This window comes from Primulina tabacum, chromosome 18, assembly GCF_025594145.1.
Source record: "Primulina tabacum isolate GXHZ01 chromosome 18, ASM2559414v2, whole genome shotgun sequence".
Classification (NCBI taxonomy): domain Eukaryota; kingdom Viridiplantae; phylum Streptophyta; class Magnoliopsida; order Lamiales; family Gesneriaceae; genus Primulina; species Primulina tabacum.
In genome coordinates this window covers 10,805,352-10,877,440 of record NC_134567.1, presented here as the reverse complement: position 1 = coordinate 10,877,440, position 72,089 = coordinate 10,805,352, and the positions used below count along the sequence as shown (strand labels likewise).

At 36.9% G+C, this 72,089-nt stretch overlaps 2 protein-coding genes, 1 long non-coding RNA gene and 1 other non-coding gene across 7 annotated transcripts; 2 read left to right on the top strand and 2 right to left on the bottom strand.

Moving 5' to 3' along the window:
- The first annotated feature begins 37,802 nt into the window (after window positions 1-37,802).
- Window positions 37,803-40,157, top strand: LOC142532970 (pentatricopeptide repeat-containing protein At4g13650-like). The gene has a single exon (XM_075639539.1). The coding sequence runs from the start codon at window positions 37,912-37,914 to the stop codon at window positions 40,108-40,110; it is 2,199 nt and encodes a 732-aa protein (XP_075495654.1). The 5' UTR covers window positions 37,803-37,911; the 3' UTR covers window positions 40,111-40,157.
- Window positions 40,158-40,594: 437 nt separating this feature from the next.
- On the bottom strand, window positions 40,595-43,713 carry LOC142532971 (bidirectional sugar transporter SWEET3b). 4 transcript variants are annotated; one of them, XM_075639541.1, is made up of 7 exons: window positions 43,578-43,713; window positions 43,448-43,484; window positions 42,962-43,184; window positions 42,384-42,545; window positions 42,131-42,250; window positions 41,755-42,037; window positions 40,595-40,786 (listed from the first exon to the last, which is right to left on the bottom strand). In XM_075639541.1, the coding sequence occupies exons 1-6, from the start codon at window positions 43,612-43,614 to the stop codon at window positions 41,762-41,764; spliced, it is 855 nt and encodes a 284-aa protein (XP_075495656.1). In that variant the 5' UTR covers window positions 43,615-43,713; the 3' UTR covers window positions 40,595-40,786; window positions 41,755-41,761. The 4 variants fall into 4 exon arrangements, with proteins under 4 accessions (XP_075495656.1, XP_075495657.1, XP_075495655.1 ...); XM_075639542.1 differs by lacking the exon at window positions 40,595-40,786 and adding an exon at window positions 41,583-41,659; XM_075639540.1 differs by lacking the exon at window positions 40,595-40,786 and having other exon boundaries at window positions 41,641-42,037.
- LOC142532972 (uncharacterized) lies at window positions 41,890-43,646 on the top strand. Its single transcript, XR_012816644.1, has 3 exons — window positions 41,890-42,028; window positions 42,326-42,520; window positions 43,414-43,646. It is a non-coding gene; the product is annotated as an uncharacterized LOC142532972 (long non-coding RNA).
- Window positions 43,714-47,954: 4,241 nt separating the features above from the next.
- Window positions 47,955-48,063, bottom strand: LOC142534010 (small nucleolar RNA R71). The gene has a single exon (XR_012816882.1). It is a non-coding gene; the product is annotated as a small nucleolar RNA R71 (small nucleolar RNA).
- Window positions 48,064-72,089: the final 24,026 nt, after the last annotated feature.

Sequence of the window (72,089 nt, the reverse complement as noted above, 5' to 3'; positions counted from 1 at the left end):
GCACAGGGTTAGTGCCGCAGCGCTCACCAGGGAGCACCGCAGCGCCCGTTCTGCACAAGTCTAGCACCACGGCGTCCTAGGCAGTGCCACAGCGCATCATTGTCCAGCGCCTAGGTGCTTATCCATGAATTTTAAACCACTATTTTTGGCCCATGTCTTCCATGTTCGGGGAAATGTTCACACTTCATATAGAGATTATTTCGGGGTTCGATGTCATAATTTAGTACGATGATTAAACGAGGTCAAGTCCCGAGTGATTTAGAACGTCATAAGTAAATTGTCATTTCGGTGTTCAGCACGACTATTACGTCTAAGTTAGGGAAATTAAGTGCATGAAATTGTGTTAGTATGTGCAGCATTGGCCCCCAAGCGAGACCCAACGAATCCCTCAACGCCATGTAAGTATGTTTGACATGAAAAAAAAAATATTGTATGTTTTTGAGGTATGCTAAACGTCTTTTGACCAATTATGAATGGGTTGGAAGCCGGTGAACGTATCCGGAAACCTCTTCACCTCGGTAAAGCATGACCGGGTTTAGATCAGGATTGGAAAATGGTAAAGCATGACCAGGGACCAATCCACCCGGTAAAGCATGATCGGGGATCTCATGTATGTGGTAGTGGACATCCCTGCCAGCCCAGTACTGTGGTTTAGTCTGATCAGGCATAATTATGTATGGGTCACTTGCTTTGAAACATATCTCTACGAAAAATGATGATATTATTTATTGTCCAAGTATGTATGATGCAAGTATGTTTACGAAAATTTTTACGATATGATTGCACATCTATGTTTATGTAAGTACGTTCAAGTTTAAGTATGTACGCTCTACTTTAAAATGCATATGGTTTTAATATGTATTACTTCTTATTTCAAGTTTATACATGTTGAGTTTTTAGACTCACTAGACTCAATCGATGCAGGTGAGGATGAGTATGAGGAGACGAGGGGTGGGAACCAATGAGCCGGCTCGGACTGTGCGGAGATTAAACCCAAGGACCGCCTACGTATTTAAGAACTTTAGGCATGTTGATTCAAATAATCTGATTTTCACGAGATTGATTTACGTTGTTTAACCTAGATATTTTGCAAACTATATTTGTAATTGTTTTTGTTGTAAATATTTTGGACGAGCACTTTATATTTATCACAATTTGAAGGATTACTCTTTATTTAAGAAAATTTTTATTTTTTCACAAATTTTAAGTAGTTTAAAAGTACGGTGCGTTACGCAACTAGCAGTGGGTTCACATCTCAATGTGATTCGGGACTAAACATGTCCTTATTCAAGCATATCCCAGTTGCTCCATTCTTAATTATCAACTCCTTGATAATAAGAACGTCGGAACTCAGTCTGATAGTACCCAACTAATAATGTTAAACACCTAGCAGCATCGCTTACATGATTACCTAGGTTTCAAATGATAGAGCCTGCAAGAACTATTCAATTATGGTTAACGTACAGTACGGTCCATTCATCTCATATATCCCGACCGATTCGAGAACTATTGTTATATCGAGAGTTGTCAAAGAATCGATACTATGTGTCATGTCGTAGATGCATCAATGGTGTAATCTAAGAAATCCCTTTCTTAATTACCACCAACACTCTAGGTCAGAGATTTCAAACTACATACACATGATATCACATAGAATATCCATACCCAAAGGTAAGTTGTGAATCCCCAACTACAATGCATCGACTCCTATATGTTTCGACAGAACACCCAACCGTGCCACCTAATGACCCCATATGAGTCGGTAAACAATTCAAAGTGTATTGCTAGCATATAGAGTCTCCATGTTGTCTCGGGTCATAAGGACTAATGGTGTACAACCATAAACTAGGACGTTTTCACTCGATAAGTGAACCACTTGGAAAGTCCTTTATGGAAGGTTGTTCAGTGCACTCTACAAGGAGTGCCTATCTGCATGCTCGGATATCACAATATCCCCTACCAATGAAACATGGTACTCACATCGCAGATACTAGTATCAAACTCGAGCGGCCTTTATCCTTTTTAATGGTGGCTGAATCGACTATGAACTGTTTAGAATATACAGTATTCCAAATATGAGTTTCATGATACTCATCATATGGGCATCTTTTATTCTTTCTAATATTTGTATATTCAAGGACTTTATCTATGCATCTAACATGGGTATACAGATAAAGATGTGCCAAAGCAATAATTTCAAATATTATTAAAATTAATATTGTTTATACATAGAGTTTAAACATGAACCCTCGCCCAACACTTGGCTCGACGGGCACCTACTCTAACACATACGAACATGGAATTCTTCTACGTCAACGAGATGAATGGTACTGCAATAGAAGAAAATCTCTAGATGAATTTTCTATAGTATCCCGCTAAGGCCAAGAAACTGCGGATCTATGATGTGTTCTTCGGCTCAACCCATTCCTTCACCATTTTACCTTGGACGGGTCAACTTCAATACCACTTCTAGAGATAACATGTCCTAAAAATAACACTTTCTCTAGCCAAAATTAACACTTCTAGAACTTCGCAAACAACTTACAATTCTACAACACTTGCAATGCGGTACGTAGATGGTGGCTATGCTCCTCCTGGTTCTTGGAATAAATAAAGATGTCATCTACGAATACAATGAGAAAATGATCCAAGTAAGGCTTAAATACGCGATTCATGAGATCCATGAAGATCACAAGAGCATTTGTCGATCTAAACGGCATCACAAGAAATTCGCAATTCTCTTTGCGAGTTTTGAAGGCTGTCTTGTGTACATTTGCGTCTTTCACTCTCATCTGATGATACCCGGAGCGAAGATCTATCTTGGAAAACATAGAAGCTCCTTGCAATTGATCGAGTAAGTCTTCGATCCTTGGAAATGAGTACTTATTCTTCATTGTAACTCTATTCAGCTTCTGGTAGTCGATGCAAGATCTCATGCTTCCATCCTTCTTCTTCATGAAGAGTATTGGTGAGCCCCAAGGTGAACAACTAGGGCGGAATAATCCTTTATCAAGTAACTTCTACATTTGCGTACAACTTACAATTCTACAACACTTGCAATACGGTACGTAGATGCTGGCTATGCTCCTCCTGATTCTTGGAATAAGTAAAGATGTCATCTACGAATACAATGACAAACTGATCCAAGTAAGGCTTAAATACGCGATTCAAGAGATCCACGAAGATCACTGGAGCATTTGTCGATCTAAACGGCATCACAAGGAACTCGTAATTCTCTTTGCGAGTTCTGAAGGCTGTCTTGTGTACATTTGCGTTTTTCACTCTCATTTGATGATATCTGGAGCGAAGATCTATCTAGGAAAACATAGAATCTCCTTGCAATTGATCGAATAAGTCTTCGATCCTTTGAAATGAGTACTTATTCTTCATTGTAACTCTATTCAGCTCCTGGTAGTCGATGCAAGATCACATGCTTCCATCCTTCTTCTTCATGAAGAGTATTGGTGAGCCCCAAGGTGAACAACTAGGGCGGAATAATCCTTTATCCAGTAGCTTCTAAATTTTCTTACAACTTACAATTCTACAACACTTGCAATGCGGTACGTAGATGCTAGCTATGTTCCTCCTGGTTCTTGGAATAAATAAAGATGTCATCTACGAATACAATGACAAACTGATCCAAGTAAGGCTAAATACGCGATTCATGAGATCCATGAAGATCACTGGAGCATTTGTCGATCTAAACGGCATCACAAGGAACTCGTAATTCTCTTTGCGAGTTCTGAAGTCTGTCTTGTGTACATTTAAGTTTTTCACTCTCATCTGATGATATCTGGAGCGAAGATCTATCTAGGAAAACATAGAATCTCCTTGCAATTGATCAAATAAGTCTTCGATCCTTTGAAATGAGTACTTATTCTTCATTGTAACTCTATTCAGCTCCTGGTAGTCGATGCAAGATCACATGCTTCCATCCTTCTTCTTCATGAAGAGTATTGGTGAGCCCCAAGGTGAACAACTAGGGCGGAATAATCCTTTATCCAGTAGCTTCTAAATTTGCTTACAACTTACAATTCTACAACACTTGCAATGCGGTACGTAGATGCTAGCTATGTTCCTCCTGGTTCTTGGAATAAATAAAGATGTCATCTACGAATACAATGACAAATTGATCCAAGTAAGGCTTAAATACGCGATTCACGAGATCCATGAAGATCAGTGCAGCATTTGTCGATCTAAAAGGCATCACAAGGAACTCGTAATTCTCTTTGCGAGTTCTGAAGGCTGTCTTGTGTACATTTGCGTCTTTCACTCTCAGCTGATGATACCCGGAGCGAAGATCTATCTTGGAAAACATAGAAGCTCCTTGCAATTGATCGAATAAGTCTTCGATCCTTGGCAATGAGTACTTATTCTTCATTGTAACTCTATTCAGCTCCTGGTAGTCTATGCAAGATCTCATGCTTCCATCCTTCTTCTTCATGAAGAGTATTGGTGAGCCCCAAGGTTAACAACTAGGGCGGAATAATCCTTTATCCAGTAGCTTCTACATTTGCGTCAACTTGGCTAGAATACGAACTCCTCCTTGCCCAATGATCTGACCCTCACTAATTTTTGTTGGAAGTCGATCGTCAGTCCATTCTTTCGAATGATGTCAAACTCGGGCATCAACAATACAATAAGATCAGTGTAGACTATGTGGCTGGCCCTGTAGCTAGATACTATAGTCTCTGACCACACCAAAAGCAGACAGTTCCTTTCCAAATGGAACGGTCACAGAATAACTTACATTGAGCCTAGTGGGCTTGATGTCCAAATATCTCACAAAGCCTTTTGATATGAAAGAATGAGTAGCCCCAGAATCTAATAGAGTATTCGTGGCTACTCCCATTATATAAATCTTCCCTGGGACAATATTAACATACACTCAAACTTAACAATTCTCAAAAAGACTAAAATTAATCTCATACATAGGCTGAATCCACTTTCTTAAAGTTCTCATGATAATTTTTAAATTTAGCCTACTAGTACATCCAAAATTTCAAATCATGCATAAGAAATTCCGATAATAATGAGGTGCTGGATAAATTATTATGGGATCGGTTCTAGGCACCTGTGAGAGTGTTTCAAACACAATATTCTCAATGAGCTGCAATAGTGTGTTCTAAGAATGTAAGCACCGATGAATTAAATCGAGTTTGGTGTTCAAACCAAGCGAAAAATACTCGAAGTAATCCTTCTTTAAGAAAGCTGATTAGTTTAAAGCTTTTAGCTTGTGTAAAATGATTAACTGAAATAAAGGGGATCAGTTTTTTCTTGTATCAATTCAGTTATGGTGAGAACTGAACTGATATTAGCTCGAACTAATAAAGTCAGTTTAAAAAATAAATGTTAAACAGTTAAATACACAAGATATGTTTATGGATATTCGGAGACTTCAAATACTCATACGTCACTTTTTTTACCACCTCGGGTAGGATCCACTAGAAGACTTTAATTTATACAACACCTTGTACAAACCCACTCAGCTTAGAACTTACACTACTGCCTAATTGAACTCCTAGCACTCAAGATTGTAGGCAGCACCTCACAATCAGCATATTGTTTAATGTCTCATATGCAAAGACTACATACACAAGTTTATTGTCTTTGTGCAAGAATCACTCAGCTTTTCAATACGCCCTATTCTTTGTGTATATGTGAGTGATGATGTGTACGTGTGTGAGAATTAATCTATGAATATAACACGAAAGTGTTCTCGCACACTGAGAGAATTGTGCTTCTAAACTAAGCTGATGGCATGCCCTATTTTTCTCTCCTTTACTAATCTTCACACATTCTTTGTTGATGGTCTTGATCTTGTATTTATAGAGGCTATGTGACCGTTCATCATGACTCATCAAATATGTCCGTTGCAGTTTGAATCTGTTCATCGATATTTGTTTCTTGTCCTTTCTGACATCCATCTTGAAACTTCTCGATTTTAAGCTTTGCTGTAATATTCATTATTGCCCTTTGATCGGATATTTGCTTTTATACCCTAGTGCACAGCTGGATTCCACTTAGATATGCTTGTCGTGTTCTACAAGCTGATTGGTTCATAACTGGTGCTTTGAACTGGTTTTGAACTGACGTGGTGAAATCAGTGGACTCGTCAGCTGGACTGATTTCACTGATTCAGTTGAACTGGTAAGTTAGGCTCTTCATCAGTTGAACTGTTCATCAGCTGGCCGAGCTTCAGAAGATCTTCTGCTGAACTACCTATCAACTGAACTGGTCTTTGATATTTCAATTGGACTTGTTCAGTTTGGGAAATCAGTTGACACTTTTAGTTTGCGTCTTGATAACTTCAGTTTTGGCTCAGTAACTGATCAGTTTGAAGCCTGATCAGTTTCAGCTTTCTGCGCACTTAGGTAAATTCGTTAGAAACAAAACAACAAGTTTTGTTAACATCAAAATCAAGATTGCGAACACGAAATGTTCCAACAACCTCCCCATTTTTTATGATCACAAAACTTGTTAAAAAAACTTTAAACATTTAATAATTCTCCCCTCTTTGTGATAATAAAAAATATTTAAAACATTAAAATGAATAAAAAGAAATTTTCAGTTCGAGAGATAAACGGTTAAAAACAATTAAAAATTCCCCCTCAAGAATTGAATTAAAAATCTCCCTTAAAAATATAATCATTTACGCGTTTAATGAAGTTTTGACATCTTTTAACATTCAAGCAATTTAGGCAACAAATCTTAAGATAGAAGTTTAGTTACATAGAAAATAACTAGATAAATATGATGTTTATTTAATCAAATTTGTGTCCCTTGTATCATACATTTAAGCACACCAACATGTGTAAGAGAAATTTCTACTACAATAGCAAATTTTTAAACAACATCAAATATCAGTCAGTTTGTACATAATAAAATTGAATATACTAATAACTGGTTGCTTTGACCGCTTTGAAATGCTGCATCTATCTTGAGTTTCTTTGCCAGAAGAAGAGCTAATTGTCTTGGACTTGGATCTCTGTGCTGGCTAACTGGTCTAGCTGACGCAAACTGGACTCAAATGATGCTGAACTTCATTGATCATCTACTTTGATCTGATATGGCAATGAAGCGGTGGTAAAATGCTGATGATTAAGCTCCTAATCATCCAACATTTCAGTTGGTAGTTGGTTTTCGTCTATTGATCAGCTAAACTGGTAGGCTGGCAACTGAAATCTTATCCGCTGATCAATTTAGCTATTCTGCTATCATTCTTGAACTCAAAAACCTGCAAGTTGCTAAAAACTAAATATGGAGTCGAGAGAAGTGGCTACAATGTTAGTTGCAGATCCAAAAATCTTCTCTCTTCCCACGGTGAACACATATAAAGTTTTAAGAAGATTTTGAAAGCCATTTTAAATATCAATTTTAAACATATTTTCAAATATCAATTTTCAATGTTCTTCTTAGAACAGCTAGCTCTGATACCAATTGATGGGATCGGTTCTAGACACTTGTGAGGGTGCTTCAAACACAATATTCTCATTGAGCTGCAATGGCTCGTGTTCAAATAATGTAATTGCCGATGAAAGTATTCAAACAAATCAGAAAATAATCGAGTTAATCATTCGTTAAAAAACCTCATTAGTTTAAAGCTTTTATCTTATGTAAACTGATTAACTGAAATAAGATGGATCAATTCTTGCTTGTATCAGTTCAATTATGGTGAGAACTGAACTGATATTAGCTCGAACTGATCAAGTCAGTTTAAAAAACAAATGTTAAACAGTTAAATACACAAGATATGTTTATGGATGTTCAGAGACTTCAAATGCTCCTATGTCACCCCTTCTACCACCTCGGGTAGGATCCACTAAAAGAATTTGATTTATACAACACCTTGTACAAACTCACTCAACTTAAGACTTACGCTACTGCCTAACTGAACTCCTAGCATTCAAGATTGTAGGCAGCACCTCACAATCAGCATATTGTTTAATGTCTCATATGCAAAGACTACATACACAAGTTTATTGTCTTTGTGCAAGACTCGCTCAGCTTTTCAATACGCTTTATTCTTTGTAATATGTGTGTGATAGTGTGTACGTGTGTGAGAACTGAAATATGAATATTACACGAAAGTATTCTCACACATTGAGAGAATTGTGCTTCTAAACTAAGCTGATGGCATGCCCTATTTTTCTCTCCTTTACTGATCTTCACACACTATTTGTTGATGGTCTTGATCTTATATTTTTAGAGGCTATGTGACATTTCATCAAGATTCATCAAATATGCTCGTTGCAGTTTGAACATGTTCCTCGATATTTGTGTCTTGTCCTTTCTGACAGCCATCTTGGAACGTCTCCACTTAGATAATCTTGTCGTGTTCTGTAACTGATGGGCATCCTAACTGATGCTTTGAACTGGTCAGTTGAATTGGTCTTGAACTGATGTGGTGAAATCAGTTGACTCGGCAACTGGGACTGATTCCACTGATTCAATTGAACTGGTCAGTTGATCTCTTCATCAGTTGAACTCTTCATCAGCTGACCGGTCTTCTGAAAGTCTTCTGCTGAACTACTTATCAACTGAACTGGTCTTTGATATTTCAGTTGGACTGGTTCAGTTTGAGCAATCAGCTGGCACTTTAAGTTTTTGTCTTGATGGTTTCAGTTTTAGCTCAGTAACTGATCAGTTCGAAGCCTGATCAGTTTCGGCTTTTTGCGCACTTAGATAAATTCGTTGGAAACAAAACAAAAAATTTTGTTAACATCGAAATCAAGATTGCGAACATAAAATGTTCCAATAATATAATACATGTCAAGAGTGTAGTGTCTGAGTCTGCCTCCTCGGCATGCAGGAGTTGTTCGGTAAGTCTTAATTTCGAGGACGAAATTTTATTTAAGGGGGGCGTCCAAAAATCCGTTACGTAAACCGTATGCATGGGGATTGTTAAATTGCTAATTATTTTAATCGACTGATTTTAGATGCATAAATGATATATTTTGAATATGATTAAATGTTTAATTGTGTAGTTTTGCATGATTTCATAATTAAATATTTTCAAGCAAATATTTGATGCTTGACCGAGCAAAGGAGACCGGAGACGAATGAGATAAAAATATTTTTATATAATTATTTTAAAGGCTCGAAAATATGTCTAAATAGGATTTTTAAATTTTCTAAAAATTCTAGAGTTCAAATTATTTTATACATCGAGCCTTATTTTATTCTAGAAATCGATTTCGTCAAACGAAGGACTTTTGAGAACTCGTAAATTTATTTACAAAAATTTTATATGCAGGATTTAATGAGCCTAGTTATCCTATTCAACTAGGATTAGTGGGCATAATTATTTCCTAGCCATAAATACCTAAAACCCCTAGCCTCCTAAACACTAAAGAATTCGAAATTTACCTACAAAGTTAGGGCTTGTGAGGGCTGCAGCAGCCGTGCACCTTGCTGCCACGAAACTAGGATTTTTCGAGAGTTTTCATAATAAAAAGCAAGGTGAAGACGTTCCCCGATCGGTCCTTCTAGTCTCTTCATGCCTATAATCGAAATTTGAGCGTTATAAACTCAGAGACACTTTTTTAAACCTTTATTTTGCACAATTCAACATATATTATGCATGTTTATGATATTTTGAATGAAAAACATGATGATCAAGTTTATTTAACGTTTTGAATAATTTATTTTAAAACTTGGAAGTTTTAATTCGTGTTTGAGTCGAGTTATAATTCATAGGGACTTGATGCCATCAAAGGGAAGGGGAATTATGTTTAGTAGTCCTAAAGAGAGTCCATACAAGCTAGAAGGAGGCTGGAAAGTAATAGGGAAGTGGCCGAGCCAAAGGTAGGGATTTGGCGGCTAGATTTAGGGAGTGAGGAAGAGGTGCTGCGCAAGGGGCTGTCCAGCCGTGGCCGAAGCCCTGTGATGGGTCAAGTCATGATCATAGTGGGTTCTAGTGTGGCTGGAGACAAGGATAGATGGTTAGGGCCTCAGCGAGGGCATGTTAGAACCTAGGGCACACAACTTTGGAAAACAAAAAGGAAGGCTGTGCAGGTGGCTTGGGTGTGAGTGGTCCAGCAGGGTCCTAGGAGGGTGTCTATGGGCTGGAGTCGGTTTGGATAGAGGTTGGTCGCGAAATGATGGGTAGCCGAGGGTTGGAGGATGGCCTTGTGTGGGCTGGACTGTGGCTCGTGAGGGTGAACTTGAAAGGGGATCGATTAAGGTGCCCGAAATACGCAACGGAAGTTTCAAAATATTTTTGTAGCAAGAAAACCGAGCACCCTAAACCTATAATGTGTAGCAAATACGAAAAACACCAAAATGTCATACATATGGTGTTTAGAAATTTACCTATCAATCACAATGATTGATGTTATGGCTCCAACTAAGGTGTAAACACCTTAGCTCTTGATGGATGACAATCTACAAGCCTCCTTCCTTCAAAATTAGACCCACCACCAACTAGCTAGAACCCCTCTTATTTTGGACTAGGAAAATAAGAGGATTTTTCAAAGAGAAGTGTCTTCTTTCCTCAACAATTGAAGAAAGAAAAATTGAGAGAAAGTGAGAGCAATATTTCGGCCATGGAGGTGGGGAGGAGAGAAGAGGATAACTTTCTTGTCATTGAAAAACTGATAAAGGTGCATGAGCATGCCATGCAAATTTTTAATGAAAAAGTAATCCTCGACTCTTCACCTCCCTAGCATGATTTTTAAGTGGGCTTGTAACATTTATAAAGTCCATGGACTTTATTTAAATGTCTCAAACACATTTGAGTCCATTTAAAACTTTACTTGATTTTACTCAAGCCCATTAGTTTAATAATTATTTCTAATTGAGCTCTACAAGGCCCAATGTTGTTTAATTAATTCAACACTTGAATTAATTTAATTATTTGGACTCTACTAAGCCCACTAGTGTTTAAATAATTCAACACTTGAATTAATTTAATTTAGTCCATAATTATGTTTATGAAAATCACAATTTTCAAATACATTATTTGTTTGGCCAACTTTTAATTTAGGAACACTTCCTCAAATTAAAAGTTATATTCTCCTTATAGAAGTCATACTTCTATTTTATTTATGCTTATAAACTCCTTTATAAGCCGTTCAACACATTGAACTATTTTATTTCTTAACGGGATCTAGAAAGCTAAGTACTTGTGTGGCCCTCAATGGTTCATTGATACAACTAGCCATGGGTTCAAATCTCCATGTGATTTGGACTAAACATGTCCTTATATGAGCATACCCCAATTGCTCCATTCTTACTTATCAACTCCTTGATAATAAGAACGTCAGAACTCAAGTCTGATAGTACCCAACCAATCATGTTAAACGCCTAGCAGCATCGCTTACATGATTCCCTTGGTATCAAATGGTAGTGCCTTCAAGAACCATTCAATTATGGTTAGCGTACAGTACGGTTTCTTCAACTCATATATCCCGACCGATTCGACAACCATTGGTATATAGAGAGTAGTCAATGAAACGATACTATGTGTCATGTCGTAGTTGCATCGATGGTGTAATCTATGAAACCCCTTTCATAATTACCACCATACTCTGATCAGAGATTTCATACTACATATACATGTGATCATATAGGATATCCATACCCGAAGGTAAGCGGTGAATCCCCGACTACAATGCATCGACTCCTATATGTTTCGACAGAACACCCAACCTTGCACCTGATGACCCCTAAAGAGTCGGTAAACGAGTCAAAATGCAATGCTAGTACATAAAGTCTCAATGTTGTCCCGGGTCATAAGGACTAATGGTGTACAACCACAAACTAGGACGTTTCCACTCGATAAATGAGAACCACTTGGAAAGTCCTTTATGGAGGGTTGTTCAGTGCACTCTACAAGGAGCACCTATCTGCATGATCGGACATCACAATGTCCCCTACTAATGAAACATGGTACTCACATCGCAGATACTAGTCTCGAACTCTAGCGGCCTAAATCCTTCTTAGCGGCGGCTGAATCGACTAGGAACTATTTAGAATATACAGTATTACAAATATGAGTTTCATGATACTCATCATATGAGCATCTCAAAGTCTTTCAACTATTTGTATATTCAAGTACTTTATCTATGCAACTAGCATGGGTATACAGATAAAGAAGTGCCAAAACAATAATTTCAAATATTATTAAAATAAAGATCGTTTATACATAGAGTTTAAACATGAACCCTCGGCCAACACTTAGCTCGACGGGCACCTACTCTAACAATCTCCTACTTGCAATAGAGCCAACTACCCATATGCTTCAAACCCATCGATTCGCGATGCTTCTTGAATAATGGTCCAGGTAAAGGCTTAGTTAGCGGATCAGCAAAATTATCTGCGGAGCCGACTTTGTTAATCGAGACTTCTCCTCTTTCCACAATCTCTCGGAGGATGTGGTACTTTCTCAATACAAGTTTGGACTTCTGATGAGACATTGGCTCCTTTGCTTAAGCAATGGCTCCTGTGTTGTCACAAACACCGGGATAGGAGCAACTCCATTAGGAATGATGCCCAACTCTTGGACGAAATTCCTTATCCAATTAGCCTCCTTTGCTGCAGCTGATGCAGCAATGTATTCTGCCTCAGTGGTGGAATCCGCTTGTACTGTCTTGCTTGGAACTCTTCCAAGAGACAGCATCACCATTGAGCATGAATATGAACCCAGAGGTTGACTTCGAGTCATCGATATCGCTTCGGAAGCTAGAGTCGGTATAGCCTTCCAATTTCAGTTCTCCACCCCCATAGACCAAGAACAATTTATTGGTCCTTCTCAAATACTTGAGGATGTCTTTCACAGCTTTCCAATGTGAAAGACCAGGGCTCGATTGATATCTACTAACTACACTTAGTGCGAAAGCCACGTCAGGACGTGTAGAAATATCATCTCATACATGATGCTACCAATCGCAGATGCATATGGAATGCCTATCATCGCCGCTATCTCTGCATCAGTCTTGGGAGACATACACTTAGATAGGGACACGCCATGACACATTGGTAGATGTCCTCTCTTGGACTCATCCATCGAGAACCTCTTCACGATGTTATCAATGTATGTGGACTGGGTGAGACCAAGCAATCTTCTTGATCTATCTCTATAGATCTGTATTCCCAATAAAAAAGATTCTTCACCCAGTCCTGCATCGAGAACTTACTCGCTAACCGTATTTTAGTTGATTGCAACATTCCTACGTCATTCCCAATGAGTAGAATGTCATCAATATAAAGCACAAGGAATTGTCACAGCACTCCCACTGACCTTCTTATACACACAGGGTTCCTCAGGATTCTTAGTAAAACCAAACTCTTTGATTGTACTATCGAATCTAAGGTTCCAACTCCTAGATGCCTGCTTTAGACCATAAATAGATCTTTGAAGTTTGCATACCATATGTTCACTTCCGACAGATGTAAACCCTTCAGGTTGAGACATGTAAATCTCCTCCTTAATATCCCCATTAAGAAAGGATGTCTTGACATCCATCTGCCATATCTCATAGTCATACCATGCAGCTATGGCTAGCAATATCCTTATGGACTTGAACATTGCAACTGGAGAAAAGGTTTCCTCAAAGTCAACTCCTTGTCTTTGAGTATATCCTTTTGCTACCAATCGCGCCTTGAAGGTCAATACCTTCCCATCCGCCCCAAGTTTCCTCTTGTAAATCCATTTACACCCTATGGGAACAATTCCCTCAGGTGGATCCACGAGATTCCACACTTGGTTCGAATGCATGGAATTCTTCTCAGATTCCATTGCTTCAAGCCACTTGGATGAATCGGCATCAGATAACGCTTCCTTGAAGGTCCTTGGATCACATCCATGGTTAGACTCATCATGGCTCTCTTCAAGAAGCAGAGCATACCTCATAGGTGGTCTTGACACTCTCTCGGATCTTCTAGGAGCTTGTATCTCCTCTCTTGGCTCTTTGGGTGTGGGTTCTATAATTGTGGGTGTCTCTCGAACCTCTTCGAGTTCTATCATCTCCCCTTTTCTATCCAATAAAAATTCCTTTTCCAAAAAGGTTGCATTCCTAGAAACAAACACCTTTGTTTCTTGGAGATGATAGAAATAATATCCAACTGAATTCCTTGGATATCCCACAAAGTAACATAAAATGGATCGACTATCCAATTTATCTCTCACTGCCTGCTTCACATAAGCAGGGCATCCCCATATTCTATGATAAGAATATTTGGGAGGCTTACCCATCCATATCTCATATGGTGTCTTATCAACTGCCTTTGAATGGACATTGTTCAACAACAGTGCCGCTGTCTCAAGCGCATATCCCCAAAAGGATGGCGGCAACTATGTGAACCCCATCATAGACCGAACCATGTCCATCAAAGTCCGGTTACAACGCTCCGAAACACCATTCCAACTGTGGTGTAGCGGGCGGAGTCCACTGCAAGAGAATCCCATTCTCCCTAAGATACTCTTGGAACTCGGCACTCAAGTACTCACCACCTCGATCCGATCGAAGTGTCTTGATGCTTCGTCCCAACTGTTTCTCTACTTCACTTCTAAATTCTTTGAACCTTTCAAAGGCTTCAGACTTGTATTTCATCAAATACACATACCCATACCTCGAAAAGTCATTGGTAAAGGTGATGAAGTAAGCATGTCCATGCTTAGTGGTGATGCTAAGCAGACCGCACACATCGGTATGGATCAAATTCAATAACCCTTTGGCTCGCTCCACGTGGCCCTTCAAAGGAATTTTGGTCATCTTTCCTTTTAGACAGGATTCACAAGTCGTGTGAGCATTTATATCAGACATATCAAACATGCCTACTCCCACTAGCTTGTTCATCCTTTTTAGGAAAATATGTCCTAATCGAGCATGCCACAATTGTGCTGAATTTAGAGTATCTTGTTTCGCTTGTTTGTTGTTGTTATAGCTTGGACATTGTTTAGTGGAATATCTTTCAATTTTAAGGTGTAGAGATCGTTTTCAAGTTCTCCAGTACCAATTAAACATTCATTCTTGTAAATGTTGCAAACACATTTGCTAAATAAACAAGAAAATCGATCTTTATCAAGCATAGAAATAGAAATAATGTTTTTCACCAAATTTGGTACAAACAAAATATCTCTCAAAATCAACTTAAAATCATTGTTCAACAACAAGTAACATCTCCTACGGCCTTGGCAGCAACTCTTGCTCCATTTCCCATACTCAAGAAGGTCTCACCTTCTATAAGCCTTCTACTTCTTCCTATCACCTGCAAATCATATAGAGATGTGAGCCACAGCCGCTATCCAATACCCAAGAAGTAGAGTTAATTGAAATGTTTACTTAAATATAGAACATACCGTTTCCAGAACTCTTCTGGGCAAGATATTCCCTGCAATTACGCCTCCAATGTCCAGGCTTCTTGCAGTGATGACAAATATCAACAGTCTTGTCAGCCTTAACTGGTGTGGCTGCCACAGCGGGAATCGGAGTCTGCCTCTTTCAAGGGCACATTCTTCTTGGGACGTTGGAAAGAATGCTTATTTCCCTTCCAACGTGGATCGGTCTTCGTACCAGATGAAGAACCCACATAAAGAACCGGCTTCTCTTTCTTGATGGTGGATTCAAAAGTCACAAGCATATACACCAGCTCCTCAAGGTTAGGCTCCAGCTTGTTCATGTTGAAATTCACCACAAAAAAATCAAATGAGCTAGGCAGTGACAAAAGCAACACGTCGGTGGTTAACTCCGAAGGCAACATCAGATCCATGCCAACGAGCTTGTACACGAGCCCAATCATCTTCAAGCTATGCTTATGGACCGAGGCCCCATCTCGCATGCGCAAAGTGATCAGCTCCTTGACGGTAGCATGCCTAAGAGGTCGAGTTTGCTCACCAAAGAGCTCCTTGAGATGCAAATGAATGTCAGCAGCATTCTTTGCATCCTCAAAACGCCTCTGCAGCTCATCGTTCATAGAAGCCTGCATATAACACCTGGCTTTCAAGTCATTGTCACACCATTCCTTGTAAGTCTGCAATTCCTCAAGAGTGCAGTCAGTCGGAGCCTCAACAGGGGGCGACTCAGTCAGTGTATATGCTATCCTTTCCGAATTCAAGACGACTTTTAAGCTTCTTAGCCAGTTGAAGTAGTTAGGTCCGGTTAATACGTGTTTGTTGAGTATTGCAGATAGCGGATTGCGAATCGAAGATATTGTCAAAACTAGTACTGAAAAGTAAAACAGATAAATGTTAATGACTATTTTAAAATATTTAGTAAGATATAAAGTATAGACTTTTACTTTATAAATTTTCGCTCCCACTGTTTTGACATATTTCACTACCCTCTAGTGAAAACGGGAAAATCCTTTCCTTAGTAGGTACGCAAGGTCCAATTAGCGAATTATGATCCCGAATAATATCGGCCAATCAAAATTCCTAAAAGGTAGTTTTCAATTGCATCACTATGCAACCCTCTACGTTTTTGTCTCACGTTTGATTAGGACCCAATAATATGATGTCGTTCATCTTTACGTGTCAAGCCTTACCCATCAATGTTGAACCTTAATGGACGATCGCAACGAGTTAACTCAATAATATGAGCCGAAATCATGGGATTTCCACGTAGTTCACATCACCATGTCAATGGATGTCACAGCTTTTCGGCACCCAGGGCCCCCCCAATAATATGAGACGAGCCCCGAGCACGGGTAGCATTCATCATGCACCCATTGTCGATGGAAGACATGGAAATTATAAACAACTTTATAATTCCCCTTTTCGGGCTTGATATTAATTTTGAATCTAATTCAAAATGAGGGTTTTTAAATTTGAAAGGTCTCATCATTAATTTTATTTAAAAGCTCGCCATGTTTGATTGTATGTTTGCCGGATTCATGCAACTTTGTTACTATCATAATAATAACACACATACTCATTATTTATAAATATCATACATATATTATAAACAGTAAACAAAACAAGGATGATCAATCACCCCAAAACTAATGGCCCGTGTGAGCTAAGCACGAGCCTAGGTCCAATCCCAGGGAAATGCATGGGATGCAAATGCAACTATTACATAAGCTTCAAATATTTACATGTCTTCGATCTTCATAATCATCAAGGCCACCATCTTCCAATCTTGATCTTCCACTATTCAAATATTTACAAATAAATATCCATGGCAAATAGGGATACATCTCATGGGTTGGGAACGGGCCATAAACCAAGCCCACTTTATAAATTGATAATTATTACAATCATTCAACACAAAATATCCTAGCATACACCTAGCAAATTGGGCTTGGGCTTTTCATCATCCTTCATGCATAATATCACATATCATACACCATCAATTAATTATCACAATAATTAATTGATCCAATATTATATATTTTGATCCAATCACTAACCGCCATGATTATAATTAAATTAACAAAGTATACAAACTCCTTTGTCTACTTTCTAATTAATTTAATAATCGAATTTCTTGTAATCACAATTTACTATAAATAATTAAAGCTCAACTTCAATTATTTATTTCATGAGATAATATGTACAATTTTTGTGGTTTTAAACTTAAGGGCCCAAAAAATCATTTTCACCAAAAACATGTTGGCCCATTTAAATTCACAAATTGTATTAGCCATCTAATGGCCCAACAACTTCAAGGCCCATGACACTTTGATATTCCAAAACACTTTTAGAAACCCTAATCGTCATCGTCGTCGCCGGATTCCGGCCAACAAAAAAAAAATTTATTTTAAAACAAGGGGCTGTTCAACAGCCCCTCGGGCTGCCCTTACTGCCCGAAATGGGCAGCCCCAAAGGCAGCCCGAGCTTCCCGAAATGGGCAGCAACTTGCTGCCCCAAAATCCCCAAAAAAACGGCCTTGATTTTGTTGCAAAAATTCATCTCATGCGGTTAGAAATCGACCTCAATATAATATTATGTATATGCTACACAAAATAGTATCCTTAGCTCTGATACCACTTGAAAGGGGATCGATTAAGGTGCCCAAAATACGCTTCCGAAGTTTCAAAATGTTTTTGTAGCAAGAAAACCGAGCACCCTAAACCTATAATATGTAGCAAATATGAAAAACACCAAAATGTCACACATATGGTGTTTAGAAATTTACATATTGTGGGAACCCGGGCTCTAACTCAATTCTTTTGGGATTAATTGGATCTTTGTTAGAAAATGTGGTCAAAAATTTGCTTTTAACATTAAATCAATGTATATAAACTAAGCATAAGATCTTTCTTTATTTAATTACAACAACATAAGCACATGCTTTGTTCTAGTACATCCATACAAACTAGTGTTCAATATCAACTACACATCACAGGTAGTACAAGTCTAGTAAGAACAACTAGTAATCTTCTTCTACGCCCTTGATCACCACTCTATCAATCTCTCATCCTCGTCGAGACCCAAATCCTGTCCCACCTGTTGTCATGCACACATACAGACACAACAACAGCCGGAAACTCCGGTGAGAACGAATCCCAGTATAAAATATGTATACATGCATATCATGCAGTTTCATACAAATCATAACACATAATCAGTAATGATGACACATTAGTGAATATAGATAAAACAATCTGACTCTTACTCTTTAACTCGACTCGTATCTAAGTCTAGGGATCCCGGTGTGAATAAGATGTAACAGGTCTCCCACCTATTCTCCCAATCGTGGTGGCGTTACATCTTATTCCTAAACTTCGGTCTGGTCTGTATCGAAATCTACAATCGGAGTGAATCTGATCCGAAGCATCGATATCACCGAACGTTTAGAGAATTGGCGTATCTACCAATGACACTCCTATCTCAATACATATATATAAATCAATATAATGTACAAACAGAACAAGTATGTGATTTTGTTGGGAAAACTCAAATTGAATCTCATTTGAGTTGTGTCTTCCCAAAACAACAATGAATTATACCTTTCGTCGCACAATCTCTGTCGATGTCGAAATCTCGATGTCAAAGTCGCCAATACAAATCTGAAATGGCATCATCAATGTACATTCTATCAAGCTCTAGTACACCTCAATACACATAGGAATCAATATTTCATTTCAATGCATTTCGACGGCATAACGGCGGATTCTCGATATACCGATCAACTCATATAACAATAATCAATAACCATAATCCAAAATCTTCATGAATCACATGTACTATTCTGAAATCTGCACCATCTCAATTCCATACATGCTGGAAAATCATAACAATCGCATATGGTATTATTTCTTCTATCCATTTTCCACTATATGTTCACAATAATCATAAGAACACAAAATAGAAACCAAATCTGATTTCCTTTAACAGCTCAACTTCAAAACATGCTGAACTTAATAAAACATATACCCTTTTGAAGCCCTTGATGCAAGGAATAAGAATCTCCACTTGGTTCACAATTTGGACATGTAATTCTTTCACAATTCAAAATCTCCCACAAAGAAAGCTTGAAGGAACTCTCTCCTTGTTCTCATTCTCAGCTGCTGGAAGTGAAGGAAGAATGACTCATGCTTGAATTATATATATACCATGCCATGTATCAACTTAAGAAACAAAGGTGAATTTCTCGCATGCAGCACCGCGGGTGCGCTCTCTTTCCACCGCGGGTGCGCTAAGCTCTCGCCACCACTTTTCATTTTTCACAATTAGACGACCGCGGGTGCGGTGTCATGTGGACCACGGGTGCGGTCTTGGTTCGCACAAAATTCCCTAACCTACTGGCCATCAACCACGGGTGCACTGCTTCTTGGACCGCGGGTGCTGTGACCCTACTGTAAAAATGCCCATCTTTCTGTCCGTCAACCGCGGGTGCGGTATCTTTCATGGTGCGGGTGCGGTCTTCCTTGCATTAAAAACTCTAATTTCTCATGTCTTTTCCATGTCTTTCCTACTCCCATCTCACTTAGTGCCTCTCATTACATGTCATGCATTCTCATATCTTCGAATATCACATTAATGAAGACTAATAAATCTCAAGCCTTACATTTCTCCCCCTCTAAGAAATGATTTCGTCCTCGAAATCGCAAACAATATATCAAATCATATATGAAAAGCACTATAATTAAAATTTAAGACATACTCACATCATGTAAATAACTCGGGATATCTCTGTCTCATATCTGCTTCTGTCTCCCAAGTCGCTTCTTCGATGCCATGACGACTCCACTGAACTTTCACAAGTGGAATAGTCTTCGTTCTAAGCTGTTTCTCTTTCCGCTCAAGAATCTGTATCGGTTGTTCAACATAACTCAAAGTCTGATCAAGCTCGGCTTCATCAGGCTGAATGACATGAGAAGCATCAGGCATATATCTACGCAGCATCGATACATGAAATACGTCATGTATTCCAGATAAAGAAGGAGGAAGGGAAATTCGATATACTCGATCGCCAATCTTCTCCAGAATCTCGTAAGGACCGATGTATCTAGGGGACTAACTTTCCGTGTTTGCCAAATCTGACAACGCCTCTGAAAGGAGAAATCTTCAAAAACACTCTGTCTCCTTGCTCAAATACTAACGGTCTACGTCTGATATTGGCATACTTCGCTTGTCTATCTTGTGCCGTCTTCATTCTTTTCTGAATGATCTTCACTTTCTCAGTCATTTCACGTATCATATCAGGTACAAGTTCTGGTACCTCAGATACATCATCCCAGTACAACGGAGATCTGCACTTCTTGCCATATAAAGCTTCAAACGGAGCCATCTCAATGCTCGTTTGATAGCTGTTGTTGTACGAGAATTCACACAAAGGTAGTGAATCTTGCCAACTAGTGCCAAAGTCTAGCACTACAGCTCTCAGCATATCCTCTAAAGTCTGGATAGTCCGCTCTGACTGTCCGTCTAGTCTGAGGATGATAAGCAGTACTTAGGTGTAATGTCGTACCTAAAGCCTGCTGTAAACTGTGCCAGAAGTGTGAAGTGAATCGTGGATCACGATCTGATACGATAGACTTCGGCACACCATGCAATCTGACTACCTCTCTGATATATATCTCGGCCATCTGATCATGTCGGTATGTCATTCTGTACGAAATAAAACAAGCTGATTTGGTCAGTCTGTCAATAATGACCCAAATCGCATCACAGCCTCGGGATGATCGAGGTAACTTCGTAACGAAATCCATGGAAATGTGATCCCATTTCCATTCAGGAATAGCTAAACTCTGAAGTAGACCTCCGGACTTCTTCCTCTCTGCCTTCACCTGCTGGCAATTCAAACACTTAGACACAAACTCTGCAATATCTGACTTCATCTGTTTCCACCAGAATTGTGTCTTCAAGTCATTGTACATCTTTCTGCCACCAGGATGAATACTAAACCGACTACAGTGCGCTTCTGACATAATCTGTTGTTTCAATTCTGGAACATCTAGCACTACAATACGGTTATTCACATACAGAACACTAATCATGTACCTGATACTCTGACTGATGCCCTGATCTGACAATATCAATAGACTTCTGCACATTCTGATCAGTTCTTTGGGCTTCCTTGATTCTCATAATCAAATCTGGCTCAACTTGAATCGTAGAAAGTTGTAGCGGTCTACTATCTATATCAAATGCTAAACCAGACAAACAGCAATCTTCAACTAAATTCGAAACACCTATCGTCGATAAGGATAAAGAACATACCTTTCGACTCAAGGCATCTGCTGCTGCATTTGATTTCCCTGGATAGTATTTGATCTCGCAATCAAAATCTTTCAGTAGATCAAGCCATCTACGCTGCCTCATATTCAATTCTGATTGAGAAAACAAATACTTCAGACTCTTGTGATCCGAATAGATCTCAAATTTTTCGCCATACAGATAATGACGCCAGATCTTTAGTACAAATACAATGGCCGCCAATTCAAGATCATGAATTGGGTACCGAGTCTCGTGAGTCTTCAACTGTCTCGAGGCGTATGCGATCACATGTCCTCGTTGCATAAGAACACATCCTAACCCTCTGTGGGATGCATCAGAATATACAACGAACTCACCAGTACTTGAAGGTATCGTCAATACTGGAGCACTGGTCAGCCTCTTTTTCAACTCTAGAAAGCTAGACTCACAATTTTCAGACCACACAAATGGCATATTCTTCTGTGTCAACTGGGTAATTGGCTTCGCAATACTGGAGAAATCTTTGATGAATCGTCGGTAATATCCTGCCAGACCCATGAAACTGCGTATCTCTGGCACAGAAGTCGGTCTAGGCCAACTGATCATAGCTTCAACTTTACTCGGATCTATAGAAATACCAGTCTCCAGATATAATATGACCCAAGAAGACAACCTGTTTCAACCAGAACTCGCACTTTGACAGTTTAGCATACAGTCTTTCATTTCTCAGTGTCTGCAATACAATTCTTAAATGCTCTGCATGCTCATTATTATTCTTGGAATACACCAAAATATCATCAATAAACACAATAACAAACTCATCCAAATACCTCTGAAAGACGCGGTTCATCAATCCCATAAACACCGATGGAGCATTCGTTAAACCGAAAGGCATGACAATAAATTCGTAATGTCCATACCTGGTTCGGAATGCTGTCTTCGGTATATCAACATCTCTAACTCTCATCTGGTGATATCTCAATCTCAAATCAATTTTAGAATAAACAGATGATCCCTGTAACTGATCAAATAAGTCATTAATGCGAGGCAAAGGATACTTGTTCTTTATCGTTGCCTTGTTCAGTTGCCTGTAATTGATACACAATCGCATCGAACCATCTTTCTTTCGCACAAATAGCACTGGTGCGCCCCAAGGAGATACACTGGGTCTGATATATCCCTTGGCTAGCAAATCTTCTAACTGTGCTTTCAATTCTTTTAACTCAATAGGTGTCATTCTATACGAAGCTCTCGAAATAGGAACGGTACCTGGAACAAGATCTATGCTGAAATCTATCTCTCGGGCTGGGGGTAACCCTGAAATCTCGTCAGGAAATACATCTGCAAACTCCCGTACTACTGGCAAATCTGCCAATGTCGGGCTCGATTTCTGTAGATCTACAGAATAGACAAGGAACCCCTCTGCTCCTTTCTGCAACAATCTACTCATAGTCAGAGCAGACACTAAGGGAATCCGAGATCTGGAACCCTTACCGTAGAATTTCCATTCGCCAGCCATCTCTAGTCTGAACTTGACAATCTTCTGGAAACAATCTACAGTGGCTCTGTACTTGGTTAACATGTCAATCCCAACAATACAATCAAAATCAGATAGACCAAGTACAACACAATCTAGCTCAATCTCGTGACCTTCAAACTGTAGCATGCAATGTCTAACTGAAGTCATAGATATCAAACCACTTCCCAACAGAGAAGAAATAGACACTACAGTAGACAATGACTCGACAGGCAATGCATGTGTCAATGCAAAATGTTCAGAAATGAATGTATGGGATGCACCTGTGTCTATCAACACATATGCAGGATAACCGCAAAGAAAAACAGTTACCTGCAATCACATCATCTGGTGCATCCTGGGCTTGCTCCTCTGTCAGTGCGAACACTCGAGCCTGCTGTCTGGGAGGTTGGCTCACTGTCTGGCTACCTCTGGCTCGGGACTGGGACGGTGCAGATGGCAGCTGGAAGGAATGAACAGATGATGCTTGCCGCTCCGGCTGAGATACTGAACCAGATGCCCCAATACTCTGAGCTTGCTGTGCACCTCTCTGTGGACAGACTCTGGCAAAGTGTCCCTGCTGTCTACAAATATTGCATCGGCCCATGACTCTCTGACATTGCTCAGTGGCATGCCTTCCACCATAAGAACTGCAATAAACACCAGTATACTCTGCACTCTGGCCAGGACCTCTCTGTCGTGACCCACTGGAGCTCGACGAACTGCTCCCTGATTTCTTGAATTGTTAGCCTTTGGTTTTCAGAAATTCCTTCTTGCCACTACTACTGCTTCCACTATCAAATCGAGGAGGAGGTGGTGGAAACTGGGCGGCGGGCTGTGGCTGTCTCTGACTCTGAGCACTATAGGAAGCTCCTCACTGCCTAATCAAGCCAGCGTCTGCTCCTTTCGCTCTATTCAGTGCATCAGAAAAAGTGTTAGGTCGTCCCGTGTTCACCAAAGTAAAGATGTCAGGGTTTAAGCCGTTGATGAACTGGTCCGCGACCGCCTCGTCATTTTCTGCCACGTGTGGCGCAAATCGAAGCAAGGAAGAAAACTTGGCAACATACTCTTCTATGTTCCACTGCCCTTGTCTCAAGTTGGCAAATTCTGCCCCTTTATCTTTTCGATAGGAGACTGGAAAGAAACGCTGATAAAATTCATCTTTGAATACCTTCCAAGTAATATTGATACCTCTATGCTCCAATGCTCGTTTCGTTGTAAGCCACCAGCTCTTGGCCACTTTTTGCAACTGATGCCCAATTAATTTCACTCTCCGTTCATCTGTATAGGCAAGAGATTCAAACAGCATTTCTATATCGTCTAACCAGCTCTCACAATCCATTGCAGTCTCCGTGCCCTTCAAGATATGTGGATGGAATGATTGAAACCTCTTCAACAAAGTCTCCATCGGTGTCGCAGTCACGTCCATCTGAGTACCCGACGTACTACCCTGTTCTGGCACTTGTCCTGTAGCTGGTTGTGGTATTCTTCTAGACGGCATATCTGATTATCAAACAGATTAGTACACAGTCTATATACAATCTGTCTCAGTCCTCCTCTGATCATATACCTCTGACCCAGAATCGGTTCTGATTCAGTCTTTACAATTACATGCTGCAATCAACTCAGATAATAATACAACATGTAATCGGGAAAGCAATAAATCATGCTAGCACATCAAAAGCAAGGAAGAAGACTCATCTACCCCGCTCATTCTATTCTATCTCAGTCTACAGAACCTACTGCTCTGATACCACTTGTTGTGGGAACCCGGGCTCTAACTCAATTCTTTTGGGATTAATTGGATCTTTGTTAGAAAATGTGGGTCAAAAATTTGCTTTTAAAATTAAATCAATGTATATAAACTAAGCATAAGGTCTTTCTTTATTTAATTATAACAACATAAGCACATGCTTTGTTTTAGTACATCCATACAAACTAGTGTTCAATATCAACTACACATCAAAGGTAGTACAAGTCTAGTAAGAACAACTAATAATCTTCTTCTACGCCCGTGATCACCACTCTATCAATCTCTCATCCTCGTCGAGACCCAAATCATGTCCCACCTTTTGTCATGCACACATACAGACACAACAACAACCGGAAACTTCGGTGAGAACGAATCCCAGTATAAAACATGTATACATGCATATCATGCAGTTTCATACAAATCATAACACATAATCAGTAATGATGACACATTAGTGAATATAGATAAAACAATCTGACTCTTACTCTTTAACTCGACTCGTATCTAAGTCTAGGGATCCCGGTGTGAATAAGATGTAACAGGTCTCCCACCTACTCTCCCAATCGTGGTGGCGTTACATCTTATTCCTAAACTTCAGTCTGGTCTGTATCGAAATCTACAATCGGAGTGAATCTGATCCGAAGCATCGATATCACCGAACGTTTAGAGAATTGACGTATCTACCAATGACACTCCTATCTCAGTACATATATATAAATCAATATAAAGTACAAACAGAACAAGTATGTGATTTTGTTGGGAAAACTCAAATTGAATTTCATTTGAGTTGTGTCTTCCCCAAACAACAATGAATTATACCTTTCGTCGCACAATCTCTGTCGATGTCGAAGTCTCGATGTCAAAGTCACCAATACAAATCTGAAATGGCATCATCAATGTACATTCTATCAAGCTCTAGTACACCTTAATACACATTGGAATCAATATTTCATTTCAATGCATTTCGACGGCATAACGGCGGATTCTCGATATACCGATCAACTCATATAACAATAATCAATAACCATAATCCAAAATCTTCATGAATCACATGTACTATTCTGAAATCTGCACCATCTCAATTCCATACATGCTGGAAAATCATAACAATCACATATGGTATTATTTCTTCTATCCCTTTTTCCACTATATGTTCACAATAATCATAAGAACACAAAATAGAAACCAAATCTGATTTCCTTTAACAGCTCAACTTCAAAACATTCTGAACTTAATAAAACATATACCCTTTTGAAGCCCTTGATGCAAGGAATAAGATTCTCCACTTGGTTCACAATTTGGACATGTAATTCTTTCACAATTCAAAATCTCCCACAAAGAAAGCTTGAAGGAACTCTCTCCTTGTTCTCATTCTCAGCTGCTGGAAGTGAAGGAAGAATGACTCATGCTTGAATTATATATATACCATGTCATGTTTCAACTTAAGAAACAAAGGTGGATTTCTCGCATGCAGCACCGCGGGTGCGCTCTCTTTCCACCGCAGGTGCGCTAAGCTCTCGCCACCACTTTTCATTTTTCACAATTCGAAGACCGCGGGTGCGGTGTCATGTGGACCGCTGGTGCGGTCTTGGTTCGCACCAAATTCCCTAACCTACTGGCAATCAACCGCGGGTGCACGGTGCGGGTGCGGTCTTCCTTGCATTAAAAACTCTAATTTCTCATGTCTTTTCCATGTATTTCCTACTCCAATCTCACTTAGTGCCTCTCATTACATGTCATACATTCTCATATCTTCGAATATCACATTAATGAAGACTAATAAATCTCAAGCCTTACACCTATCAATCACAAGGATTGATGTTATGGCTCCAACTAAGGTATAAACACCTTAGCTCTTGATGGATGACAATCTACAAGCCTCTTTCCTTCAAAATTAGGCCCACCACCAACTAGTTAGAACCCCTCTTATTTTGCACTAGAAAAATAAGTGGATTTTTCAAAGAGAAGTGTCTTCTTTCCTCAACAGTTGAAGAAAGAAAAATTGAGAGAAAGGGAGAGCAATATTTCGGCCATGGAGGTGGGGAGGAGAGAAGAGGATAACTTTTTTGGTCCTCGAAAAAGTGATTAAGGTGCATGAGCATGCCATGCGAATTTTTAATGAAAAAGTAATCCCCAACTCTTCACCTCCCTAGCATACTTTTTAAGTGGGCTTGTAATATTTACAAAGCTCATGGACTTTATTTAAATGTCTCAAACACATTTGAGTCCATTTAAAACTTTACTTGGTTTTACTCAAGCCCACTAATTTAATAATTATTTCTAATTAGGCTCTACAAGGCCCAATGTTGTTTAATTAATTCAACACTTGAATTAATTTAATTATTTGGACTCTACTAGGTCCACTAGTGTTTAATTAACTCAACACTTGAATTAATTTAATTTAGTCCATAATAATGTTTATGAAAACCACAATTTTCAAACACATTATTTGTTTGGCCAACTTTTAATTTATGAACACTTTCTCAAATTAAAAGCTATATTCTCCTTATAGAAGTCATACTTCTATTTTATTTATGTTTATAAACTTCTTTATAAGTCGTTCAACACATTGAACTATTTTATTTCTCAACGGGATCTAGAAAGCTAGTACTTGTGTGGCCCTTAATGGTTCATTGATACAACTAGCCGTGGGTTGACATCTCCATATGATTTGGACTAAACATGTCCTTATATGAGCATATCTCAATTGCTCCATTCTTACTTATCAACTTCTTGATAATAAGAACGTCAGAACTCAAGTCTGATAGTACCCAACCAATCATTTTAAACACCTAGCAGCATCGCTTACATGATTCCCTAGGTATCAAATGATAGTGTCTGCAAGAACCATTCAATTATGGTTAGCGTACAGTACGGTCCCTTATCTATACCCGAAGGTAAGCGGTGAATCCCCGACTAAAATGCATCGACTCCTATATGTTTCGACAGAACACACAATCTTGCCATCTGATGACCCCTAAAGAGTCGGTAAACAAGTCAAAGTACAATGCTAGCACATAGAGTCTCAATGTTGTCCCGGGTCATAAGGACTAATGGTGTACAACCATAAACTAGGACGTTTCCACTCGATAAGAGAGAACCACTTGGAAAGTCCTTTATGGAGGGTTGTTTAGTGCACTCTACAAGGAGCACCTATCTGCATGCTCGGACATCACAATGTCCCCTACCAATGAAACATGGTACTCACATCGCAGATACTAGTATCGAACTCTAGCGGCCTATATCCTTCTTAGCGGCGGCTGAATCGACTAGGAACTGTTTAGTATATACAGTATTACAAATATGAGTTTCATGATACTCATCATATGAGCATCTCATATTTTTTCTACTATTTGTATATTCAAGGGCTTTATCTATGCAACTAGCATGGGTATACAGATAAAGAAGTGCCAAAAAAATAATTTCAAATATTATTAAAATAAAGATTGTTTATACATAGAGTTTAAACATGAACCCTCGGCCAACACTTAGCTCGACGGACACTTAGTCTAACAGAACTATGGTCCAATAGGTCGTTGTTCGAGTTTGTGGAAAAGTTATTAAGTTTTGAGTCAATCCAGGCTACAAATGGGACTAGGGTTTTGCAGTTAAGTCGAATTATGATAATGGGTCGAGGGGCTCGAGTTTATGCTCGAGAAAATTGTTAAAGGTAAAAAATAAGCTTATATGAGGGTCGGGATAGGCTCAAGTCAAGGAACGTAGGAAAAAGTTAAAAACGGTAAGTTAGAGTTTCAGGAGTAAATTGTTTATTTTACGTCCAATGAAGTTTGGAAGTCCTGGCAGTGTCCCGAGTAATCATAACACATGTTAAATGGTTATTTGAAATGAATATGCAAAATTTATGAAATTTATGATATATGCTAAAGTTGATAGATTTCCCCGTTGCATGCCTAGTTTATAAAAATATAAGTTAATTTTTTTATAGAATAGGGGAAATGATTCAAAAATAATCTGAGGGATATGAATTAACTGTTACACAGAGGATGTGTGAGGGATCCATCGGAAAAAGAGGCGGTGAACTTACTTTATTTTAGGCCACGACCCATTAACGAGAGTTGCTGATGCCCCGCCGTCAGGTTCCATGGTTTATATATTGATCGATCGAACATATGATAAAAGATAAAAGATAGTAACTTTCAATGATCAAACTTCACCAAAAATAATTTATGATAAATGATGAGGAATTGCTATATAATGTCAAGTATTTAAAATTATTTATGAAAATGTGTATGATAACGGTTTTTAAGTCATATATATTTTATTAAAAGTATTTTTTAAATGCACGCGCTTGTATATGTATTATTTGTTATCTTAATTTTGGATGTGTTGAGTTATTAGACTTACTAGGTTTGAATGATTGCATATGAGGAAAACGATGAGATTGGAGGATCAGACACTTGAGTAGACGAGATTTGACACTACAATTTCGAAAGCCTTGCATTATTCCGCAAAACTCAGTTAGATAAAGTTTATGAGATAGATATTTTGAAGGAGAAAACGATTAGTATTTTAAGTTTAAATGCTGGATTTCTTTCATTTGACATATGCTTATTTGGTTGGCGAATTTTGGATTTTCGATTTTAGATGTATTTTAGTTTTTAACTCAAAAGAACAATGATGGTAAAATAGTTTTAAATATTATTTTTTACATATGTATAATTTTTTTATTATTAATTAAATTATCGGGATGTTGAAAAATATATTTAAAATGTGAGTATTGAATATTTGAATGTTGAATATTTGAATGTTGAAAATAAGAGTTGTAAATATTGAAAATTAGTGTGTGATGATGTAGGTAATGATGTATTTTATTTTTGGATTATTTGTAAAGATTTCCTATAAATAGATCTCTCATTTGTGAAGAAAATTACAATTGAGTAGAGAGAAAAATATTATAAAGTGTGTAGTTTGGTAAATTTTGAGAGTTTGAGATTTTTACTTTTTACCATAAATTTTTACTTTTTCACAACACGTTATCAGCACGAAGCTCTAAAAGTCCTACATACTTTTCCAAGCTCCAAACAGAAGAAAAAGGTAACAAAAATAATTATATTTATTTTACTGTTATTTATTTATTGTGTATTTATTTAATATACAATATAATGTTATTATTAGAAATAATAAAAATAAATTTTTCATAAACTTGTTATAAATCCTGGGAGGATGTTAAGACGACATCCCACACTCCCGGTAAGGGATACGACAAGTATAAAAGCCTATAAAGTTTTTAAACAAAATAAATTATGACACTCATTATAATATTATGATATGATATACATAATTATTTAAACATGTCTAATATTATATATATCATATTATTAGCATAAAATTATACAAATACATACCTTTATTTTTTTTTGTACCCCAACGGTCATAAATGGTAAAAAACGGCTAGTTTTTGCCCTATAAATATGATCTCACAAACACATTCCATCACTCCAACTTTCTCTTCTTCTCTAAAAATTATTCATCATCAAATTTTTCGAAGAAAAAAGAAGATGGCTTTCTCAAGGATATTTTTAATTATTTTGGTTATCATACTCACGAGTCTTTTATTTATCGGCAGAATATCCTCCTCGTGCGTTTTCTTTATTTTTACAAATACTTGTACTTGTTGTTTATCCGTTACTTTGTATTGCAATAATTATTAACTAATAAAATGCATCGTAATTTTTTTTAGTACCACCATGTCAAATTTAACAAAGCTCGAATTTGTTGCGCTCGACATCACGGGAAAGAATTATATGCCATGGACTCTAGATGTAGAAATGCATCTTGAGTCATTGGGTCTAAGCGAGACCATTAAAGAAAATGGCATATGCACGTCACAAGAAAAGGCAAGAGCCATGATATTTTTGCGTCGACATCTCGACGATGGATTGAAATGTGAATATCTGACTGAAAAAAATCCCATGGCTTTGTGGAAGGGATTAAAAGAAAGATTCGAACATATAAGAGAAGTTATACTTCCGACCGCCCGGGATGAATGGAATACATTGAGATTCCAAGACTTTAAAAAAGTCAGTGATTACAATTCGGCGATGTATAGAATAATCTCGCAATTAAAATTTTGTGGACATGAGGTCACAGAATCTGAGATGCTTGAAAAAACATTTTCCACGTTTCATGCATCAAATATTACTCTACAGCAACAATATAGAGTACGTGGATTCGCGAGATATTCTGAACTCATCGCCTGTCTTCTTGTGGCGGAAAAAAACAACGAGCTATTAATGAGAAATCATCAGTCCCGACCCACTGGATCAACAGCATTTCCAGAAGTAAATGCTGTAAGTAAAAATGAATTTAAACCTGGAAACCAAAATCAAATTCAAAGACAAGGTTTTGGTCGAGGTCGAGGTCGAGGTCGTGGACGTGGACGTGGACGTGGAATTGGCCGTGGTCGTGGTCAAGGCCGTGGTTTTGAAAATAATCGAGATAGTTATTTTTATAACTCATCTCAAAAGAACGTCCCAAACCATCCACAGAAAAGGCATCATGAGAATACAAGTGTTAATGAGAAGCACTCAAAAAGATATGAAAGTTCTTGTTACAGATGTGGTACTCCAGGACATTGGTCCAAAGTTTGTCGAGCCCCTGAGCACCTTTGTAAACTTTATAAAGAATCATTAAAGGGGAAAGAAAAGGAGACCAACTTCACTGAACGCAGTGACCGTTTGAGTGATTCAACTCATTTTGATGCTGGTGATTTTATGAATGATTTCTCTGGAAATGATCAATATGTTGGTGGAATAGAAATGAACAATATTGATGCTGCAGATTTTCTCAACGATTTCTCTGAAAATGAACAATATAATGGTAGAATATAAATGTACAATAATCTATTTTTCATATAATAATGTTTTATTGTATAATTATGATTTGTGTTATATTTAAATATATATTGCAAGTAATTTATTTCATTGCATATTTTTTTGAAGTTCAAATATGGAAAATGCTATGAGCAAAGCTGAAGTTTGCATACCCGATAGTGGTACAACGCACACTATCCTCCGAGATAAAAGATATTTCTTGGAACTAAAACTAACAAAAACAACGGTGAATACAATATCAGGTCCTGTAGACTTGATTAAAGGATGTGGTAAAACACAATTTTTGTTACCTAATGGTACAAAATTTTTGATCAATGATGCTTTATATTTACCACAATCGAAAAGAAATTTGTTGAGTTTTAATGATATATATTCCCATGGGTATGATACTCAAACAATGAATGAAGGGAATGAGAAATATATGTGTCTTATCACATATAAATCAGGAAAGAAATATGTGATTGAAAAACTACCAATGCTCCCTACTGGATTGCATTATACACATATAAGTCCCATTGAATCAAACATGGTAGTTGATAATTCTTCGATATTAACCAATTGGCTAGTTTTTGCCCTATAAATATGATCTCACAAACACATTCCATCACTCCAACTTTCTCTTCTTCTCTAAAAATTATTCATCATCAAATTTTTCGAAGAAAAAAGAAAATGGCTTTCTCAAGGATATTTTTAATTATTTTGGTTATCATACTCACGAGTCTTTTATTTATCGGAGAATATCCTCCTCGTGCGTTTTCTTTATTTTTACAAATACTTGTACTTGTTGTTTATCCGTTACTTTGTATTGCAATAATTATTAACTAATAAAATGCATCGTAATTTTTTTTAGTACCACCATGTCAAATTTAACAAAGCTCGAATTTGTTGCGCTCGACATCACGGGAAAGAATTATATGCCATGGACTCTAGATGTAGAAATGCATCTTGAGTCATTGGGTCTAAGCGAGACCATTAAAGAAAATGGCATATGCACGTCACAAGAAAAGGCAAGAGCCATGATATTTTTGCGTCGACATCTCGACGATGGATTGAAATGTGAATATCTGACTGAAAAAAATCCCATGGCTTTGTGGAAGGGATTAAAAGAAAGATTCGAACATATAAGAGAAGTTATACTTCCGACCGCCCGGGATGAATGGAATACATTGAGATTCCAAGACTTTAAAAAAGTCAGTGATTACAATTCGGCGATGTATAGAATAATCTCGCAATTAAAATTTTGTGGACATGAGGTCACAGAATCTGAGATGCTTGAAAAAACATTTTCCACGTTTCATGCATCAAATATTACTCTACAGCAACAATATAGAGTACGTGGATTCGCGAGATATTCTGAACTCATCGCCTGTCTTCTTGTGGCGGAAAAAAACAACGAGCTATTAATGAGAAATCATCAGTCCCGACCCACTGGATCAACAGCATTTCCAGAAGTAAATGCTGTAAGTAAAAATGAATTTAAACCTGGAAACCAAAATCAAATTCAAAGACAAGGTTTTGGTCGAGGTTGAGGTCGAGGTCGTGGACGTGGACGTGGACGTGGAATTGGCCGTGGTCGTGGTCAAGGCCGTGGTTTTGAAAATAATCGAGATAGTTATTTTTATAACTCATCTCAAAAGAACGTCCCAAACCATCCACAGAAAAGGCATCATGAGAATACAAGTGTTAATGAGAAGCACTCAAAAAGATATGAAAGTTCTTGTTACAGATGTGGTACTCCAGGACATTGGTCCAAAGTTTGTCGAGCCCCTGAGCACCTTTGTAAACTTTATAAAGAATCATTAAAGGGGAAAGAAAAGGAGACCAACTTCACTGAACGCAGTGACCGTTTGAGTGATTCAACTCATTTTGATGCTGGTGATTTTATGAATGATTTCTCTGGAAATGATCAATATGTTGGTGGAATAGAAATGAACAATATTGATGCTGCAGATTTTCTCAACGATTTCTCTGAAAATGAACAATATAATGGTAGAATATAAATGTACAATAATCTATTTTTCATAGAATAATGTTTTATTGTATAATTATGATTTGTGTTATATTTAAATATATATTGCAAGTAATTTATTTCATTGCATATTTTTTTGAAGTTCAAATATGGAAAATGCTATGAGCAAAGCTGAAGTTTGCATACCCGATAGTGGTACAACGCACACTATCCTCCGAGATAAAAGATATTTCTTGGAACTAAAACCAACAAAAACAACGGTGAATACAATATCAGGTCCTGTAGACTTGATTAAAGGATGTGGTAAAACACAATTTTTGTTACCTAATGGTACAAAATTTTTGATCAATGATGCTTTATATTTACCACAATCGAAAAGAAATTTGTTGAGTTTTAATGATATATATTCCCATGGGTATGATACTCAAACAATGAATGAAGGGAATGAGAAATATATGTGTCTTATCACATATAAATCAGGAAAGAAATATGTGATTGAAAAACTACCAATGCTCCCTACTGGATTGCATTATACACATATAAGTCCCATTGAATCAAACATGGTAGTTGATAATTCTTCGATATTAACCAATTGGCATGATCGATTGGGACATCCTGGTTCAACAATGATGCGAAGAATTATAGAAAATACACATGGTCATCCACTGAAAGACCAGAAGATCTTTCAGAATAATAAGTTTCAATGTAAAGCATGTTCTCTTGGAAAACTTATTATAAGACCATCACCAGTCAAAATCCAAAATGAATCACCAATGTTTCTTGAACGTATTCAGGGTGATATTTGTGGACCAATCCATCCACCATGTGGACCATTCAGATACTTTATGGTATTGATTGATGCCTCCAGCAGATGGTCACATGTATGTTTATTATCAACTCGAAATGTTGCATTTGCAAGATTACTTGCTCAAATAATAAAATGGAGGAATCAATTTCCCGATTATACAATCAAGAAAATTAGACTTGATAATGCTGGTGAATTTACTTCCCAAACTTTCAATGATTATTGTATGTCTATGGGAATCATTGTTGAGCATCCTGTTGCTCATGTACATACACAGAATGGATTGGCTGAATCATTGATTAAACGTCTGCAAATGATTGCTAGACCAATGATTATGAAAACAAAGCTCCCTATTTCTATATGGGGACATGCAATTTTACACGCTGCTTCATTAATTCGCATCAGACCAAGTGCATATCATAAATACTCCCCATTGCAGCTTGCATTTGGTAAAGAACCAGACATTTCTCATCTGAGAATTTTTGGATGTATGGTGTATGTGCCTATTGCACCACCGCAACGAAAGAAAATGGGACCTCAAAGAAAGGTTGGAATTTATATCCATCAATCATTCGATATCTTGAACCTCAGACAGGCGACGTGTTCACAGCACGTTTTGCTGATTGTCATTTTAATGAGGAAATCTTCCCAATGTTAGGGGGAGAACAGAAACATACCGAAAAAGAAATTACATGGTATGTATCATCATTGTTACATCTGGATCCAAGAACAAAACAATGTGAAAAAGATGTACAACAAATTGTACACTTGCAAAGAATAGCAAATCAAATACCAGATGCATTTGCAGACACAAAAGGGGTAACTAAATCATATATACATGCTGCAAATGCCCCTGCTCGAATTGAAATTCCAAAGAAACAAATGGAAGATACTCATGATGTCATTAAACGCCTGAAGCGTGGAAGGCCAGTCGGTTCCAAGGATAAAAATCCTCGAAAAAGAAAATTCATAGAGAAACACGATGATCACAAAATAAAGAATGACGTTTCTGAAGAAACACATGATGATCACAAAATAGAGAATGGTGTTCCTGAAGAAACACATGATGATGAAAATGTTCTGTCAGAACCACAAACTGACGAGAATCATGAAATCTCTATCAATTATATTAATACTGGAAAAATATGGAACCGAAAAGATATAGATGAAATTGATGATATATTTTCTTATAATGTGGCAATCGACATCATAAATGATAACGAAGATCATGAATCAAAATCTTTTGGTGAATGTAAAAATCGGCAGGATTGGATAAAATGGAAAGATACCATCCAGGTTGAATTAAATTCGCTAAATAAACGTAATGTTTTTGGACCTATAGTCCTTACACCTGAAGGTGTTAAACCTGTTGGATACAAATGAGTTTTTATTCGAAAGCGAAATGAGAAAAATGAAATAGTAAGATATAAAGCTCGACTTGTTGCACAAGGTTTTTCTCAAAGGCCTGGAATTGATTATGAAGAAACGTATTCTCCTGTGATGGATGCAATTACGTTTCGGTATTTGATTAGCTTGGTGGTATCTGAAAATTTAGAAATGCGTCTTATGGATGTTGTTACAGCTTACTTATATGGATCACTTGATAGTAATATATATATGAAAATCCCTGAAGGATTTAAGATGCCTGAAGCACAAAGTTCAAAACCCAGGGAATGTTATTCTGTGAAATTACAAAGATCATTATATGGGTTAAAGCAATCAGGTCGAATGTGGTATAATCGACTAAGTGATCACTTGATGAAAAAGAGATATGTAAATAATTCAATATGCCCTTGTGTTTTCATTAAGAAAACAACATCCGGATGCGTAATTATTGCTGTATATGTTGATGATTTAAACATCATTGGAACGAATAAAGAAATTCAAGAAGTTGTGTCATACTTGAAGGAAGAATTTGAAATGAAGGATCTTGGAAAAACCAAGTATTGTCTGGGTTTACAAATTGAACAAAAAGAATGTGGAATGTTTGTTCACCAGACAAATTATACAGAAAAGATCCTTAAACGTTTTAATATGGATAAAGCAAATCCTTTAAGTACTCCAATGGTTGTTAGATCATTAAACATAGAAAGGGATCCATTCCGTCCATGTGAAGATGATGAAGATATTCTTGGTCCAGAAGTACCATATCTAAGTGCCATCGGTGCCCTTATGTACCTTACAAATTGTACAAGGCCTGATATATCTTTTGCCGTGAATCTGTTGGCAAGATTTAGCACATATCCAACAAAGAGACACTGGAACGGAATTAAACATATATTCCGTTATCTACGAGGAACGACAGACTTGGGACTTTTGTATTCAAAAGATGCTAATCCAAGTATAATTGGTTATGCTGATGCTGGATACTTATCTGATCCACACAAGGCACGTTCCCAAACTGGATATGTATTTACTCGTGGAGGCACTGCAATATCTTGGCGTTCTCAGAAACAAACGCTCGTAACAACTTCATCAAATCATGCCGAGATTATTGCACTACATGAAGCAAGTCGTGAATGTGTGTGGTTAAAATCAATGACCCAACATATCCAAATTTCATGCGGATTATCATCTGATGAGAAGCCTGTGATACTATATGAAGATAATGCTGCATGTGTTGCTCAAATGAAAGAAGGATACATAAAAAGCGACAGAACTAAACATATTCCTCCTAAGTTCTTCGCATTCACCAAGGAGCTTGAGAAGAATAGATGTATTGATGTTCGTCACATTCAATCAAGTGAAAACTCATCAGATCTTTTCACAAAGGCACTTCCTACGTCAATATTCAGAAAGCACATATATAATATTGGGATGCGCAATCTACGAAATTTGTGAAGAATTGTTCGTGTCAACATGAGGGGGAGTTTACGTGACTGCACTCTTTTTCCCTTACTATGATTTTTATCCCAATGGGTTTTTCCTAGTAAGGTTTTTAACGAGGCAGTAAAAAATACGTAATGAAGACAATCATTATGATCATCATCACAAGGGGGAGTGTTGAAAAATATATTTAAAATGTGAGTATTGAATATTTGAATGTTGAATATTTGAATGTTGAAAATAAGAGTTGTAAATATTGAAAATTAGTGTGTGATGATGTAGGTAATGATGTATTTTATTTTTGGATTATTTGTAAAGATTTCCTATAAATAGATCTCTCATTTGTGAAGAAAATTACAATTGAGTAGAGAGAAAAATATTATAAAGTGTGTAGTTTGGTAAATTTTGAGAGTTTGAGATTTTTACTTTTTAGCATAAATTTTTATTTTTTCACAACACGGGAGACGTTTTTTAATTATTTATTGTTATTACTAAATTTCCTGAAAATGGGTACGAGTGCCATCTAATCGGCTATTCATCTCTACCGTCGTCTTTTCTTTTGAACAAACGAAAAAGTCCCACTTTTCGCAGCAAATTTTATGCCCAAACTGAGTTCCCTTTTTTTCACAAACCTCAAAAAATCACTGAAGATGGCCGTGGGATCGTCTCCAATTTATGTCACGTGGAAGCACCAGCGCTTGAAAGGGAATCTAGATTCTCGTTCAGTGGACGCAGATGTTGTTGCCACGAATAAATGCATCAAATTCCTTAGCGATAAGGGGGACCTCGAACATTCCCGTCATATGTTCGATGAAATGCTTGAACGAACTGTGGTCTCGTGGAACACCATGATTACTGGATATTTCAGATGGAATAAGTTTTCCGAAGCTCTAGACTTGATTTCTCTTATGCATCACTCCATTGTGAAGCTTGACGAGACTACGTATTCGATGTCGCTGAGCTTATGTGCGCGTGCGCAGTTGTTGGTTGTTGGGAAGCAGATTCATGGGATGCTTTTGAAATCTGCACTCGAAAGATTCAAGTTTGTGGGAAGTGCGTTGCTGTATATGTATGGTAATTGTTATGAAATCGGAGATGGGAGGAGGGTATTTGGTGAGTTGCATGAGGAAAATGAGTTATTATGGAGTTTGATGTTAGTTTCTTATGTTCAGTGCAATTTACTTACTGAAGCAGTTAATTTTTTTGAACGAATGCCGAAGCGGGGTGTGGTGGAGTGGTCTAAATTGATTTCGGGTTTTGTGAACTGTGAGGCTGAGTGCGAGAAGGCATTGAAGCTATTTAAGAAGATGAATGAGAGAAATGAGGCCGTTCCAAATGAGTTTACTTTGGATTGTGCTGTGAGAGCTTGTGGTAGATTAGCAGATTTGCGGGTGGGAAGGGTGGTTCATGGGCTTACAATAAAACTTGGGTTTGAATTTGAACGTTCCATATTAAGTTCATTAATCTACTTTTATTCTAGCTGCGAGCTTATGGATGATGCTATGAGAGTTTATGATGGGATAATGTTTCCCTGTTTGGATGATTCAAATGAGTTACTTGGCGGGCTTGTGAAATGGGGCCAGATTAAAAATGCTGAGTCAGTCTTTACCAAAATGATCGAAAAGAATCCAGTCTCTTATAATCTAATGATAAAAGGGTATGCTATGTGTGGTCGATTTGGGGATTCGGAAATGTTGTTTATGCAAATGCCTTTGAAGAATTTAGCTTCTCTGAATACTATGATCACAGTTTATGCTAGGAATGGTCATATTGACAAAGCTGTGGATCTTTTTGAAAAGACAAAAATAGATGGGGGATCCATTACCTGGAATTCAATGATTAAAGGGTATGTTCACAATGATCAGCACGAAAACGCATTGAAACTGTATGTATCAATGCTCAGATCATCAATAATTCAAACCAGATCCACCTTCTGTGCTCTGTTTCAAGCCTGTGCATGCTTGGGCTTTCTACAACAGGGTCAGGTACTTCACGCACATCTGGAAAAAACTCAATTTTCATCCAATGTATACGTTGGCACATCTCTCATTGACATGTACTCAAGATGTGGAAGCCTTGCCGATGCAAGGGCATCATTCGGCTGCATTTCTTCTCCCAATGTGGCCGCCTGGACAGCTTTGATTAATGGACACGCACATCATGGACTTGGCACTGATGCGTTGTCATTCTTTTCTGCTATGCTTGAAATGGGGATAAATCCAAATGCTGCAACTTTTGTTGCTGTTCTATCTGCTTGCACACGCTCAGGTTTATTAAACAAAGGGATCCATCTTTTCCACTCAATGAAAGAGCACTATGGTATAATTCCAACCATAGAACATTTTTCATGTGTAGTGGATCTTCTTGGTCGATCTGGTCTTCTACGACAAGCTGAGGAACTTATGGAGTCGATGCCAATTGAAGCAGACAAAATTCTCTTGATATCATTGCTCAATTCTTGTTGCTTTTGGACGGACAGGGAAGTGGGTGAGAGAGTGGCAGAAAAAATGTTCGCTTTGGACCCTAATCCATCATCTGTCTGTGTTATAATGTCTAACATTTATTCAGGATTAGGGAAGTGGGGAGAGAAGCTAATGATGAGGAAACTTTTGGCAGAATTGGGAGTTAAGAAGGACCCTGGTTGTAGTTGGATTGATGTAAACAATAGAGTTCATGTATTTTCTGTAGATGATAGAAATCGTCCAGATTCTAATATGATAGCTTGTTTAGAATCTCTAACAAGAAATGCATATTCAACTAGTCTATTACATTTTCTTTCTCCGCATCTAATATTGTAACATTCCTAATGTACCAACATAATCTGAATGCTGAATTTTCAAGTGAATTTTTTGTTCAAACTACTAAGAAAAGCTGGAAAGGTTTTCAACAGAATCTTTGGATGCAAGATGATCTTCTATTACTGCCCCATCTTTGTACGCAAGGGTTTTTGCTAGTTCATTTTTTCATTTTCCTGCCCTGCGCCTCTATCTATAATTTATATCAATTTGAGGTATTGATAACCATGCGTATTTGACTATATAAAATCCTTGTGAAAGTTTTCTAGCGAATATTCTCTCTATATTCTTTCGGAGGCATGGTTGAGAATTTAGTTCAATTTCATTGATTGTAAGGCCAAATTTTATGCTTAGTCAAATGGAAGTTCAAAATATTTTACCATGAACCGTACGGAATATTATCATGGTTTTGAGTATAGTGGATAAATTGCGCTGATTTTCTTGACCTGGTTGGTATTGTTGTCTTGCGATGCATTTTAATGCAGACTGATGGAGTAGCTCGTGTTTATCATTCCAAAGATATCAAGTACATATTTTTTTTTTTCGATTTAGATTTAGATTTAGATTAGATACATTCCCCCTTCCCCAATTTATTAACAAACTGCTTTTAGCATCTGCATCTCTCCAATTTTGAGGCTCTTCAATAATTTATTGCTCGTATAATTGGCAAAAGCAACCCCTGTCAAAAAGCACAACAGATTCTAAGAAACTTCAAACAGCCTCTTTGAAGATTGAGTGAGTGTGTGTGTGTGTGTTTCTCTCAGTTGTTAAACATAGAAGAATTGTTGAATATTAATGGTAGTAATTATTTTAAATAACTAGTAGTTAAGATAGTTATCTACTATTAATATTCAGCAAGAACAAAAATATTTGATATTGCCCAGTCTTCTACAACTCCGGTTAGGCGGTCGCCTAGGAACCTCTAGCGCCGCTTGACCGCACCAAAAAGGTTCTAGGCGGCCAGCCTATCGGCAAGGGCGCCTAGACGCTCTTAGGCAGGCCTAGGCAGTTTAAGGCGGATCTAGGCGTTTAAAGTTTTATTGAGAATTTTTTTTGGACTTTTAATTTTTGAAAGCTGAATTAAACTAGAACATGAAATAAAGAGAATTATAGGCTTGTGCTATTAATTTTTTGGAATTGAAAGCCCAATTAAAACCACAATTTGTTGGCTTGCGCTTGTCCTAACATGTAACTCTCATATTCTTTGTATATTTATTTCTGCACACATAAGAAAATCGAACCAGACTCTAAAGATAATTTTTTCTTTATTTTGATTTTTTTTTTTGCAGTGCCAATTATTCTGATCCGCCTTAAGCAGGAGCAATGAACCAGATATCAATTGGATTTAACAAAATTTGGGCTGAAATTTAATTTAAAAACCATTACAAGTCTATTGATACCGTGGAATCCATCTAACGATGTCTAATCCCCACCTAGACGCCATGCACCAGACTAGCGCAGAATGTGTCATACTATACCATGATATTGCCATATCATAGTGCTTTGCGTAGGAAGTACCATGCACAAAGAAAATATCTGTTGCTAATCCCGACTGGCGAGGAAAAGAGCAGCAGGTTTTATAGAGCTTTAACTTTAACTAAAATAAACAGCTTCGTTGGTAGTATGAAGATAAAAAGTGATCCGAACCTTTTGTTTACATTGTTCCCCTTTGTCCATTTGTTGCATCAGTGACCACAAGCTGAAAATTTACTGTTGATTGCTCATCATCTTTTGCCGGTGGAGTCACCTTCAAAGATTGCATCGATTTCTCTTCATCCTTTTCTGCACTTGTCTTTAGATGTGGCATATTCTTCGTGTAATTTTTTTCCAGATCCCATTCTTTAGGCTCTTCTGTAATTCCCACTTTTCTGTACTTGCAGTATAGCAAAAGCTGGAGGATGCCTAAAGGGCTACCAACCAGGTTTGGAGACTGTAAATTACAATATCATATTAAAGTTCAGTAAATCAGACTATTACGTAGGACGACATTTTACTTTGAAATAGAGCCTTTTATCACACTAACCGCAAGGAAAAGATCACGGCTTAGTAATCCGTAAGCCATCCAGAGTGAACTAGCTAGAAATGAGAATAATGACAAGTAGAATGGCATAAACTCCACGCTCTTAGTTTGTATCACTTGTTTCTAGCATTATTAACATGACTAGATCAGTGAAAGTATATAGAAATGTACAATTATGGATATTTTGTGCATGTACAGTCTCTTCTGTTCTTCCCTTGGGTAAAAAATGAATTCATTCTAAAAGAAAATGGCTCACCATAACCACCAGCGGAGAACCGTACATTGTTATAGATGCTGCCAGGCCGATGCTTCCGACAAACATCTTGCGATGGTGGTGATCATGAAAGGCAAATGCTGATAGAATTGCAGTGAAGCAGAACACCAGGGTAACAGGTATTGTTAACATGACTACCTTCCTCTGTATGTACATCGCTTTGGTATGTTAATAATATGGTGTACCTTCTATTCTTCTCACACATGCATGAAATTATACACCTATTATGTTGATAAAACTCATTGTCCATCATTTACTTTGAAAAAACTTATGTATATGTTTTGCTTAAGCTTTACTTGGATAATCATTGCATCATACAGGCATTAAGTTTCATTTCGCTATTGCAGCACATACAAACTGCTGTGCAAATTCATTGACAGCACTTATATACTAGCCATTTTACATTTTTATGACTAGGGCAATTAGCCCTGTGGCTTGAATTTGAAAAACAAGCATGAATGGTAAGAGCAAGCCTTCTTGGAACCATGAAAGATGTGCTTATAAAAAGTTAATGTTAGACATGGTATAAAATGCCAAAATCTTTTATAGAAGTGACTTGCCTTCCTATTTGCTGAAGCAAAGTAGAGATATATCATTATGAAGGAGAACTCCAGAAGAATGCCCAAACCATTAATAGTAACCACTGGAAAGTTTTCCCACTTGTAACTTACAACTGGCAAGCCATACCAAGTGTAAAGTAAACAATTTAATAAAGCTATGATGTACGGAGTACACGAAAACTCTTCAGTGCTTTTCTTTCTTATCACCCTTGAGAAAGTTAATCTGAAATATTAAAAACGTTATACAGGATTAGCACCTCAGTTATATTGCTGCATATCCTTCATTCTGTGCTACAAAAATGTGTGGTTAACCAGAGAGACAATCTGGGGGTTCTATGGTACTTAAGTTGAGATATACTTAAAGGCAGTGCCAAGTACATGCAGGATCCTTGCTAAGCTTAGGATTAGCTTTAAGTTTTTTTAGTTTTAACTCATGATTTTTGATCTTGTAGATAATTGAGAAGGAGAACAAGAGCTTGTGATTACATTGGCGCAGCGTATAGTAGCATGGAGGCTGCATTTCCTGAAAGAAACTCCAAAACGATTATGGTTTAACATGAAAACCTCTGGAAAAGTTCTCATATCAGATTACAAGAATCAAAGAGGAGGAGGTTACCCAAAATGCCTACTGGCAGACGCAATTTTTGATCCATGTCTTTGAAGCCAAAAAATTACTCTAGAGGAGGTGATTTTGGAAGATTTAATGAAGATTAATGTTGCATTGTGCTGTTCAGTGTACTTGTGATATTTATAATGATAAAATGAGGGGAAACAAAGAGAATAATATCAACCAAATTGTGAGAATTATGATTTATCGAGTCATTGTTTGGGGTGGTAAAGATATAAATAAGAAAAGGAAAAAAGTAATGTTTGTGGACGGGAGATGTTGATTCTGATTTAGTTTTTTTTTTTTTTATATATATATATATTTAATGCGAATAATCTGATTGCGTTTGTGTTCAATAGTAAAACAAGAAGGAGACTAAGATTCTGTTTGGACAAATATTTTATACATGTTTTTAGTGTTTTATAATTGAAAAAAACAAGTGTTTGGACAAAAATTTTTGTAAAATTTTATGAAAATTTTAAAATTAAAAACATGGGTCAACCGGGTAATAAATCACAAACAAGAAAAAAATGAGGAAAAAGAAAATTATAATTAAATTTTTTTATAGAACAATTGTCCAAAAATCTTCTTAGTTATTTTTAACTACAAAAACGTTTTCATAGAATAGTTGTTCAAAAATATATTTATTCTTAAAACAACTTTTAAAACCTTTTATAATTTTCTTGAAAACACTTGCATAAAAACGTTTCATAAGTACTTGTCAGAATATAGCCTAAAACATGAAAGCCGAATTTTCCATTTTGATTCTCTTGCTAGTGGAAGATGTTCATGGACTTCCACTGTCTATTTGACGTATTTGAGTCTGAGATGTATTAGCTGTCTTAATTATCATGTTTTTCTCTGATTTGGTGAATAGAAAAGGAGCAATTAACCACTTCCCCTTTTGCAATTGGAACATGTCAAACTTTCAGTGTCCATTTTGTGATCATGTCATCCGCTATGTATTTTAATGTTCACGTCTTACTGTGATTTAGAGAATAGAAAAAAACATTTAATGCTGATGAAAATGTTCATTCCGGTCAGTTTCTTAGTCTTACATAATCAACAATAACTGACTTATGGGGCCTTTGCCAAACAATGGCATTAAAACCAAGAATTATGTTTCTTAGCTGTTTGATTTACTATTTTTTAACTTGTGTTCTTTGTAACTCTAACTTGTAGAACCAATATACTAAGGCTGAGAACATGGAAAAGATAAAAAAAAATTAATATTGAGGATTTAAACCAGTATATATCTACAAATGTGGTTGGACTGCTTAAGTTAACTAAAAATTCGAACTGTGCGTGTTAGCAAGCATACATCTTTCATAAGATCAATTAGCTATTGGAGTCATGTGATTCTGAGTTAAATGTAAAATGGTTCTTCTGAGTTCTGCTTCTACTCTTCCATCAGCTGGATGCTCAGTTTTGTCACCGGTCCATATGGTCGAAGTCTATATGATCTAATCTGGTTGGACAAGTGGTAGCAGGTCAAATTTGTGATGCATTGGACTAGAATTCCAAAGGATGTCTTTTTTTTCAGAAAAAAAGCATCCCTAATGAAAAATATCATATCTATAATGGCGACACTTGCATTTCTTTTTTTGTCTCTCATTATTTCTCCCTCAACTCAACTGTCAAATGGAATTGTATATGCTCGAGCAAGCATGAGAAATTCTGATGCTTCAAGGCTTATTCTTTTTAATATTGGTGTTATGCACAAAAATATTCTTCCAAATCGAAAATCAAAATTTTCTGGATATTCTTATATAAATATATCATAATAACATTGGCAGCTGTATGCCTGATTAAGTGGCTGTTGGGAGACCAAACGAAACCTTCGGTTGGAAGATTGATTGTGTAATTTGACGGTCAGAATCATATTCTTTTGGTTATCTCATTGGATGAGGACTATAACTTGAAGGTATGAACCGAAAGAATTTACAGTATTCCTTATGTTGCATGGAGTTTTTATGTTCTATGGATTAGAATGTACAAGAAAGTGGGATCTATGAGCAAATCAATGCTGAATATATTCTTATTCCCAGGAGATGTAAGTTGCATGCACTTTGTTTTCATGTAAAGCAAAAATCCCTGGATTGACGTTTCTCATAATGATTTCTATGTTTGTGACAGTTGTGCGGATATGAATGTTGCCGCGACATGAGGCTATGCTCCACCGGATGTAACATGTGATAAACATAAAAATTGTACATTAATTAAATGTTTTATAATATAAATATATAGTTTTTGTTTTATTAAATATTTAAATATTATATGTTTTATAATAAATTGTATAAAATATAAGTTGTTGTGTAATTACAAGTTTTTACTATTTTTTACAGGTTCGATAAAACAAGAATAAACTTGGCGTTGTAAATGGGATTAAGATGATTCTTGGACCTGTAGAAAGTTGATGTTAATATCTACAATATTGGTGTCAAGCATGAGATAAAAATCCTCTCACAATTGGGATCAAATTAAGCAACAAATAAAGTTACCAAAGGAGTGGCAGTTTTACCAGGCTCTAGTATTTTGACCATATCTCTCAATACTTGGTCAAATGATTTGAAAAAAATACCACAACTAGACAACTCAATTATCCACATGTTTCTTTTTATGTGAAGAAGCAAATTCCAAGAAGAAGATTTTCAAAAGTGATGTGTAATATAATATAATATCTTGGAACACCAATGAAGACTTTTGTGTAAAAAAATAATATTTTATTTGTGGTTGTCTCCCCAAATTTGGCTATAAATAGGGGTGCATTGTAATGTATTGAGATATCCCTCATTCTATGAACAAACCTTTGAGTTCATAATATTTCTCTCTATATTTTTCCTTTATTTCTTCATTTAAATATAATTAGCATGTTAATTTCATATTCAAAGTTTTACACTTTGAATAATGAATAACTAACTTCCTAAAGTTGAGATGAAAAGTTGAAACTCTTGGCATGATAATAAGGTTACTAAAAGGTAAGAATCTATGTTTTATATTATTTAATCATTATTTATTGTTTATGTTATATTTATTTCTTTAAGCATTTTTATACCCTAATTATAAGTGGGAGTTTTGATTTATTGTTGCTATATGTTACATTAAATTCTTGGAACCATTTAAATGTTAGTTTGGTGTTACCAACCATTTAAAGTGGATGCCTTGATTTATTATATATGAATATATTATAATATTAAATTCTTGGAACCATTTAAATGTTTGTTTGGTTTTACCAACCATTTAAAGTGGGAACCTTGATTTACTATATATAAATATATCATAATATTAATTTCTTGGTACCATTTAAATGATAGTTTGGTTTTACCAACCATTTAAAGTGGGAACCTTGATTCAGTGTTTACAAATTTATATAGCACAATAAATACTTGACCACATTTATAAGTTTTGGTATATATTATATACTTATAAGATAATAATATATAACATAATATAAATATGATTATTTAATATATTGGAACCATTTTATTAAGTGGATTTCAATAATGTTCGTTAATGTTAATTTTATTAAAATACCAAGAGTGGATCCTTTAATCTCAACTACTTAAATTAAAATTTGAACAATTAAAATTTACCCATTAAAGATTCAAACAATTAAAATTAAAAAGAAACAAAAACAAAAACAAAACAAAAAGACATTGTAGTGGACTTGTAATTACCTTAGCTTCCCTGTGGATACGATATTCGGACTCACCGAATCATACTACTTGTGGACAACCTGCTCTTGGGAGTGCAACAATCAAAGTCGCAACAAGTTTTTGGCGCCGTTGCCGGGGAATTATAATTTAATTTCAAGTCTATTTAATTTTGTTTATAGTTTATTTTTCTTTATTTAAATTTTTATTGCTTTTGTGTGTTTTTATTTTTTTGCATTTGCGTTTGCATGAGCATTTGGTCACGTACACTTAGTGGTCGACTCATTCGAAATAACCCTTTATTTTTACAAAACATGGCGGAAGAACCCATCCAAGAAAATGAAGATGAAATTCAATCTCAACATGATCATGATAGACGAAAAACACTTAGAGATCACATGAATCCTACACGTACTAGTGCACCTTCATGTCTAGTTTTTCCCCCTGATGCATCTCATTTCAATTTTAAGCCTGGTATTATCCAACTTTTACCCAATTTTCATGGCTTAGATTCTGAAAATCCATACATGCATTTACGAGAGTTTGAAGAAGTGTGCAACACATATAATGATCTAAATTGTAGCATGAACACCATTCGACTTAAGCTTTTTTCCTTTTTCTTTAAAAGATAAAGCTAAAACTTGGCTACAAAATCTTAGATCGGGATCCATTCGAACTTGGGATGAATTGCAACAACAATTTTTGAAAAAGTTTTTTCCATCTCATAGAACAAATTCTTTCAAAAGGCAAATCATTACTTTCACTCAAAAACAAGGAGAAACTTTTTATCAGTGTTGGGATAGATACAAAGAATTGCTTAATCTTTGTCCACATCATGGTTTTGAAATTTGGAGAGTTGTTTCTCAATTTTATGAAGGCTTAACACCTAAAGATAGGCAAATGGTTGAATTTATGTGTAATGGAACATTTGAAGATAAAGATCCAAATGAGGCAATTGAGTATCTCGATTCATTAGCTGAAAATGCTCAAAATTGGGACACTATAGGTACAATCGAACCATCAAACAAGATTCAATCTCCTACATCTGATGGAGGTATGTACACTCTCAAAGATGAACATGATCTTCAAGCTAGATTTATCTCTTTGGCAAGAAAAGTTGAGGCACTTGAATTGAAAAAGAATGGTCAATTAAAATCTGTTCAAGAAATTGTGTGTCACATCTGTGAGACAAGTGATCATTTTACAAAAGATTGTCCCACTTTGCCCTCTTTTAAAGAATGTCTCTATGAACAAGCCAATGTTTTGAACAATTTCAAAAGGCCAAATTTTGAACCATTTTCTCAAAATTACAATCCAGGTTGGCGAAATCATCCAAATTTTAGTTGGAGGAATGATAATGCTGCACAATTTTCACAACCACATTTCCAAAATCAACAAAATTTTCAAAATTATGCACCTTATGTTCCTCCACCTAAAAGAAATTTGGAAGATACATTGAATTCTTTCATTGCAAAGCAAGAGTCTATCAATACTCAAACTGCTTAAACCATGACAGATTTGAAAGATACTCTTGCTAAATTTGCATCTGCACTTAATGTTCATGAAAAAGGTAAATTTCCTTCACAACCTCTGCCTAATCCCAAGGATCATCATTCACAAACTGGAACTTCTGGAACTCGATTGATGGATCAGGTAAAATCTGTTATTACCCTTCGAAGTGGTAAGGTTGTGGAAAAATCCATTCTTGAACCTTGTGAAGATGATGATAAATCAACTCCAAAGGGTAAGGAAGTGGAACCCATAACTTGCGAAGAGGAGGTTCAACAGACAGTGTCACCACCATTCTCTCATGCATTGAAAAATACAAAAAAATCAAATTTGAATTCTGATATATATGATATTTTTAAACAAGTAAAAGTTAATATTCCTTTATTAGATGCAATAAAACAGGTACCATCATATGCCAAATTTTTGAAAGACTTGTGCACTGTGAAAAGAAAATTGAATGTGAAAAAGGAAGCATTTTTAGCCGAACAAGTAAGTGCAATCATTCAAAATAATAATACTTTGAAATACAAAGACCCTGGTTGTCCTACTATTTCATGTATTATTGGAGAACGAAAGATTAAAAAAGCCTTGCTTGATCTTGGAGCTAGTGTGAATTTACTTCCATATTCAATTTATCAAGAACTCAATCTAGGCGAGTTAAAATCAACTTCGGTAGCACTTTTACTTGCCGATAGATCTGTTAAAGTGCCAAGAGGTATGATAGAAGACGTATTGGTCCAAGTTGATAACTTTGTATATCCTTTCGATTTCATAGTTTTAGATACACAACCTATCAAAGCTTGTAATGCAATTCCTGTAATTATGGGTCGTCCATTTTTAGCAACTTCTAATGTCCTTATAAATTGCAGGAATGGAATAATGAAGTTGTCATTTGGTAACATGACCTTGGAGCTCAATGTTTTTAATCTTTGTAAGCAACCACTTGACAAAGGAGATGAAAGTGAAGATGAAAATCTTATTGAAACTCTTGTGGAAGAAAACATTCAAGAAGGGAGTATTCGTGATCAATTAGATATTTGTTCAATTGAAATTGTTAAAGAAAATATTGAAATTGATCTTGATGATTTTATCAGGTATCACTCGTTACCAGGATCAGAGAAAGAATTTGATGCAAAATATGAGAACAAAGACGAACCACCCATATTGGAGTTAAAACCCTTGCTAGAAGAATTGAAGTATGCATTTCTTGGAGAAGATGAAACATATCCGGTGGTAATTTCTTCCAAACTAGAAAGTGATCAAGAAGGTAAATTAGTTGATATGCTTAAAAGACATAAAAATGCAATTGGTTGGACACTAAAAGATCTCAAGGGCATTAATCCACTAATTTGCACACACAAAATTCATTTAGAAGAAAATGCTAAAACATCTCAACAACCACAAAGGAGATTAAATCCACACATGAAAGATGTTGTGAAAACTGAAGTTCTCAAACTACTTGATGTTGGGATTATCTACCCTATTTCTGATAGTAAGTGGGTAAGCCCAACACAAGTAGTTCCAAAAAAATCTGGCATCACAGTGATAAAAAATGAAAAAGGTGAATTGTTAACAAGTCGAGTCCCATCTAGTTGGCGGATGTGTATTGATTATAGAAAATTAAATGACGCCACTAGAAAAGATCATTTTCCATTACCATTTTTGGATCAAATTTTAGAAAGAGTAGCAGGTCATCCATACTACTGTTTTTTTGATGGATATTCAGGTTATTATCAAATTCCCATTGCACTCGAAGATCAAGAAAAAACTACATTCACATGTCCTTTTGGAACATTTGCATTCAGAAGGATGCCATTTGGTTTATGCAATGCCCCAACAACATTTCAAAGATGTATGCTAAGCATTTTTTGCGATATGGTTGAAAATTGTTTGGAAATTTTCATGGATGATTTAACTGTCTTTGGGAATACATTTGATAATTGTCTTGAAAATTTGGAAAAAGTTTTAAAAAGATGCGAGGAAAAAGGTCTTATTTTAAATTGGAAAAAATGTCATTACATGATTACTTCTGGAATTGTTTTGGGACATGTCGTGTCATCTCATGGAATTGAAGTTGATAAAGCAAAAGTTGATGTCATTGCCAATTTACCCCCTCCAAAAACCATTAAAGAAATTCGCTCATTTTTGGGACATGCTGGATTTTATCGGAGGTTTATAAAGGACTTTAGTTTAATATCTAAACCCATTTGTAACCTCTTAACAAAAGACACTGCATTTGAGTGGACTCAAGAATGTCAAAATGCTTTTGATAAAATTATTCGACATTTAACATCAGCTCCTATCATGCAACCTCCTGACTGGTCTTTACCATTTGAAATCATGTGCGATGCGAGTGATTATGCAGTCGGTGCAGTACTGGGTCAAAGAAGAAACGGTAAGCCTTATGTGATATATTATGCAAGTAGAACTTTAAACAATGCTCAAATGAATTACTCCACAACTGAAAAAGAACTACTTGCTGTAATATTTGCATTAGATAAATTTCGTTCTTATTTGATTGGATCAATGACTATTGTGTTTACTGATCATTCTGCTATTAGATATTTGTTGACCAAACAGGATGCAAAGCCACGACTGATACGATGGATTTTGTTACTCCAAGAATTTGACATTGTGATCAAAGATAAAAAAGGAACCGAGAATGTCGTAGCCGATCATTTATCGAGACTAGTAACAGGATCATCTTGTGAAATGACACCAATTAACGATAATTTTCCTGATGAACATCTATTTTCAGTTACTACTACACCTTGGTTTGCTAACATAGTAAATTTTCTTGTGACAGGAAAAATGCCACCGCAATGGAGTTCCCAAGATAAAAGAAAATTTTTGAATGAGGTAAAAAACTTTTATTGGGATGATCCGTATCTGTTCAAGTATTGTCCATATCAAAATTTTCGACGTTGCATACCCGACAATGAGGTAAGTAGTGTCATTAAATTTTGTCATTCAGAAGCATGCGGAGGACATTTTTCTTCAAAGAAAACGGCTGCAAAAATCTTGCAGTGTGGATTTTATTGGCCCACTTTGTTTAAAGATACCCACGAAATCTGCAAGATCTGTGAAAATTGTCAAAAATTGGGTGCGATTTCAAAAAGAAACATGATGCCTTTGAATCCTATCATTGAAATTGAAATCTTTGACTGTTGGGGAATTGATTTTATGGGACCTTTTCCATCGTCGTTTGGATACTTGTATATTTTAGTTGCAGTTGATTATGTTTCCAAATGGATAGAGGCAATTCCATGTCGAAAAAATGATCATAAAATCGTCATCAAATTTTTAAAAGAAAATATTTTTAGTAGATTTGGAATTCCTCGAGCCATGATAAGTGATGAGGGAACTCACTTTGTTAATAAACCATTTGCTTCATTAATGAAAAAATATGGTATTACTCATAAAGTAACTACTCCTTATCATCCTCAAACAAATGGACAAGTTGAATTAGCTAATAGGGAGATAAAGCAAATTTTGGAAAAAACTGTTAACTCAAATAGAAAAGATTGGTCTCTGCGACTTAATGATGCACTTTGGGCATATCGAACAGCTTTTAAAACATCATTGAATATGTCTCCCTATAGGTTGGTTTATGGAAAACATTGTCATTTGCCTGTGGAATTGGAACATAAAGCTTATTGGGCGATCAAAACTTTAAATTCAAGCATGGATGATGCCAACAAATTGCGTAAATTGCAACTTAATGAACTTGATGAACTCAGAAATGATGCGTATGAGAATTCAAAGATTTATAAAGCAAAAATCAAATCATTTCATGATAAAACAATTCTTAGAAAATCTTTTGAGATTGGTAAAAAAGTTTTGCTTTATAATTCTCGACTTCACGTATTCCCAGGAAAATTACGATCAAGATTGGACAGGCCCATATGTTGTAAAGCATGTGTATACTTATGGAGCTGTGTATATTGAAAATCCTAAAAATGGTGATATTTTTAAAGTAAATGGACAAAGGCTTAAACCATTTTTAGAAAATGAAATCTTTCAAGAAGAGTTTATTTCCCTTTCTGATCCTTGATTTTTTTTTGTTGCATTTAAGTTTGTTTGTTTTTATTTCAGGTTTTCTTAATATTTTTATTTTCCCGGTTAAATGACGGATAACGGTACTCCGTGACTCTCACAGTCGGTTAAATCAGTTTCCCACAATTGCTGATACAAAAATAAAAAAAAATAATTTCTTTTCTTTTCAAAATGGATGAAATTCTCTCAAAAATTTGTAAATATTTTCCCTCTGTTTCTGAAAATGTTCTAAGAAAAATTTATGCAGGAAGGTGTGAAAGATTGAGATTGCTAATGCAAAAAGAATTCCAGAAGATATTCGTCTTGTAATAGAAGCTAAGGTCCGATTAGGAGGAGAAGTTCCACAATCATTGCTCATTCGGTATTTGCCTGGATTAGGAAAAAGCACTTAGGCGAAAAAACGAAGGGCCAAAAGTTTAGGGGCTTGTCATAAGTGTGCAAGATGGACTTGTGACAAACGATGCAGATCTTTGGGATGTGTTTCCAATAACAGAGAAGATAAAATTGGTTTCATTAAGAATGGGCTGAGTAAGGAGTCTTTAGATAACATCTTATTGACTCTTGAGACGCATTCTAGTGGACATGTGCATATTGAACTTCTCCGTTTATGGAAACAATTCTAAGATGAGCGTCATAATCTTGGGAATCCGACTAAAAAAGACCCTGTTTGCCAATTTATAAGAAAATTGGATGGGAAGCATATCCTCGACTCATAGAAGGCGTTGAAGCCGTTTCTGGACGTAAAACCAGAGGAAAATTGTGAGCCACAATCACACTACTGTTTATATGAATGTGTGTCATTACTGTTTTTACTATTTATTCTGTTTACAGCTGTGACCCATAGTTTTGTCATGATAACATATTACTCCTATAAAATCTCTCATCTTTCTCTCTATTTTCGCAGAAAAAAAAAGAAAGTAAAAACATGGCTGGATCCTCAGCACAAACATTGAAAAATATTTGTGTATTTTGTGGGTCGAGTCCTGGAAAAAATGAAGTGTTTGTAAAAGCAGCGAATAATCTTGGAAAGATATTGGCTGAGAGAAAAACTCACTTGGTATATGGGGGAGGTAATATTGGGTTAATGGGATCTATTTCAACATCTGCTCATCTTGGAGGTAGTCAGGTTTTGGGTATTATTCCTACAGCTTTAGCTGAAGGAAATATTACAGGTGTTACGATTGGGGAGGAATTAAAAGTTTCTTCTATGTATGAAAGAATCACTCAAATGATTGAAAATTCTGATGTTTTTATTGCACTACCAGGTGGTTTTGGTACATTAGAAGAAATTTTTCACACTGTTTCTTGGGCACAACTTAATATCCATAATAAACCTGTGGGCTTGTTGAATATCAATAATTATTTTGACAGTTTGTTGACATTTCTTGATAAAGCTGTGGAACATAATTTCATTTCAGAAAATTCACGACGGATGCTCATCTGTGCTTCGACTGCCGACCAATTAATTGATGATTTGGAAGCTTTTGTTCATAAGCCTAATCCTATGATAACAAAGATCAATTGGTCGCAATCAAGCAGTAAGAAAAGGAAGTTGGATCATTGATTCAAAAGTCGTGGATTGGTTTGCGTTTGTTTCAGTTTGTTATCTTCAATAAAATTCCAGGTGATATCTCTTTCATTACGTACTCTTTATTAATAGTTATTTTGACATTAGGGACAATGTCATATTCTGATTGGGGGGAGAACAAACTTATAAAAAAAAAAATTTAAAAAATAAATAAATAAAAAATAATAATATATATTATTTTAAAATAAAATCATGTTTATTGTTTGTATCTTAGTAATTTTTGCAAAAATTGTCATACATTACATGTTTGAAAGATTTAAATTAGAACATGCATTAATCTATTTAAGAATGTTTAAATTTTTATTTGAAAAAAAAATCAATTTTAATATTCTGATCAATATAAAAATATGATTTATGAAATCTTTTTGAGTGATTAACCATTGTGATAATATCAGGTATTAAAGTATATGGCCCAAGATATACCTTATAGGAGTGCCTATAATTTTAAACTCACACATATTTTGTGAGTGAGTGGAGAGGACTGAGAAAACAGCTTTCGAGCCTTTATTGATCATGAGAGAGACTATCTGTAACGTCCCAGATTCGACGACTGTCCTCACTGTATCAAGACGAGTCTTTCCAGCGTGCTTATGTTCTCACTCACACGCACCCTGGAAAACTTCCCAGGAGGTCACCCATCCCAAAATTGCCCCAAGTCAAGCACGCTTAACTTTGAAATTCTTATGTGATGAGCTACCGAAAAGAAGATGCACCTTCGTGATATGAGTAGTACAAATCAAATCTTTTAAGCCCTCTTCAACTGTACAGTCAAATACATTGAACAGTCTCGGAATCCCTCTCATTCCCGTGTGGGTCGGTTCATTCATGTTCCCTCCACCTAAAAGCCTGCCAGGAGCCGCTCATTGTCCGTGCAACTACTGATGGCACCGGCGATCACCCCCCGCCCTCTTCGGCCCCGGGCCTCACATGCCCACCAGCTTCCGCTTGGTTCGTCCCCGAACCACACCGTACTAAGAGAGGTCGGCTCTGATACCACTGTGAGGTGCCTAAAACTCCTTTCTTGAAAATTTGCGGAAAATTAAAAATTTTCTTTTTAAAAGAACTTAAATGGCCTCATTCATAAAATCACTGGTGAATCAAGTTCAATATTTCAAAATATTGCAGCGGAAGAAAATTAAAGTTTTGCCAACAACAACGATTTAAAAAAAATATCCAACGACTGATAAAATTGTTTGCGAAAAAAAAAATAACAACTGATGCTCTGAGGTCCTCGGGTGCCACTACTGCCGACCTAAGCTGGCTCACTGGTCCCCGCCCTCGGCCCTGGCCTCATCAGTACCTACAACAATCAAGTCTAGTGAGCCTAAAGACTCAGCATGCATAAATCGCATCTAACGAGTAAAAAATCGGAATTAAAATATGCATGAGTTAACATATCCTGTCCTGAGGCATACTGAAAATAATCTGTACTGAGCAATTATAATACGTGCATAACTGAACTGGAAATTACTGTAAAAATATTTGCTCCTTGGAGCCTGTACTGAAATATCTGGTAAAATTTTCTGTTGAGATTATGTTTTACGCCTGTGGCCACTGCACTAAGCTGAACTGATCGGTAACTGGCTACCGGAGAGGCTGAAACTGAACTGAGCTGGCCGGTCACTGGCGACCGGGTGGTACCATACTGAACTGATCGGTCACTGGCGACCGTATAAAATAACACTCCCACATAGTGAATGAACCACAAGCCATATCGCATAAATCTCAAAAATAATCATTTTCTATTTAATGCACGTAAAATAAATAACTGGCGTAATGAAAATTCCTGTAATTTTACCAACTGGATTGGATTGGATCGTCCCCAGGCTCGCTGCAACCTAACTGTGCCATGAAAAATATGCAATAGGTTAAACATGACCAACTATGCAATTTACGTTCAAAAGATGCGACTATGACGCCTAATGACTTCGCATTTAATCATGACTCCGAGCCAACCTGAACCGACGTATAGTCATGATTAAAATACGCTGAAAAATCATAAAATAATGTTCCTAAAATGATAGGGTCGAAATCTAGGTGGAATGGAGGCCAAAACACGAAACGCTCTTTCGAGAGTCAATTTGGCACATCGCACCGTAAATTCTCGTACGACCTCGAAAATGATCCAAATGACGAACGGTCGAAAACATGACCTTCCTAACTCAATGAGGCACTGTCCAGTCCAAAGCCATGGGCTAAAAGCCAACCAAGAACTCGAACGAGCCTTCTAAACGACACAGCAACTTGCTGTAATTTCCAGCAGCTGCGCAACTACAAGACTTGCGTTGGTTTCGAGGCTATCGGCCATTAGGGAAGTGAACCACCGACCAGAGACTCTTACCAATATCCCAAGGAATGATTTGAACCATGGCTAAGGGCCCTAGGCCAGCCACAATCCGCATCATACCAAAACTCAACCGAAGGGTCCAACCGAGAGCAACGTGCATGCGTGTGTAGTGTTTATGCTATGATCGATGTCTTGTGTCATTCCAATGGCCATTTGATTGACCATGGCACGATCTAGATATCTAGGAGCATGATATGAACCGTGGCTAAGGGCCATAGGCCAAACAAGATCCATACCAAGCAACAAAAGAAACGAAACCATATGCTGAAAAATGGAAGGGGCCGAATGGGGAAAGGGGCTGTTCTTGTTGATTATTTAAAAACCGATGAGCCATGGACCAAGCCACCAAAAGGGCAACTTAGTCACGTCTTAGACATGCTAGGGAAGTGATCCAACCATGGCTATAGGCCCTTGGGGCAGCCAAGATCAGATCCTTCCTCCATGACAAGAAACTGAATTTTTCGAACAACATTTCTGCACCTATGGGGACTTGCTGTCATTCTGAATTTCCAGCAAGCATGGGGCTGGTTTGAATGGACCAACATGATCCTAATGCATCCTACTACATGTATACAAGCCGCCTTGGGAGCCTGGAGTCGATCCAATACCTGATACTCACAAACCAAAAGAAATCGTGAAGCTTGCCAAGGAAATCGAAAATTCTGCATGTGTGGTTTCAAAATGTTTTGACTTGGATCTCGATTTTTACTTGAATAAACATGATCATGTACTGAAAAATAAATGATAATATGACTTGATTGAGGTTTGAAAGAAATCTAGACATGCCTGGTTTCGTTTCGAAAGAAAACGAACGAAACGACGACGACGCGGCACGGAGGAGGTGGAGCGCTTCTCTTTTCTACCTTACCTTGCTCTCGATTTTTCTCTCTTCTTTTTGGCTAGGTACCTCACGATTTTTCTACTGAAAATGAGTGTGAATTCACTCTGAATTTTCGAAAAGGAGAGGGGGGGAAAAATGGTTATGAGGGGTGAGGAGAAGGGTGCACAATATAAGGAAGAATCAAGACCAAGTCCACTCCCCTTTGAATTTTAAATTTTGAATTGATATCAAATGAGTTGGTGGATGCTTCTAGGAGGTAGTGGCCGAAATTTCTCTTGTTCTAGACTAGGATATGTCCATTTATTTAATTAAATTGTGCTCCCAAAAATCCTAGAATTATCCTACTAATTACATGCAAAGAATTGGTCAAAGTTGATGAGTTGGAAAATGAGTCTTCTAGCACTAAGGGTGGCCGAAAAATGCATAATAAAATAAAGGGGAATGTTGATTATCTAGTCAACTAATAATCCTTGAAAGCCTTACTAATCCTTTAAATAATTTAGTGAGCTAACCCCTTAATTTAATAACTTAAATGAGTTCATTTCTTAATCACCTCAAATAATTAAATTAAATCCTCAAACCTCCCTTTCTAACTTAAATGAACTTGGTTGCTAGCTAAATTAACTTCTGGAAATATTTCTCGAATCTTAAATTCTATCTCAAAACTCCAACTCCGGTCCGGTCTCACCGAAATAACTGAAATGCTAAAAATCAATCTACTGAACTGAAATAATAAATAATTAACTTCAAATAAATGCATCATGCAATGAAGTCAATTAAATTTAAGAAAACCTAGAATTATGCATGGCTTATACGTCTACTGATTTACGGGTTCTACAATCCTCCCCCCCTTAAATAAATTTCGTCCTCGAAATTAGAACTCACCGAATAACTCAGGGTATCGACTTCTCATCTCCGGCTCAGACTCCCACGTAGCTTCCTCCTCTGAATGGTTGAGCCATTTGACTTTGACTCGCTTAACCAACTTGTTCCGAAGTTTCTTCTCCTGTCTGTCTAGGATCTGCACGGGTCTCTCCTCATAAGATAAGTTCGGAGTAAGCTGCAACGGCTCTAAATTCATCACATGCGAAGGATTTGCCATATACTTCCTCAGCATGGAGACGTGAAAGACATTGTGTACTCCGGCCAGATTCGGCGGAAGAGCCACACGATACGCTAGCGTCCCAACTCTGTCAAGGATCTCAAACGGTCCAATGTATCTCGGACTGAGCTTCCCTTTCTTGCCAAATCTCATGACACCCTTCATAGGTGCCACTTTCACGAAGACATGATCGCCCACTGCAAACTCTAACTCTCTCCTCCGTTGATCGGCATAACTCTTCTGTCGACTCTGAGCAGTCCTCATTCTATCACGGATTTTGACTACTACATCTGCTGCCTGCTGAACAATCTCTGGACCCAACTCTGCTCTCTCTCCTACTTCATCCCAATGAACAGGAGATCTACACTTGCGGCCATACAGCGCTTCATACGGAGCCATACCTATAGACGACTGGAAACTGTTGTTATAGGTGAATTCTACCAATGGTAAGTTCAACTCCCAACTCCCAGAGAAATCAATGACGCAAGCACGGAGAAGATCCTCTAAGATCTGAATAACTCGCTCCGACTGTCCATCTGTCTGCGGACGGAAAGCTGTGCTAAACAGCAACTTCGTACCCATAGTCGAATGCAAACTCTTCCAAAACGAGGAAGTGAATCTGGGATCTCTGTCGGATACGATAGAAACTGGAATACCATGGAGTCGGACTATCTCTCGGATATACAGCTCTGCATACTGAACCATGGTGAAAGTCGTCTTAATAGGCAAGAAGTGCGCTGATTTGGTAAGACGATCTACAATCACCCAGATAGCATTCGATCCTCTGGCTGACCTCGGCAATCCGGTCACAAAGTCCATGGTAATGTTCTCCCACTTCCACTCGGGAATAGGAAGAGGCTTGAGCAAACCTGCTGGTCTCTGATGCTCGGCCTTCACTAACTGGCAAGTCAGGCACTCGGATACAAAACGCCTGATGTCCTTCTTCATCCCTAGCCACCAATACAATAGCTGCAGATCTTTGTACATCTTCGTACTCCCATGGTGAATGGAGTACGGGGACGTATGAGTCTCTGATAAGATGTCTGCTTGGATAGAATCACTGCTAGGACCCATATCCTATCTCGGTATCTCACAATACCGTCACTGACTGAATACAAAACACTGCCCTTGGCTTCATCTCTCTTCTTCCACTGTGCCAACTGCTCATCTGCGGTCTGACCACTGCGAATACGGTCCAAAAGAGAAGACTGAATGGTCAAGGTAGATAGACGAGGAACTCTACCTCGCGGATAAGTCTCAAGATCAAACCTCTGCATCTCAATCTGAAGAGGTTTCTGCATCGTCAAATGAGCCATCACTGCGACTTTCCTGCTCAAAGCATCCGCAACTACATTAGCTTTACCCGGGTGGTAGCTAATGTCACAATCGTAGTCTTTCACAAGCTCCAACCAACGCCTCTGACGCATGTTCAGCTCCTTCTGCGTAAAGAAATACTTGAGGCTCTTATGGTCGGTAAAGATCTGGCACTTCTCTCCATACAGATAGTGCCTCCAAATCTTCAAAGCAAAAACTACGGCCGCTAACTCCAGATCATGGGTAGGGTAATTCTTCTCGTGGATTTTCAGCTGTCGAGAAGCATACGCTATCACTCTCCCATGCTGCATCAAAACTGCACCTAAACCAAGCTTCGAAGCATCGGTATAAAGGACAAACTCGCCGGGCCCTGACGGTACAGCCAAAACGGGTGCTGAGATAAGAGCTTGCTTCAAAGTATCAAAGCTCTTCTGACACTCCTCGCTCCACACAAACTTCACATTTTTCTTTGTCAGTGCTGTGAGTGGAACGGCGATAGAGGAGAATCCCTGGATGAATTTTCTGTAATATCCTGCTATCCCAAGGAAACTGCGGATCTCGGATGCATTCTGAGGCACAACCCAATCTCTAACTGCTACAACTTTGGCGGGGTCTACCTCAATACCACTGCTAGAAACAATGTGGCCCAAGAACGCCACCTTCTCTAACCAGAATTCGCACTTACTGAACTTTGCGAATAGTTTATGTTTCTGCAATGTCTGCAACACTGTGGTCAGATGCCTGCTGTGCTCCTCCCGACTCTTGGAGTAGACGAGAATGTCATCTATGAACACTATCACAAACTGGTCGAGGTACGGCTGAAATACGCGATTCATTAGATCCATGAAGATCGCTGGCGCATTCGTCAGACCGAACGGCATCACTAGGAACTCGTAGTGACCATAACGAGTCCTGAAAGCTGTCTTCGAAACATCAGCATCTCTCACCCTCAACTGGTGATAACCGGAACGCAGATCTATCTTGGAGAAAATCGAAGCTCCCTGCAACTGGTCAAACAGATCCTCAATCCTCGGCAGTGGGTATTTATTCTTCACTGTAACCCTGTTCAACTCCCGGTAGTCAATGCAAAGCCTCATCGAGCCATCCTTCTTTTTCACAAATAAGACTGGCGCGCCCCATGGAGAAAAGCTCGGGCGAATGAACTCCTTGTCGAGAAGTTCCTGAATCTGCTTCTTAAGCTTTGCCATCTCTGTCGGTGCTAGTCGGTATGGCGCTTTGGATATCGGAGCCGTACCTGGCACAAGCTCAATGGAAAACTCCTCCTCTCTCTCGGGTGGCATACCAGAGACGTCTTCGGGAAAAACGTCTAAGAACTCTCTGACAACCGGAACATCTGAGGTTGACTGGCTGGGTTCCTCGGGGACAGATAAAAAGGTTGCTAGAAATGCCCGACACCCTCTATGCATGAGCTTCCTAGCCTGAACATAAGGAATAATGCGCGGTAAAGGAAAGTACCTGTCCGGCTCAAATAAGAACTGCTCCATTCCAGGCGGTCGGACAAGAACAGATCTCCGCTGGAAGTCTATCAACACTCTGTTCCTCAATAGCCAGTCCATCCCTAGGATGATGTCAAATTCCGGCATTGGTAGCACGATCAGATCCGCATAAACAAGATTACCGTGCAGCTCAAGGTCTATATCTCGGATAACATTGGTAGCTGCCATCTCCTCGCCTGACGGCAACACTACTGAAAAGGCTGTATCTAGCCCAATGGTCTGGATCTTGAGAAAGTTTGCAAAGACCTCCGAAATAAACGAGTGAGTGGCCCCTGAATCTATCAAGGCCTTGGTAGCGGAACCAGATATAAAAATTCTCCCTGAAAGAGCGGAGCTCTAAGTTGAATCCCACTACAAGATCTAAACTTATAGACATGCAAAGGTCAAGGTTCCTCTAGCTTAATTCCTCTGAAATAAATCTGAGTAGAGCATGCAATCCTATAACAGTTCTAAGTTCAAAAATCTAAATCCCGATTCCCAAAATGATGAAATTCGAAGAATAACTTAAAGTTTAAAGGTACCTGTCAACAACATAGTCTCCGGGTTGGTTTCCGCGGCATGGAGAGCAAAAACTCTGCCTTGGGTAGGCAGATTCCTCTGAGGGCACTGCAGCAACATGTGGTCTGGACTGCCACACTTAAAACACTTTCCTGAGCCAGCCATACATGCTCCAGGATGGCGACGTGAGCACCTGGGACAAACTGGGTGCTCCTGAGTCCTTGGGGCTGGGCGTCCCCGCTGCTGCTGCTGCTGCTGCTGGCCTCGGTTCCTGGGCGGTCCATGAAAAGGCCTCTTATTCTGCTGCTGATGCTGATGAGGAGGAGGGCGGTGCGGTGCCTGGACTGGGCGCTTGCCTTGGCGATCCCTCTCGATATCCCGCAGATCCTGCTCTGTGGCTAAGGCCTTGGAGACGGCAATCTCATAAGTAGCAGGGTCAGATACCCTAACATCCCGGCGCAAGATCGGCCGTAAACCCACCAGGAAGTGCATCAGCTTGGCTCTGGCATCATTCGCGATCAGGGGCACAAAGTGACAGCCCCTCTCGAACTTACGGATAAACTCCGTAACCGTCATATCCCCCTGCCTCAGGCTCATGAACTCGGTGGTCAGCCTGGTGCGAACCTCCTCAGCAAAATACTTGGAGTAGAAAACCTCCGTAAAGCGGGTCCAAGAAAGTGTAGCCAATGTCAGGGCTACCGAAGCTCCTTCCCACCATAAGCGGGCGTCTCCAGTGAACAAGTAGGTGGCACATCGGACTCGGTCTGCGTCCCCCAGCTCCATAAAATCGAAGATAACCTCGAGGGATTTGATCCATCCCTCGGCAACCATGGGGTCAGATGCCCCAGAGAACTCCTTCGGGCGCATCTTCATGAATCGCTCATACACAGCCTCGGGCCCTGTCGGCCTGGCTGTGGCTGTGGCTACGGCTGCGGCATTGCCCCCCGCAAACTGTGCGAAGAACTGTGCCATCCCAGCTAACATCTTGGCACTCATGTCCGGTGGGGGCGGTGGAGGAGGTGGTAGGTCTCCCTCCGGTCTACGTTCCTCCCTGTCCTCTCGGCGAGGCTCCTCCTCTCTGTTGCGCTCTAAAATGCGTCTAGGGGGCATACTGTTCTAACATAACCCATACGTAACTAACATGCATAATTCCATACTTTATTTTAAATGAACACTGAGTTACTGAAAAATCTGGAAGCATGCTGACAAACTAATTCATGCTTTAACTAAAATGCTGAACAAAATGCTGAACTGAAAAACTTACAGACCGAAAACGTGGCTTCGTGAGCTTCTCGCGGTCAGTAGTAGTGAAACCCTATACAGAACCACCGCTCTGATACCAACTGTGAGGTCCCAGATTCGACGACTGTCCTCACTGTATCAAGACACACGCACCCTGGGAAACTTCCCAGGAGGTCACCCATCCCAAAATTGCCCCAAGTCAAGCACGCTTAACTTTGAAGTTCTTATGTGATGAGCTACCGAAAAGAAGATGCACCTTCGTGATATGAGTAGTACAAATCAAATCTTTTAAGCCCTCTTCAACTGTACAGTCCATTACATTGAACATTCTCGGAATCCCTCTCATTCCCGTGTGGGTCGGTTCATTCATGTTCCCTCCACCTAGAAGCCTGCCAGGAGCCGCTCATTGTCCGTGCAACTACTGATGGCACCGGCGATCACCCCCCGCCTTCTTCGGCCCCGGGCCTCACACTATCTATTGTTTAGATCTTGAGTTCTTATTTTGAAGAAGAAAAAAATGATATTTCCTGAAAAAAAACGGAGAAAAATACAAAAAGAAAGATATTGAATATCTATATAATTTTTAAGTTATATTCTACGACCCATATATCTCTCATAAAAAACAAAAAACAAAAAACAAAAAAGAGAGAGATATTTATTGTACAAATTAAATAAATACGTGGTCAAGAAACATAAACTTAGTCTGATTCCATGATGTTAAGCAAAAAAAAAAAAAAATCAGGAAAAAATATATAATAAGAACAACTAGATTTTGAATCAATGGATTTTCCATCTTTTGATTAGTTTGGCTCGTTTGTCTGTCTGCATTCTGTAAACCATTTTTCTGAGCATTTATCTGTATTCCAACTCCATGAGAGAAATCGTTGCCATAAATTGAAACATTTATTAACCTGTGAGGATATGGAGTTGAGATTCTTACTAGGAATTCTGAAGGCCGTGTACATTTAACTACATGAAATAAGCTTTGAATTGATCATCTCAAATTATTTCATAAATTATAATTATGATGATCTTGATATAACTTTGACGGTTTTCAAATTTAATTTAAATACTTAGATAGTTTTGATTACATTTCTATTTAAATTAATCAATATGTTTTGTATTGCTATTAACGCTTAAATTGCTAGGGACTAGCAATAAGCTGGTTGGGAGGTGTGATAAACATAAAAATTGTACATTAATTAAATGTTTTATAATATAAATATATAGTTTTTGTTTTATTAAATGTTTAAATATTATATGTTTTATAATAAATTGTATAAAATATAAGTTGTTGTGTAATTACAAGTTTTTACTATTTTTTACAGGTTCGATAAAACAAGAATAAACTTGGCGTTGCAAATGAGATTAAGATGATTCTTGGATCTGTAGAAAGTTGATGTTAATATCTACAATATTGGTGTCAAGCATGAGATAAAAATCCTCTCACAATTGGGATCAAATTAAGCAACAAATAAAGTTACCAAAGGAGTGGCAGTTTTACCATGCTCTAGTATTTTGACCATATCTCTCAAATTACTTGGTCAAATGATTTGAAAAAAATACCACAACTAGACAACTCAATTATCCACATGTTTGTTTTTATGTGAAGAAGCAAATTCCAAGAAGAAGATTTTCAAAAGTGATGTGTAATATAATATAATATCTTGGAACACCAATGAAGACTTTTGTGTAAAAAAATAATATTTTATTTGTGGTTGTCTCCCCAAATTTGGCTATAAATAGGGGTGCATTGTAATGTATTGAGATATCCCTCATTCTATGAACAAACCTTTGAGTTCATAATATTTCTCTCTATATTTTTCCTTTATTTCTTCATTTAAATATAATTAGCATGTTAATTTCATATTCAAAGTTTTACACTTTGACTAATGAATAGCTAACTTCCTAAAGTTGAGATGAAAAGTTGAAACTCTTGGCATGATAATAAGGTTACTAAAAGGTAAGAATCTATGTTTTATATTATTTAATCATTATTTATTGTTTATGTTATATTTATTTCTTTAAGCATTTTTATACCCTACTTATAAGTGGGAGTTTTGATTTATTGTTGCTATATGTTACATTAAATTATTGGAACCATTTAAATGTTAGTTTGGTGTTACCAACCATTTAAAGTGGATGCCTTGATTTATTATATATGAATATATTATAATATTAAATTCTTGGAACCATTTAAATATTTGTTTGGTTTTACCAACCATTTAAAGTGGGAACCTTGATTTACTATATATAAATATATCATAATATTAATTTCTTGGTACCATTTAAACGTTAGTTTGGTTTTACCAACCATTTAAAGTGGGAACCTTGATTCAGTGTTTACAAATTTATATAGCACAATAAATACTTGACCACATTTATAAGTTTTGGTATATATTATATACTTATAAGATAATAATATATAACATAATATAAATATGATTATTTAATATATTTGAACCATTTTATTAAGTGGATTTCAATAATGTTCGTTAATGTTAACTTTATTAAAATACCAAGAGTGGATCCTTTAATTTCAATTACTTAAATTAAAATTTGAACAATTAAAATTTACCCATGAATGATTCAAACAATTAAAATTAAAAAGAAACAAAAACAAAAACAAAACAAAAAGACATTGTAGTGGACTTGTAATTACCTTAGCTTCCCTGTGGATACGATATTCGGACTCACCGAATTATACTACTTGTGGACAACCTGCTCTTGGGAGTGCAACAATCAAAGTCGCAACAACATGTCTGGTGGAGTACACCCCTTGGATCAGTAATATATAGGTGAGATTATGTTGTGCAACATTGATCCAAAGGTTGTGCTATATCTGATGTAAATCTTAAGGTGCAACATAACATCATCCATATAAATCGATGTATCCACTTAAAAATAGATCAACAAGATGAATAAAAATAGTTATCCTATTCAGGTTATAAAACAAATTCAAATCATGCTTGTATTCTTTGATCAAGATATAATTTTTGTTGCCAAATTTTAAAAATTTACTCTAATTTATGATGATTTTGTAAATCTTATGTCTATCGTTCAACTTTTTGCCTCTCATGGACATCTATATATCTATAAAAGTGTAGATGATGAGCAAAAATTTTGTATCGTAATTTTAATACATTGCCCAAATACTATGTATTGTTTGTATTATTGCATGAGCATTGATTGAAAAAGAATATAAATTTTAGAGTCAAATTTGAGATATTGAATTTGTAGAAGTCAATGTATTGCTCATTCATTTAATTGGTATATTTATTTTTTTTGAACTAATTAAACACATGAAGATAATAGTAATGTTTTTATTTTTTCAATAAAAAATTACAACAATTTTTTTTTTGAAAATAATGTTACATAAAAATTGAATATATATTTGATAATAAAAATACATTATATATATAATATTTTCTTGATACATAATTCTTATAAAAAGAAACATTGAAAATAATGTTATGTAAAAATTAAATAGATATTTGATAATAAAAAATAAATTAGATAGATAAAATTTTCTTGATACATAATTCTTAAAAAAATATTAAAAAATATATTTTTCATTAAAATATTTTAAAAAAACATTTTAAAATATATATTTATCTATTATACTTATAAAAGTGTATAAAAATGACAAAAAATTTTATTGTAAATTTTCTATTATCCCCTTAAATTGTGTATTAGATTAATTGCATGAAAATTTTCTACACAATTTTTTAAAAATTTAATAACAATTATACATTAAAATGAATATATGTTTGATAATAAAAAATACAATTTTTTAATCTATATCTATATATAAGTGTGGATCATGAACTCTGTTTTTCAATTGTCAAAAAATAAAAATGATCTGTTTATCAATATAAATCCAAAAACTCAATAAAGATATATATGTAAAATTCTAATTGTTGTAAGGGTCAAAATTTTATATTTATTCCAGCCAAAATATAATTAATTATGTAAGGTCTATGAATTTAATTCACGTAACCTGAAAGCATGCAATGTAGGATTTTTTTTAAAGTATGTATTTAATTATTTTATGCATTTTATGCATAATTACTGCATGATAGGACTTAATCATGAAATTTTAAAAGTTCATGCATTAGGGTTTCTAGATGCATTTCGCGCTCGAATTAGGAATGGAGACAGAGAAATTATCATGAAAATTATTTTTATGACATGATTAATTTTTATTAATTAATATAAGATATTTTCAATGTATTTTTCAAGAAATGGGCTTCGTTGGGTATTTTTACCCGTCAAAGCATATTTTTCAGCTGTAAGCAAATTTAATCAAAACGAGGGACTTTTTGAGGGTTAGGGTACTATTTTCAAAAACTTGCCAACATAAAATATTTTTTGGGTGTATGTTTGGACTTAATGAGCCTACTTTTAAGCTTATTGGACTTAAAACTCTTTTTAAACTTTTAATTGGCAATTCAGGGCCCATTATCTATTAAATTACTATTTAGTTATTACCTAAACTCCAATTAACCTAAACCTAATCTTCTCACAGGCGACACCCTCCCCTCATCAACTTTTCCTCATTGTTTTCCAGCCTCCCACAGCTGAAGGGCTTCGGCCAAAGCACTTTTCTTCCGATAAAAAATTCTCCGGCGCTCCCCCGGCACTTGTTCTTCGACGTTCTTGCGTAGAAATCATCAAGACACGCTTTATAAGATTGTTTTTGCATTATTCATGTCTATATTACTGCTGTTATGCATTTGTGCATGAAAACTCTCGATCCAGCCATGAGCTTGAAATATTTTCGATTTTTTTGTGTTTCTTGCATTCCTTCGATTGTTACTCACGTTCTCTTGTATTGGTTGCAAAGGGCGGCTGTTCTTGGCGTGTTTTATAGGCAGCTCGAGGTTTTAGGATCGTGGTTTGGTGCTGGTGTCGAGGCTTAGGGGAGATAAGAGGGAGGCCGCACGTTGTGTTTATGGTGTGATCGGGTTGGAGCGCTCGGGTGAAAGCGAGGAGCTGGTGACGTGAAGAACCATTCCAGGCCGTGAACCAGACCCTGGTGGTCCTGAAACATGGTCAAGGGTGGTCGCACATTGCTGGTGTTGAGTAGAATTCGTGGGAACCATATAAACGTGAGGGCCGTGAGTGTGCTCCTTTGGAGAATACCGAGTGATCGCGACTTCCAGCGTGCATGGGGCTGAATCATTGGGTTGGTTCAGTCCAGTAGGGTCCTAGGGTGGTCCAGGAGAGGTGGGTTAGGAGCTAGTTCGCTTGGTTTTGGGCTAGGAGCGAAATCGTGGAGAGGTGTTGCACTTAGGGCTCGAGTAGGGCTATTGGGAAGTTGTACAGAAACTTTCAGGTCATGGACGAAGGGTGTAGGGGCTTAGTATTGATTTTTTTAGTGCCTTTAAGATGATTTTAAAGTGTGATAAAAATTTGGGAATAGTTTGACTAAGTTTCGGGTAAAATCGGGACCCCGGTCCAAGTTATAAAAACGATTCTGTTAAGTTTTGTAACGGGCTCGATTTTACGTCTAAGAAACACTTATACTTATGTTTTGGGACATTTAAAGGAATTTGATAGGCTACGGGTCAAATTTTAGAGGTCCAGGGGTAAAATGGTCATTTTGGGTTCGAGGGGCAAAATAGTCTTTTTGCACAAGGCGTGAGATTTTGGTACTGACAGCGCCTTGAGCACATTTTATCATGTTTTAAATGTTTATGCATCATGTTTTTTATTTTTATAAAATTATGATAAATACGGTGCATGCTTGGTTTTAAGAAAAAAGTTATGTATATGCATGTTTTTATTAAGTGGTGAATATGATGATGTTTTTTTGAAGGATGAGAATTGATTGTGACTAACGATGTATATGTATACCATGACATGAGATATAATGAGCTGAGGCCAAGGCTCAGTGGACGGGTAATGCTGTCGCTAATGTCCACGCCGCCCGATACCGTGGTTATAGGTAGATGGATTCATCTAATAGAGCTGATACGAACGTCACAACTAATATACTGAATTCAATTATATGAAAATGTATACTGTATATGATGACTTGATGAGACATGCTTTGACACGTTATGATTTTGCACGACACGTTTCCGTTATGCTTTTAAGTTCATGAAAGATATGTTGAGTATGATATTTTTCACTGTTGTGTGCCATGAATATGTACTTATTATTCCTTGTACATGTGTGTTGAGTCTTTAGACTCACTAAGCATGTGTGATGCAGGTGAGCTTGATGATGAGGGGACTGGAGGTGCCGAACTCTGAGTAGGCAGACCTGGTGCGGTGACACGACCCGAGGACCGCATGTTTTTCGCCTTATGATTTACGAGTTTTGAGAGCATATGAACATTTTCATACTTGATGATTTTAAGATTTTATTTGTTTATGTTTACGTATTATTGTGAATAAGTTTGGTTATTTTAAACTGCACTATTTTTACTGTCAAATATTTAAGATCATTTTTAAATGTTATATCTTTCTGTAGAGCGCAAGCATGAATAACCAAAAAACTAAAACAGTAGTTTACCTTCTACCTATAAAAATATGACACGTAATACTTAAAAGATAAGCTTACAAACTTAATAATACACACCAATAATACATGACTTTTTAGTCGAGACCCACAAGACATGTGACTTCCAGCTCACACTTTCATATCTCGCTGTCTCATGCATTCAATAATGCAAATATGTCATCACCCTCATATGGGTCTTGGGCATCTTGTAGATCATCTTGATCGGTCATCGGTGTATCATCTTCTATTTTTTCCTTTCCTTTTGAGGAAGTAGAGGTTGATTCTTGGGTAGATAAATTTGATTTTTCACCAAAAACTTCTGTGAACATAGAAGTAATGGTATCTTTGTCCAAATGCTGAAAAAGTTCTTTTAACAATGTAGTCTGTGTTGGGGTATCATGATTCAAATTTTTCATAGTTTCTCTTGCAACTCCAAGAGCTATTACCCCTTGTCGGTCATAAACTTTGCCTTCTGCAAAGAAGTCTTCTTTTCCCCACCATTTTATAAGAATTTTCCTTATTAATACAGTAGGAGAAAATTTGATTTCAAATTTTTCTTTAGGCAGGTCCTGCAGTCCATATTCCCATCTAATAATCCAGGGAACATTATAATTAATGGCAAATTGAATCATGGCTGTTAAACCATCGAACTGGGTATTGGCATTTTGGAATTTAATCCAAATGTTCTTAACATTTTTTGGAAGAATTGAGGGCATTACCCCCCATGAGAAGAAAAAAGTTTTTAACCATGTAGGTATGAATTAATGAATGTCATCTAATTGGAATTTCATCCACCAAGAATGTTTTCTTTGAGAATTCTCATACAATACAATGGTATCCCAAGCCATGATATAATCATGATAATTAAACATATTAGGCATTGCCTGAAAAGTGTTTAATTGTCTAGCTTGGCCAAGAGGTAAACCCCAATTAGCCGCTGGGATAATCTTTTTTATTATCATTTTAGAAAATGCATAATCGCGATTGCGATCCATGTGTTGAATTTCAACTGATCCACGTTTATACTAAAATTGTTTCAAAGTAGTCTCTGGTTTTTCTGCCCAATATGGGTTGTAAATCTTTAATTAAATAGCTTTGAGCTATATGAATAGGTGATAGACTTTTAAGGTCTTTATCAACAGGACAACAGTTAAGGCATCCTGATATTAAATAGGATATTTTAATTCCTCTTTTGATCCTTTTAAAGCAAATATGGCATTATTATAATAATGTATGTCATATGCAGTAGGATCTTCTGCGAATTCTTTAATTGGATCAAATTTTTCTTCTTCTGTGGTAGCCATATTAGGCTGAGAAATAGTGGCACCTCTTTTAAAAGGTGGTTTATTCATCGGCTTCTTTCCGGTGGCTGGTCTTTTTAAGACTGTCTTCCAAGACTGATCCCTGCAAGAATTCTCTAGTTAGAAAGTCTGGTAGAGAATTAGATTTTTCAGATATATGTTCAATATCAAAATCAAAACAAGCTAATATGGCTTGCCATCTAACAAATATTTGTTTCGATGCTATAACTTTAACATCTTTTAAAAGAATATCTTTGGTAGATTTGCAATCAACTCGTAGTAAAAATTTCTTATTTAAAAGATCACTTTCGAATTTTGTAATACATTTAACAATTGAAAGAATTTCTTTCTTTATTGTAGAATAATTTTTCTGAGTATTATTCCAAGTTCCAGAAGTATATCTAACAAGAATTTCTTTAGATGTATTATCTAATTTTTGTTTAAGTATTCCTCCATATCCAATATCAGAGGCGTCTGTTTCAACTATTTTAAATGCTTCAGGATTAGCAATAGATAAACAAGGGAGTTCTTATAACTCATTCTTTTATTTTTTGTATTGCCAAAGTATGACTATTAGTCCATGGTTGAGGATTTTTCTTCAACCTTTGAAATAATAATTTACAGTCTTGTGCTAGATCTTTATAAAAATCTCCTATATAATTCAGACTTCCAAGAAATCTCTGTAATTGATTTACATCAGTGATTTTATCAGGAAATTTATCAGCAAAAACAATTGCTCTTTCAATAGGAATCATTATTCCTATTTTCAATATAATGTCCTAAGAACTTTATCTTAGTTTGAAAAAGTTTTACCTTTTTCTGGTTTACTGCTAAACCAGCTTTTTTAGTAACTTGAATAAAAATATTAAGATGTTTAAAATGCTGATCAATATTATCAGAATAAATAAGAACATCATCTATGTATACTATAATATAATCAATATATGAATTATAAATTTCATTCATTATATTTTGAAATTCCATAGGAGCATTTTTTAGTCCAAATGGCATTACATTCCATTCGTAATGTCCAAATGGTACAG

What these genes read in the sequence shown, in the direction of transcription:
- LOC142532970 (XM_075639539.1), top strand. Translation starts at nt 37,912, where the DNA reads ATGCCCAAACTGAGTTCCCTTTTTTTCACAAACCTCAAAAAATCACTG.
- LOC142532971 (XM_075639541.1), bottom strand. Translation starts at nt 43,614, where the DNA reads ATGGATCAAAAATTGCGTCTGCCAGTAGGCATTTTGG. An exon ending in TTGCTTCAGCAAATAGGAAG is followed by an intron (nt 42,546 to 42,961) that starts GCAAGTCACTTC and finishes ATGTACATACAG; the next exon opens with AGGAAGGTAGTCATGTTAAC. An exon ending in GCCGTGATCTTTTCCTTGCG is followed by an intron (nt 42,038 to 42,130) that starts GTTAGTGTGATA and finishes TGTAATTTACAG; the next exon opens with TCTCCAAACCTGGTTGGTAG.